Source organism: Marmota monax, unplaced genomic scaffold, assembly GCF_021218885.2.
Source record: "Marmota monax isolate L192 unplaced genomic scaffold, Marmota_monax_Labrador192_F-V1.1 WCK01_AAM20220418_F8-fsc00551, whole genome shotgun sequence".
Taxonomy (NCBI): Eukaryota; Metazoa; Chordata; class Mammalia; order Rodentia; family Sciuridae; genus Marmota; species Marmota monax.
Window position 1 is genome coordinate 155,082 of NW_026693599.1, and position 69,930 is coordinate 225,011.

The following is a 69,930-nucleotide window of genomic DNA, read 5'->3' on the forward strand; positions in this document are numbered from 1 at the left end:
GTATGAGTGTGATGTGCTGCGTGTGTGCAGTCCCCGTGTGTATGCGTGTGATGTGCTGCGTGTGTGCAGTCCCCGTGTGTATGCATGTGATGTGCTGCGTGTTTGAAGTCCCCGTGTGTATGCGTGTGATGTGCTGTGTGTGTGCAGTCTCCGTGTGTATGCATGTGATGTGCTGCGTGTTTGAAGTCCCCGTGTATGCGTGTGATGTGCTGTGTGTGTGCAGTCCCCGTGTGTATGAGTGTGATGTGCTGCGTGTGTGCAGTCCCCGTGTGTATGACTGTGATGTGCTGCGTGTTTGAAGTCCCCGTGTGTATGACTGTGATGTGCTGCATGTGTGCAGTCCCCGTGTGTATGAGTGTGATGTGCTGCGTGTGTGCAGTCTCCGTGTGTATGCGTGTGATGTGCTGCGTGTGTGCAGTCCCCGTGTGTATGCGTGTGATGTGCTGCGTGTGTGCAGTCTCCGTGTGTGGTGGGCTCTGTGTGTCTGGTGACAGCATGTGTGTACACGTATGTGCGTGTGCACCATCAGCGGTGGGGGGGGTCCATGTATGGCCAGGAGAAGTGCTGCGGGCAGCTGGCACCCTCACAGGGATGCTCTTGTCCTTAGGTGCCTCCTCCCATGAAGCAGAGCTTTCAAGGCTGAAGGGACGGGGCCCTGGGCCAGGCCATGGCAGGACCAGCCCAGAGCTGCTGCTGCAGGAGGGGAGTCCCCGCCTGGCAGGCCCTGCGCAGTGGAAAAGGCCACCGGTGAGGAGGAGGAGGCAGCGATGGCAGGGTGGACTGGAGGCCCTGCAGGGCACCTGGGTGGGCACCTGGGTGGGCACGAGTGGGCCCCCTCCACCCGAGGGCCACCAGGCTGTCCAGGAGCAGACCCACCACCTCTCTCCAATTCACAAGGGCAGCATGGAGAGGCCAGTGCGACCAGGTTCATCCACCCACTGTGGCCTGGGGACGTGCCGGTGCCCCCAGATGTGAGCTCACAGGCTTCTCACCAAGTCCCAGGCACGGACGGAGGGTCAGAGGGCAGGTGAGGCTGATCAAAAGAGGCTGGAGACTCCATGGTTGCTGGTGACAACAGGGGCATTGGGTGGACTTGGCTGTGGACTGGCCTTGCAGTGAGGGCCCCTAAGGTGGAGACCACCACTGGAGGAGATGGTCTGAGAAGGAGGATGCGGTGACCGTGGACCCCGGAGAGGGCAGGAGCAGTGGCAGTGACGGTGGTGACGCATGCTGAGATGGGGTGGGGTGACCTTGAGGCTGGTGAGTGGCAGGAGGTGGGGGTGGCATGTGGAGAGTCTGTGGGCCACGAGCCACACGGGTGGTGCTGTGAAGGGCAGGGAGGGCACCAGAAGCACCACCCCAAGGCACAGCAGGTGCCTGAAGAGGAGTCGGGTCCCTGGGAGGTCCTCAGTTTGGAGCAGCAGGTGGAGGCCAGGACACAGGAACTCAGGTGTGACGTCCACTCCCTGAGGGACAGCAGGGGGCTTCTCAAGACAGTGTGTGTTGGCTTGGGACCAGGGTACATCTGAGTGAGGGGCCGAGTCCAGGTGACGATAATGACCACGGGCTTGGGCTTCATGCTGTGACTGTGGTGACAGACACACAGGCCAGGGGATCACAGCTGGACATGTGGGGAGTGAGCCCCGTCACGCCACCTGCTGCTGCCTCAGTGCTGTGTCCCCTAGATTCAGGCATTGAAGGCTAGTCCCCAGCTGGTGATGGGTCAGTTCATGCAGAGGGGTCAGTGCCCCACGACAGCCCAGGTCTGCCTCCCCCTTCTCCCACGTGAGGTCACAGCCACGGGACGCCCCAGGAAGCAGAGCAGCCCTCCCAAGGTGGCACCCTGATGGTGACGCCCAGGTCCAGGGCCGTGAGTGTCCGTGGCTTGCGCACCCTGTCCCAGGTGTGGGGTCGGCAGCCTGCGCGGAGGAAGATGTGTGCTTCCTGGACCTGGCTTTAAACCACCAGGTGGTGAGAGGGCGGAAGCCCTTCCCTGAGCTGGGAAGCCCGGGGCCTCCCTGAGGCTCAAGTACAGTGGGCGGAATGCGGAGGTGGGCTGTGAAGAGGAGTGGGCGCCGAGCTGGGTGGGAGGCGGGACAGGCTCAAGGTCACGCGGTCCTGGAGGTAGGTGTTCTGTCCCTGGTTGGGTGCTGCTGATGCCACAGGGAGCTGTTCTCAGTCTTCCCAGTTACCTCTGGATCCTGGGGGCTAGTTGCTCCTCCCTGTGAGAGTCAGATGCTGGACCAGGGGACGTGGGCTTTGGCTCAGGGGCAACAGGTGTGAAGAGGGCTGCCACCCGGCACATGGTGGGCCACCTTTAGGGTACAATCGGGAGAGCATGGGTGGCAGTCACGGGGACTGGATTTTAATCTCTGATCACAAAGCGATTCTTAGGCTGTTCATCTCCGTGGCCTCCCTCCCTTCCTGGGTGCAGACGGCAGGACCCTGTGGGTGGAGGAAGTGCACACATCACTCCCCTGTTCTGCTGGTGAGAAGCCCTGGGGCTCGGGAGGTGAAGGGGGGTTCTGGGATTTGAACGGTGGCGGGGGGGACTGTTCCCAGTCCTGAGGAGTCTCCTGGGCAGCATCCCTTCCACAGTGCGATTGAGACCAGTGGCTAGTCCCATGGCCCATGGACGCAGAATTACCATTTGCAGGGCACACGGGAGCTGGTGGAGGACCCCAGGAGGTCACAAGCTGCTCCTGGCCAGCAGTGGTGTGTCCTGAAGCATGTTGAGGGCCCCTCCAGCTCTGAGCTCTTCAAGATGGCTTCCTGGAGGCCGCCCTGGGTGAAGTAGGCAGGAGCCAAACTCCAGATGGGGACGCAGTCCAGGAAGGCTGAGGGCGGGGTGGCCTTGACGCAGGGACTCTGAGTAGGGATCTCATCTCAGAAGCCCTTTGGTAAGTCCTGAGCCTGATCTCAGGCTTCAAGGCTGCGGCTGGAGCAGAGGAGCAGGTTAGGGGTCAAGGTCAAGGCGATCTGGAAGCCAGGGCTCGTCAGTGTGGTGGACATCAGCAGAGCACTGGGTGGACAGCTTGGTTGGTGGGCACCATGAGCAGACGCTGGAGCGACTGAACTCTGTGTCAGAACCCTGGGGCCATTTCACCAAGCCCAACCGGGCCTAAGCCTTGGAGAGACCCAGGGACAGCAGTTTTACTGTCCCAGGTGACCCCGTCTTCCCGCTAAGTGGGGGCGCAGGCCATGGGTGCTACCCTGAGGCATGAGTGCAGGGTGTGACCTGGAATGCCCACTAGCAGCCCTGGCCTGCCAACTGCCCGGGGCGGAGGCCTGGCCTGGCACAGAGCAGTGTGCGCTGGGGAAGGCGCTGCCTCCGTGGTGCGCCTGCTCCCCTCCCCTGGCGGACACCCACCTGTGCAGACGGTCCCTGCCCAGGGCTGTCCCAGGCCGTGCCGTGTCACACTGCCCCGCTGCAGTCCTTCCCTGGCAAACAGGCAGGCTCCGTGGGGCAGGCCACAGAGCCAAGGCTCGCGCCCCCACCCCACCCCAGGCAGCCCTCACCACTGGTTTCAGGACCTCACCCTCCGCACTCAGGAGAGGAGGGCGCTCAGGCTCCCCAGGTCCCCAGGGATATGGGGTCGCATTCTTCCTCATCCCCCTGGGAGTGAGGTTACCTTCCTCCTCCTCCCCAGGGATGTGGGGTTACATTGTTCCATGTCCCCAGGGATATGGAGTCACTCCTGCTGTCCCAAGGGATGTGGGTCATGCTCCACAACATCCCAAGCTGTGGGTCACGCTCCCTGACATCCCCAGAGACGTGGGTCACACTCAACAACATCCCTAGGGATGTGGGTCATGTTCCACAACGTCCCCAGAGCCATGGGTCACACTCCCTGATATGTCCCAGGAGAGTGAGTCTAGGTGGGAGGACTAGGTAGTGTGACACCAGGGAGTCACTTCCTTTGACAGATGTTCACAGAGCACGTGTGATCGGCCAGCCCCATCGAGATGCTGTGTGTGCAGAGCTGGGGGTCTGTCTGCACTCCTGGGGTCTTCCCTTTGAGGTGCTGTGTGCAGAGCTGGGGGTCTTCTGCACTCCTGGGGTCTTCCCTCCTAGGTGCTGTGTGCAGAGCTGGGGGTCTGTCTGCACTCCTGGGGTCTTCCCTTTGAGGTGCTGTGTGCAGAGCTGGGGGTCTGTCTGCACTCCTGGGGTCTTCCCTCCTAGGTGCTGTGTGCAGAGCTGGGGGTCTGTCTGCACTCCTGGGGTCTTCCCTCCTAGGTGCTGTGTGCAGAGCTGGGGGTCTGTCTGCACTCCTGGGGTCTTCCCTTTGAGGTGCTGTGTGCAGAGCTGGGGGTCTGTCTGCACTCCTGGGGTCTTCCCTTTGAGGTGCTGTGTGCAGAGCTGGGGGTCTGTCTGCACTCCTGGGGTCTTCCCTTCTAGGTGCTGTGTGCAGAGCTGGGGGTCTGTCTGCACTCCTGGGGTCTTCCCTCCTAGGTGCTGTGTGCAGAGCTGGGGGTCTGTCTGCACTCCTGGGGTCTTCCCTTTGAGGTGCTGTGTGCAGAGCTGGGGGTCTTCTGCACTCTGGGGGTCTTCCGTGCACTTCCTCACTTCAGCAAGCTGTCTTGCTGCTCAGAGGTTGCAGTAGCTCCCCGGTAGGCTTCCCACCCCTATTCTTACTCTCACTGGGCACTGTGCCACAGGAGGTCAGAGGAGCCCCTCTGCAGAATGACTCCCAGGTGTCACACTGCCCGGTCCTTCCACCCACCCTCGCTCTCCTGGGACTGGACCTCCAGCCTGGGCCTGAACCAAGCTGCCTACAGCCACAGGCCCATTCACCCTCCGTGAGCCTCGACCAGCTACTCTCGGTTCATTAAAGGGATCCTCTTCTCTCCCACTTCCAGATCCCTGGGAGCTGTTTGCTCTCCTACAAGGCACTTCCCCCTGACTCTGCGTTTTAATAGCCTACTTGCCATTCCCTCTCCAGAAGGGCAGTGCATAGGTGTGAGGTGTCTCTAGTGCCTAGCTCGGGGAATGCTGCTCAGAAGAGGGGTGACTCTAGTTGACCTAGCAAGCACATGACCTGTTGATTGCAACGCAGTTTGCTCTTTGCTTGAGAACGTCTTTGAGTTCCCCTAAGCCCTCCTTTCCTCACCTCCTGAAGGAAGGAGTAATACCTGGCTTGTGGAGCTGTTTTGGGCTTACAATAAATCATGTTTACAAGCCACCCGGGAGGTGCCAGCCAGCCAAGAGGGAGCCACTGTCCCTGCTGCCCCCAGGAGGAAAGGTTCTCCCCACTTTACGTTACTTGTGTGTGGGTCCAGGGCTGGGCTCCAGGTTGCTGGTACCTTCCCACCTCTCCGTTGCGGGTGAGGCTGCTGGAAGGCAGGATGAGGCTGCACTTGCCCTCTAGTGAAGAGAGGTGGGAAGAGGGGAATGCACCGGAGCCTCGGCACGCTCTGTGGGGCAACCTGCTCATCTCTTTAACACCTGGGCCTCTTGGACAACCTCACAGCCGACTTTTGGCTACTGGCATCTTTGCTCTGTCCTCTGAACCATTAATGAAAGTGGCCAGTCCAGCTGGGGCTCACCAAGTTGGCCAGCGGCTGGCTCCATGTGGGCCTCCATCTTCTGCCTCCAGCTCAGAGGATCCTGCTTCAAAGACCATCCCAGCTGCCTCCCCCGGGGCTGAAGGGTCTGTCCCTGACACTTCTCAGCCTCGAGTGTGTCCTGCTTACTGTTTGACGCACTGCTCGGTCCCTGCTCTGGGCGGTGGCCAGCACACCCAGTGAGGAGATTCAGGTAGCCAACGTGTACCAATGTGAGCAGCAGAGCTTGGACACATGCACGTCACTGGATTGTGACCTGAAATATTTTTAGAAAGGGTTCCACACTTTCCTGTCTAGGCCTTAACTTCACTGTTCATTGTGGACACAAGTATCAGACCACCCACCCTACACCCACCCTACACTCACTCCTCAGTGCTGAGGAAGCAGGTCCGTGTGCGTCCCCTCCACCTAAGTGACCGAGACACCCAGGGACCACTGATGCTCTCTGGCTGGGAGCCCTTCCTGTGGCGAGCTGAGGTGCTTTTGGGGAGGTAGATCTAAGGGTGCTTGTTTCTCTTCTATTTTTATTATTCCTTGAATAAAACATCATATACATTTTCTTTAGTAGAAAATTTTTTAAAATTAAGCAAGCTCTGGCCGAGGCATCCCCCAGCATGCTCGGGAGACCGCAGGAGGAAGGTCTCAGGGGGACCCATCCCGTGGGCAGGGAGGTTGGACTGGAAGCTGCTCCACTCAGGTCTTCTCCCTGGTGAAGAGGGAGGTGTCCGTGGAGGCAGGATCCAGGGCCGAGTTCTCCGAGGGCGTGGTGGCTGCGGGCTCAGGGTCTTATTCAGTGGGTTTCAGAACCACAGTAGCCGACGTTCAGATCCTGGTCTGCTGCTCGTTGGCTGTGAGCTTGGGGAGGTCTCCCTCCTGGGGGGTGACTCTTACCAACCCTGACAGCTCCCCAGTGGGGTGGAGGGGAGACGGCCTGGGCTGGGCAGAGAGCCGGGGCTGGGACCTACGATTAAAGATGGTGTAAAAGTCGCTCATTGTCTTGATCCCTTTTCTGTTGTAATCATATGAGCCGCGAATGGCCAGGTTAGACAGGAATAAGGTTTATTTTGGCTCAGGGTTCCTGTCCAAGGTCCGATGGCACCTGGTGACTTCTTGGTGGCGGGGCATCCTCTGGCCTCTGCCCACCTCCTCTGAAAGGCCTGCCCCTCGACACTGCCACAATGCCAATGGAGCTCCCAGCATGTGGGACACTGGGGACCCATGCGAGCACACTCACAGGATTCAGGAGTTTCAAGTCTCAGGAACATGGGGAGCACTGGTGATGTCGAGGCTGGGAAGCCAATCAGCCTTTTCCCCAAGATTTCAAGATGAGACTTCTGACATCTATGGCGACCAGAGGCAGAGGGCCCACCAATCAGGGATTTATATCCAATGCCCGAAGTCCGTGCCTCCCGAACACCCCCTTTCATGTCCGACATACATGTGGGCTGGCGTGTGAGGCTCCCGAGACCCTGAGGGGCAGCGGCATTTTGTCAGAGGGGGGCAGTGGGTGGTGGTGGAGGGCAGCCTGACCTTGGAGGAAGGGCAGGCATAATGACCAGCCGACGCCAAGGGCCTCATGAGGAAGCTCAGGCAGCTGGGCAGGGCAGGGCGACTCAGGTGAGGGCCGCTGTCTCCAGAGCAGGAGGAGCCTGGCTCCCGCCCAGGGAGCTCTCCGGACAGCCCAGAGTCCCCCGCCCCCACAGTGCCCCAGGAGGCCCCTGCTGCTCCTGTGAAATCCCATTTTCTTGGTTCTTCTTATCTCTGAGGTGACAGGGTGACATTTTGAAAATCCTTTATGAATTCTAGGGGGAACTAGAAGGGAAAGAGTACAGGTTAGAAGTAGCCAAGTTCCCAGAGAGCTCGGTTTCCTGCTAAGCGGCTGCTGACCCTCCCTGCTGGCCCTTCCTGCTCCTGGACTGCTCTGCAGGCCGCCTTCTCTGCCCTCAAGGCTGCAGGCTGTCCCTTGCAGCAGGGTGAGGTCCTTGGGCTCCAGGCTCCTGCCTTCGGTGGGTCAGGCTGGCGCGGGCGGAGGTGGGGAGCAACGGGAGGGAAACTAGGTGTCTCTGGGGAGCTGCTGTCCACCCACGTCTCCAGGCAGGAGGCCCCTAGGCATGCTGGTCTCACCCCGACCTAGCTGCAGTCCACACGTCGTCCTGGCCTGTCCCTCAGTGTCATGGCTCCCCGACTGCCTCTGCTCGGCCCCTCAGTCTTTCTTGGTTCACCCCAGGGCCACTGTCTTCAGCCTTTCAGTGGCCAGCTTACCACCGCCTGCGTCCTTCAGAAACAAGGTGGGCCTCTCTAAGGCTTCCAAGCTGTCACTAGCCCATGCTCCTGGGCTGGCCAGTCGATGGAATGCACATCTCTTTCCCCTCAAATGAAATTGCGTAGGACTCTTCCCCTGGGTCCAGGTCCCGCCTGAGATTCAGTGTGCACCTGATTCTCGCCCATGAGGTCATGACGCATTTCCTCTTTTCCAATTTGGGGTCTGTCATTGGAGCGGTAAGAACGGGCTCGTCGGGAAAGCATGTTCTCCATGCAAGGGGGGGTGGTGGGGGTCCTCCCATACAGCCTCAGCATAAGGCTGGCCCCCAGGAGCATGCAGGAGCTGCAGGGTGCTCTCCCCCAGTGCTTCCAGTCGGCAGAGTGGTCTGCCCACTTACCTTCCCGCTCAGCGCCTTCTGAGCATTTCAGGAGATGTTCTCCGAAGTCTGGAGGCACAAATTAAAAATAAATAAATAAATAAGATTTCCTGCTCTTCTAGCATTGCAGCCCTGGGTAGGGAGGCAAACCATTAGCTATGGACATTATCCACTGCTCCGTGCTCTCCACTCAGGGCTCACACTCACAGGCACAGTGACGACCGAGATCCGGCTGACTGCCCTGCCCATGGCTGGAGTCTTAACAGCGCGTGGCGATCACGCTGCTGATCAATCTGGGTTTGCAGAAGACTTAGCTGTGCTTCTGCTGCTTCTGTGGTTAATGCCTGTGTGTGCTTGTGTGTGCCGTTCCTGTGTGCTGGGGTCTCCTCTGGGTTTCCTCAGCTCCGTCCTTACCTGCCAATGTTCTCTTCACCAGCCTTTGAACACCTGAGCTGGTTCTGTGTCCTGCTGCAGACTGGGCACAGGCCGCTGCCCTGACTCCGCGGCCCTGGGGGCCAGGTGGCCATTCACTTGTTCTCTGTGTCATATCCGCTGTGTGTCTTGACCTGAGCCTGGCCTGGTCATGTGCACAGGCCTGCAGGGGTGTGCAGTGAGGCTTCTGGACATTTGTTCCTGAGATGGCAGCGAGTGCAGAACTCTGCAGAGTTCTGGGGCTGGGGTGGGAGGACGCGAATGGCCACGGCCTTCTTCCCAGCTCTCCCCCAGCTCCGCTCCGCAGCTGCCAGTGAGGGCACGCAGAGCTGCCTCCCGACAGAGAGGTGCGGCTTCCGCTTTTCCTTCCTTCTCTGCTTCTGCCTCCTGGTGCCGGGGTGCAGTGCCAACGTGTCCAGGATTGTCTGGACAGGACCTCTCCCCCCAGATGCTGACAGCAGAACCCCCAGGGGTGTAACTGCCCACCGAGCAGCTAGAGCCTCAGGCACAGGGAGGTTAGCTTACAGGAGGGAGGCTGGCAGCAGGGAGCCATGAGAGGGCACCTTCTTAGGGTCACCACGTGGGCCATCTTCCAAGGTCTGACACACTCGTTCCTGAGAAAGGGCTCTCTTGACAACCCTGCCAGGGCAGTGGTGGGATTCTCAAAGAGAAACCGAGGTAGGGAGGCCCCAGAGAGGCTGGGTGGGGGGAGACAGGGAGAGGCCTGGCGCTGGGGCGTGGCGGGAGGGGGGGCAGCCTCAGGAGGAGGGCACGCTGTGACGCCCCCTTTCCAACTTGGCCAGGGCAGCAGGCCCAGCACTAAGCTTCCAAACTCCATGGAGAACCACGGGAGAGAAACAGCCAGGGGCGCACAGCATGGACGCAGCACCTCCAGCCCTGCCAAGGAATGGAGTGGCCGCAAGAGGGTGATCGTCCAGTGTGGGAAGCCATCGGGGTGGGCCACCTGGGAACCACAAAGGAGCCATTGCCTTGCACATAGGACACCAGGGACCTTGGTCTCAAGGGATAGCATATCAGGATGCCAGGGACCCTGGTCTCGAGGGACAGCGCCCTCAGGAAAGAGTGTGACAACAGGAAACTCTTCAACATGTTCAGATACCGCACTCCGGCTTTCCAGAAAGTTCTGATGGCACCCATCTGGCCTGTTGTAAACTCCATGGTGTTATTGTCCCCAGGTCCCCAGCTCCTCTGAACCCTGAGTCACCCTGGCTGCCTTCTCCAGCCCCTAAGACCCCCTCAAACACCCTTCCTTCCTCCTCTTCCAAGGTCTCTGTCAGGGGCACTGACCTGGCCTCTCCAATTTGTGCATGAACACAGAACCCTCTTTAAAAGCCCAGGGAAGGAAGGGGAAAGCTACAAATTTTGGGGGAGGGGGGCAGTATCTGGGACTGAACTCAGGGGCACTCAACCACTGAGCCACATCCAGGCCCTATTTTGTATTTTATTTAGAAACAGAACTCACTGAGTTGCTTAGGGCCTCACCTTTACTGAGGCTGGCTTTGAACTCGCAATCCTCCTGCCTCAGCCTCCTGAGCCACTGGGATTACAGGTGTGGGTCACCACACCTGGCTAAAGCTGCAAATATCGTCTGTTTAATTTTGTTCCATTTTAGAGGCTCCAAGACTTAAGAAGGAGGAGGGCCAGCCAAGCCCTCAGCCTCAGGGCCCTTCAGTCCTGCCAAAGGTCCACGGCTGTAGGACCAGAGCAGCTTCCCAGGTGCCGGAGGGGGGCGGGTGGCTCAGAAGCTCGTGTCAGGCAGGAGACCGAGGGCTGATAGGAATGGCAAGGTCCTGTGCAGGTGGCACTGTGAAAGGTGTGTGAGCTGCTGGCCTCCTGTCCTGGCCTCCCGAGCAGGGCCAGTGGATGACGGAGGACCACACACCCCCTTGTCAAGAGCAGAATCTTTTGACCCCAGGTGTCACCGAGTCACCGAGCCTTCTGCAGGAGTGGCCCAGGGTCCTCTGACCCCTGGGGACTGCTTTCCTGCCTCTCCTGAGACCACCTTCCCTGGGGGTTCACTGACAACCCTCTCTTCAGAGCACCCATCTGATAAGGATCCCCTCCTCCCACCCCCAGGGAGGCCGGTGCCAGGAGACCAGGGGCATTTTATTTGGGGGAGCCTACTCCTGAGAGGATAAGGAAGGGAGCCTTGAACAAAGGGGGCTCTGGAGGCCATGTGGGGGTGGGCGTGGGGGTGGACCCTCCCCATTCCTTCCCGAGAACTCTGCTCGTTAACTGCGATGGCAGATGGGAAACGCCTGGGCTCCCAAATTCTATTTAAATATCTCGGACTGACTCTGGGGAAGCAGACCGCGCTTCCATCCAGCAGAGGAGTCCACGGCAAATCCCCTTCTCCACGCCTGTGCGCCATTCGAAACGCTGGTGTGTCGAGTGAAGTCCCCGCGGAGTCACGGAGCCAGGGCCTCCCCAAGACAGGCAGAAAGCCTGAGCTTCCTGTGCTCCCAACCAAGGACACAAGGAGGGGTCAGAGCCTGCTGCAGGCCAGGCCAGGCCAGGTCCAGTCCTACGGCATGAGCGTGGCTGGAGGCAGGCTGGCCCCGGGGCAGAGGGAGACAGTGTGCCCTGAACTCACGGTAGGCCCCGGGTTCGCCTGGCCTCGTCCTGCAGGGAGCAGGCAGGGGACAGGAGACCTGGCATGGGGGGGTGTCTGATCCTCATGGTGAACACAGCTCAGCAGATGCCAGTCTGCCAGAAGGACAGGAAGGGCCTCTGAAGGTGACATTGAGCAGGGAAGGGCTCGCTGGCTTGTCCCAGGGACTCTCGGCTCCGGCATCTCACCATGGGCAGGACCCTGCAGGAGCTTTCTGGTGGTCCCGAGGTGGACAGGAGGGAGCCCCAGGGGCCTGGCCTCCTCGATCCTGCTCGGGCTCTCCTTCCAGGGCCTCCACAGGAAGGAAGCGGGAGACAGAGGCTGAGACCGTGCATGCAGCCAGCCTTGCAAGGCCACCAGCTGCAGGATCGGCTGCCTGGGGGCCCAGACTCAGCTCGGCCCTGTCCTGCCTGGGTCCCTGCTGCCCTCTGAGCAAGTGTGCTGCTGGCCCCACTGGCCTGCGCAGTCCTGGGTCTGCAGGCCACACACTCTGCACCTGTGTCAGAGGCAGGACTGCAGCCCCCCGTGGGCCTATGAGGGGTAACGGGGCACAGGGGTCAGATGCCCGGCTCATGACAAATGCTCCCTCAGGCTGAGCCAGTGTGGCATCCCCTGCCGGCAGCCGACCTCGCCTCAGCTTCCCGGAGGCCATAGGGACTGATCAGCCTGGGCTCCGAGGCACGGCTGGTCAGTGCCCACCAGGGTGGGAGGCCTGATGTCTGTTGAGGGCTCACCCTGGGAAGAGGAGGCCTCTCCGTCTGGTGCCTGCTGCCCTGCAGAGGACTGGCCAGGAGGGACAGCTGTGGACCTCTCATGGCGCTCTTCAAGGTTCCCTCCACGTGACTACAAAGGGCAAATAAATCAGCGTGTGAGAAGACACAGAGGGAGAGGCGGGTCCTGCAGAGAGCAGGCCTTCCCGCAGGCCTCCAGGGTCCCTGGAGGGAGCAGCCTCTCGGTGGGGCCAGGCCAGCCCTCACAGGGCTCCTTTCCAGAAGCAGCGTGGCCTTCCTTTGAAAGACGCTTCAGCTCTCCACAGGGTCCCTGCCACCTCCCCTCCTGGATGCCCGTGCGGCTGTCAGGCCAATCAGTTGGTCTGGCAGCGCGGCCGTCCAAGACGCAGAGCTCAGCTGACATCTCCGAGAACCGGGAGCTTCCAGCTGGGCACCTGGGTCGGCTCAGTGTGGAGCACAGGCAGGCGCCAGGCGTGCTGTCAGCCGAGCGGTGAAAAGGGACAAGCTGCTGTGTCAACAGTGACGTGCCGGCTTCTGCTGGTCTTGCAAAGCTCTCTGCAGAGAAGTGACTGGGGCTGACACGGCGGCAGCGGCTGGTGTCGGGGCTGGATTGAAATTCATCCAGCTCTGCCTTGGCAGGGTGATTTCCAATGCTAATTCTCGGCGAGCCAGGCATGAAATATATTCACAGGCGCTGCTCACGAGGGCCCTTCGGAGCGGCTTGAGGTACCTGTGATGGAAACATCTGTGCCACTTGCTTTGTGCCTTTGATTCCCTTGGTCTCAATTATGCAGTCAAAGAACCTCTGGGCAGGAGGGGGGGGGGCTTGCCTGGGTCCCCCTTCCCTTCCTGATAAGAGCACGTGCAGGCTGTGCTGAGCAGGGGAGCAGTAGGGAGGGGCTGGCTTTCATCTTCCCAAAGACACAGCCCTGCTCATGCAAATGAGCTGTCTGAGAGCATCCCACTCCTTGAGCGGCATCGCCAGCCATCCTCGCTGCAGGGCGAGAGAGCGAGCGAGCGAGCGCAGGGCGAGGGCTGAGGGCACCTCTGTGGGCAGAAGTAACTGATAGGGCTGCGGGCAGGCAGCAGGGGGCGGTGGGGGCCGGGCAGGGCCCTCTGGGCAGGCCCTCCTAGTGCAGTGCGTGGCACGTGTGTGCTTTCCCACGTTGTGCTGCTTTCCCGTGCTGCTCACTTGGGAGGCCTTGTCTCTGCCTGCAGATCTCTGTCTTTGTTCTCTTGCGGAGAATGTGTGCCAAGCAGGGCGCACCCAGAGGTGACCTGTGGTCCCAGCCTCAGAGAGGAGGCACTGACAAGCCCGGGATCCAGGTCCTCTGAGCTCAGAGGAGAGAGACCCTGCATCGCTCTCGTCCTCTGGGGGCTGCTTGTCTGAGGGCTGACCGTTGACCAGGACTCTCCTGGAGCAGACCCTCGCCGGTCTGTAGATGCTGCCCTGAGCCTGGGCTCTCATGTAGTAGCTAATGGCTTTGCAAGAAGCACCCATCAATTCCTGAGGCTGCCCTACGTGTCCAGTGGTTGTGGGAAGCATAGAAAGTGCCCCACTCAGTTACTCAGAAAGCGAGAGTCCATAAAGTGGCACCAGAGGTGGACCTGGTCACTTGGGGTCTCCTCTCATCCTGGACGAGGGAGCATGGACTCCAGCAGACCTGGTCCCTGGGTTGTGACTGGCCCACCTGTGGGGGGGAAGGCTGCTGCTTCACCCCAGTGCTCGGGTGGGGTGGGGGTTTGCCAAGCAGAGGTGCGCCCCCGCCTGGTGCGTGCTCCAGCCCCCCACCACCTCCTGCATGCTCTGTGCGTGGTCTGTGCACGGGGGTCTGGGCCTTCTCTTCCCTGCGTCCACTCTCCCTGCACCGGGACCCTCTGCCCTTCTGCACTGTGCCCCTGGGCTGCTCACCTTCTGCTTTCTGACCAGGGCTCATCAGTGGGCAGCCCTGGTAGGGAACAAAGCTCAGAGGCTGCGTTTGTGCCCTTCCCTGTGGGGACCCCAAGCTGCCCTTCAGCCAGGTGCGGCCCTTGGCCCCCTGAGCCAGCTGGTTGTGGCTCTGTCAGAGGCACCCGACTAAGCAGGAGAAGTGACAGAGCCTTCTTCCTGTTCTGGGGGCAGAAGCCGGTCAGCAAGCTGTGGGGCACCATTGCCCTCTGGGGGCTCTTGGGGTGAGGACTTCCCCCTTTCCAGGTCTGAGGACCCCTGTGTTCCTCTGCGTGGGTACCTCTGCTGCCACAGCTGCTGGGGGCTTCAGCTCTCTCTCCCACTCTGCTCTGTCCCCATAAATTTCCTGTCCTGAGTCAAATTCCTTTTTCTCTCTGGGGACCCTGGACTCTTGGAGACACCTCTTCTCTGGACATTACAAGGACCGCTATGTGTCCCTGGCCCAGCTGGTAATCCGAGTGGTCTTCTGCATCTCAAATGATCTCCTATCGCCCTGCAGTCCCCTTTCCACGTCAGGTAGAGGCACAGGTTCCAGGATGGGTGTGGTCACCTCTGGGTGCTGTTCTGTCCACTGCAGCCTCTGCCCTTGCTGCCAAGGGCAGAGCCTCTGGCCTCTGCTGAGGCCGTGGTTCCGCCCATGGCCCCTCAGGCCTCCTGAAATGGCATCTTCTTATCTGAGTTCAGTCCAAGAGTGCCCCCCAATTCCACTGTTTTCTTTCTTTCTCTCCCAGAACTATGGGTGGAGGCAGGCACCTCTGTCCTGCAGTGACCCTGGGAGCTCAGAGGCAGTGCACACAGGCCAGGCCCAGGGACTGAGTGAGGGGCATCTCTCCCCTTCGCATGGCCCACTCCGCTTGCTCTGAGCCCCAGCACCCCGCGGCAACACCCGGCTGTCCTCAGTCCAGTCTGCATAGCACCGCCCCCACTGCACCCGGAGGCAGGGTCCAGGCCTCTCCGCCATGTCTCCTGTACTGCGTGCATGGCGGCCCTGTGGCCGACTCGGGCTGCCAGTGCTTGGACAGGGTGTCTCAGTTCCTCCTGCTTCTTTCTGGCTTGCTGTGTTTTGCTCAAGTTACTATTTACCCACTTGCTGGGGTAATGGGTGTGACCTGGCCATCTTTCTGCAGACCAGAGCTGTGGGAACAGGGCCTGAGACCCACCCCGAGGAGGGGGCGCAGGCAGGGACCCAGGCTGGTGGGTTGCCTTGACATCCCAGAAGCCGCTGGTACCGCTGGGCCTGTCCCCATGGGCCATTCTCCCTCCTTCTCCTCCCCAGGGCCCTGGAGTTCTCTGGACACCACCTCCGATTTCAGAGAACTCGGCAGCCTGCTAAGGGGTCAGCAGTGGATGGCCAATAAGGGGAAGCTTGGCACTAAAACGGAGAGGGAGGAGGGGGAATTCTCAGCAGAGACGGGGCAAGGGATCTCTGCCCCGAGGGGACGCGACCGCTGGGGGCCTGTACCCGTCCCAGGTGACACAGCCCCCTGTGTCCACTCTGTCCCTCTGCCCTGCAGGTCAGTCTCTCAGGTGCACCCCGCAGGTGCTGACTCTGGCTCCCACTCTGCCCGCCAGCCTTGCGGTTCCCAACTCCTTTCACCCTCAGACCCACAAACCAAGGAAAAGAGCCCAACGTGCCCGAGGCTGACGTCTGTGCCGGGCTGTGCAGAGGCCACCCTGGACACGATTTTCCTCCTTGGGCCTGAGCCTGGCAGCCCCTGATCTGTCACCTGGAGAGGCCTGTCCCTGCTTGGGAGGGTCAGCCCAGCTTGGGCCATCCCACATGAAGGTTGCTCGAGACAGCGCCTGGCGGGGGACCTACCAGGCCGTGCAGCTCAGGAGCTCTCCTGGGGACGGCTGCTCACAGGAGAAGCAGACACGCAGGTCGGGGAGCGGCGGGGACACTGGCAGCCTGCTCCTCCTGACTGCCCAGGGGACACTGCCAGGAAGCGCCCTGACCCTAGGAGCAGCCAGGGTGGGTCCTGTCCAGAGCTAACCCTGAGCACAGGTTTGTAGGCAATCAGTGTATGTGTGTGTGTGTGTGTGATATGTGTTGTATGTGGTGTGTGTGATATATTGTATGTATGTGTGTGTTGTGTGTGTTATATGGTATATGGTGTGTGTGTATATAGTAGGTGGTGTGTACTGTGTGTTGTATGTATGTATGTGTGATGTGTTGTATGTGTGTTGTGTGGTGTTCATGTGTGGTGTATGGTGTGTGTATTGTATGTGTGTGTTTGTTATGTGGTGCGTGAGATGTGTGCTGTGTATGTATGTATGTGAGATGTGTTGTATGTATGTTGTATGTATGTGTGTGTTGTGTGGTATGTGTTGTGTTGTATGTTTGTGTGTATGTGATGTGTTCTATGTATGGTGTGTGTTGTATTGTGTGCTGTGTGGTGTATGATGTGTGTCTGGTGTGTGCTGTGTGGCATGTGTAATGTGTTGTATGCATGTGAGTATGTGTATGCTGTGTGGTGTGTGTCTGGTATATGCTGTGTGCTGTGTGCAGTGTGCAGTGTGCTATGTGATGTGTTGTATGCATGTGTGTATATGTGTGCTGTATGCTGTGGGCTGTGTGCTGTGTGCTGCTGCTGTCTACTGCGTGCTGTGTGCTGTGTGCTGTGTTTTATGCATGTGTGTATATGTGTGCTGTGTGCTGTGTGCTGTGTTTTATGCATGTGTGTATATGTGTGCTGCGTGCTGCGGGCTGCGGGCTGCGGGCTGCGTGCTGCGTGCTGCGTGCTGTGTGATGTGTTTTATGCATGTGTGTATATGTGTGCTGTGTGCTGGGTACTGTGTGCTGTGTGATGTGTTTTATGCATGTGTGTATATGTGTGCTGTGTGCTGGGTGCTGCGGGCTGCGTGCTGCGTGCTGCGTGCTGCGGGCTATGTGCTGTTGAGGATGCAGCCCGGGGCCTGCCATTGCTCTGTGCCCTCTGGGAAGGAGGGTGTGGGTTGTCTCTGGCAGCTGGGGAGAGGCCACCCGTCAGTTCCAAGATGCACGAGTTCTCTTCCACAGGTGAACGCATGGCACGCCTCATTCCGCAGGGCCACCATTCGAGGTGGCCACTGAGGTCCCTCCGTGGTGGCATGGCAGGGAAGGATGCCACCGCACACCTCACTGTGCGCAGGGGCTGGGGCTGTGGAGGGGCAGACAGGTCGCCGCTGACCTTCCCTGCTGGGTCGTGGCTGCGTGACACACCTGAGGTAGCAGGGGCACGAGTTCCCTTCCACAGGTGAACGCACGGCCTGGTTCTTCGTGAGGAAACAGCGCTGATGCCGGCCAGCCCCGCCAGGCCAGGGAGTGCCAGCGGTGAGGTGGGCAGCAAGGAGAGAGGTGTGGCTAGGGTCTTTCAGGTGGAGGGAGGGTGACAGCACAGAGCACTGCCTCAGGCAGCTCTCAGCCGGTAGAGCACCTGACAGACACCTGCAGTCCCTGGAGGTCCCAGGGAGAGGCTGGGAGAGTCCAGTCTGGGCGGCAGGGAGAAGCTTCATGTGCTTGGCATCTGGGGGGCTTCTGCGTCTCCCACTGTCCAGGACACGCCCCAGTCGCAGAGGGAGGAGCAGAGTCAGTCCTCAGCCCATCTGATCTGGCTCCAGTGTTTACTGCCCACTCACCACCCCGGGGCCCCCTCAGCACGGGCCAGCTCCTGCAGGCAGAAGAGGGTGCTGGATAGAGGGGGTCACTGTGGGCTCAGGCCCCCTGTGGGTTCCCAGGATGTGGAGAGCCTGAAGAGGAAAGAAGGGGTGCTTTGACCCCAAGTCAGCTCTAGTTAAAGTGGGTAATTTTGAGACATTTATGGGCTTCTAAAAAGGTGGCACCTGCTGAGTGCGGCATGCCTTGAGGTCACCTGGGGGAAAGAGCGTGCCCTCTTAGAACGGATGGCTACCTCACCAGTGCAGCCCTGGGGTCAGCCGATGCCTTTCAGGGGAGTCTGCTGAGCCCCGATTTAGCCGGCTGTTAAGAGGCCCACGCAGGCCCCTGCACCGTGTGCGTGCCGCGAGCTCCGGTGTGTGAACCCGCCGGCAGCTGTGCTGGAGGAAGCCCCGGGCCTCGCTTGGGTCCTGCCACTGTCAGCAGGTGGACAGGGCTGCTGGAGCCGTGGTGTCCCTCTCCTGGCACCCTCGCCCATCCTGCTCTTGCCCAGGGATGGTCCTGTTCCCAGGGCCAGGAGGTCAGAGGACACGGGAGGGCTCCAAGTGCGGCTGCAGATACATTCCTCTCTCAGCCCCCCTGGCATTTAATAATGCAGACGGAGGCTCTCGCCCTATGAATTATTAACCGTCCTTCCTGCACGTCCAAGGACGGCACGGAGATGAGCTCGCAGGCCGACGGGGGGCTTGAGAGCGCCGCGGAACCCGCCCTCCTCCATGCTTCTGCTCAGGGCCTGCTGGGTGGCACTCCCCGTGTCTCCTCAGACTGGGTGGCCTGTGGCTGCCTCCTTCCATTCCGCCTGTGTGTTGGTGTGCCCAGTGCCAGAGAGGCGAAGGCCCGAGTGCACAGGAAGGGCGCTCCAGAGGGGATAGAGAGGCTGGCTCCTTGGAAGGGCCCCTCTGGAGCCTGCCTGTTTACTCTGCAGAAGGTAAGGCCCCATGTGGCCCAGAGTGTGACTCCCTGTCAACTGTGGGGTGGGAACCACTGTCTCTGCCGAGTTGGTGTCCAGGGCCTTTGCATGTGCACATTGCTAGCCCAGCAGCCCTCCTGTGCTCTCTGGACTCCTGCAGTGGCCAGGCAGGCGCTGTGGGGTGCCGCAGCCCGTCCCCGAGCTCTGCCTGTGCCTGGCACTGGGCTCATTGCAGTCAGAACTGCAGAGAGGGTGAAGGCTGGTGGCGCCACCTGGCCTGGACAGCCAGACTCCTTCCTGCTGTTGGTGCTCCCGTGTCCTCACAGAGGCGTCCTGGCCTTGGAGAGTAGACTTTAATAATGAAGGGGAGAAAAAGAAAAAAAGAATGTTTTGCCTCGGTTGCAGTCTGACTTGAGGTGGGAGGTCACCGACGTGGCCCTCAATGAGGGGCTGCCCTGGGGGAGGGGCTCTCAGGCCAAGGAAGCAGGGGCTGGGGCTGGAGGTCTGAGACCTTGGCGGCTGCAGTCACTGTGAGGCGGGAAGGCCAGTGAGCCTGGCCCTGGAGGAGAGGGTAGAGCTGCCACTTGAGGTCCCCTCATTCTTGTGTGAACCTCTGCCACCGCATCAGGGAACTGAAGGCCACCATGAAGTGGCACCCTCCTCCACAGAAGCCTTCACTGGGCTGCTCCAGAAATCTCCGCCATGGCTGACGGAGGACTCTCAGCAAAAGAGTCTCTGCAAAAGAGTTCCATGTAGACAAACTGCCTATTTTCGTGTCGCCCTGTTTCACTTGGCCACTGGCCGGGAAGAAATGGGCACTCTGGGTGCTGGACACCCCCTTACTAGTTTTTCACAAACGTGTGTCCAGTTCAGTAGTTTGTGCAAACCAGGCCTCTGGCCTTGAGCTGGGCTCCACAGAGATGTCTAATTTCCAAGATAAGAGAAGTCACAACTGGGCCCCATGGTAACAGCTGGCAGGGGAGGAGAGAGGGGGAGAAGAAGCTCTGCCCTTCTCGGGTGCCCTTGAAGGGTTAACTTGCCCAGAACAGTGAAGGAAAAAGCTGCTTTATGTGAACTTCTGCAGACTGGGACCTTTACAGGTTGGGTATAAAACTCTGAAACTCCCTGAACTCGGGGTTCAGGGGATTGATTACAGCAGAAGCTGTGCCCCCTGAGCCTGGCTGCAGCCACATAAAACTGTCTCCTGCTGTCTTCGGTGTCTTGCCTCGTCTGTCCCTACAACAATCAGGGACATAGGGACAGGCCAGCACAGCACCTCCCCACGGCCATACAACACAGCCAGAGGAAGAGGGCCATGGCCACCCAAAAGTGACAACCCAGAACTGTCCCACAACACAACACAGCACAGCCACGGCACAGCTGCCGACCCTTGTGCACGTGGAGGGCCGGCTCCAGGACGGGGTGCTGGGCGGGGAGTAGGCCCTGTGTGCACCTGCAAGGAGACCCCCACGCTGGGAGAGGGTGCCTGTGGCCTTTCCCGTGGAGTCGGGTCTGTGCCCTGGCACCTGGAGGCAAGCTGGGCGGCCGAGGGCTCGGGCCCCACTCTGCGGTGCCGGGCTTGCTCCGAGCTGAGGGCTGGAAGGTTCCCTCGCGAAGCCCCACTACCCGCATTAGCTGTTTCCATCGTCCTGCCTCACTGGCCCTAGGGCCCATCACGGAGTGCACATCCGCCCAGGCCTCGGCCTGGCCCCTGGGCTTGCCTCTGCTGCAGACCCGGCTGCGGAGCTGCTGCAGGAGACAGTGCTGCGTCCTTCCCTGGCGTGCACCTGGTCTCTGTTATCCTCCAAGAGCCCCGAGGGGCCCCGGCGTCTCCCAACACATGGAGGGGGACTGATGGTGTGTTCCCCCGCCTTATCTCACTCTCCACCCCCCCACTGTGGCCATGTGAGGAGGGCGTTCCCACCTCTCCTGACAGAAGGCAGGGAGATGCTGGCCTGTGCCTGGCTCCTCATGGTCGCATGTGCACACCAGGGTCTCCCAGTGGCTCCCAGCAGCGCCCGAGCTTTGTGCTGGTGGAGGCCCCTTATCACTCTGCTCTCTGTCCAGTTCATGTTAATCACACAGGGATACTATTGCTTAACTGGCCATTTCCCTAACATAGACCCTGCATCGTTTCTGTTTTGTGATGTAATTAGTCTGTGATAACCCTGATTGACATATTTGTATCCTTGTTTCAGATTATTTAATTAAGGAAGGCTCCCCAAAATTCCTAGTTACCTATAATTCTCCAGAAAAAGAAACTACTTTACTTCAAATTGTATCAGCCCAGCAGTGTCTGAGAACGACTTTATTGCTACACTCTTGTTAGCTCATCCCTGAACTTGATCGACAGTGGCGAAACCCAGTTTCTTCCCGTGGCCTTCACTGCCCTGGCCTGGGGCCTGGGACCTCAGGCGCAGTGTCCTGTGCCACTTCTGTTCCCTTCCCAGGACATCGCCTGCTCCTGGCGGGACTGCCGTGGATCCTCAGTCCCTGTGGCCAGGAGGGGATGGAGTGGTCCTGCTGCTCCATGCCTGACCCCCAGGGGCTGACCCTCAGCAGATATGGCAAGTGCATCCTGGATCCCGAGGTCTCCCCAGAGTCTTTGACCTCCTACCTGTTGCCAGTCTCTGACACAAGGGTTTGGCAGATTCCAGACGCCCCAGGTGGCTCCTTCTTGAATCTCCCCGGGAAGCTTGGCCGTGACCTGGTCCCATGGCTGTGCCACGTCCCCCACTCCCTGGGAGGTTTTGGACTGGAGACCTGAGTCCTGTTGGCTGTTCTAGCAGCTCCCCTGGGCTCATGGGCGGTGCTGGCTGTGCCACTGGCTGAGTCACTCGACTGCAGGATGAAGTCTCATCTGCTAGCTTCCCTGGGGCAGGCATGGGTCACATGACTGTCCCAACAGGTGGGCACAGTTGGCCTGCCGTTGGTATGAGAGTGCATCCAGGTTCCCCCAAACCCTGCTTCCTCTCAACCCAACAGAGCATCTCCCCTGGAGGCAACGCGTCTGAACATGCAGGGTCTTCTGGCTAGCCCCGTGGGCTGAGCTTCAGTAGCCATTTGAAACCACATCCAAGGAAGGGAGGTCTCAGCTTACTCTGAGCTGGAGGTAAGGGAGGGATTTAGATATCAGAAAGTGTGCCACAAAAGCCCTTATTTGCTGAGTAGGGCTTTGGTGGCTGCCCCAGTGAGCACAGCTCTGTCACCAGAGGAGCAGACACAGGAAGGCGTGCGAAGTCCCGGCCAGCCAGGCAGCTGCAAAGGCCACAGGATCTTCCAGAGCCTTCTGTGCCAGGGCTCACTGTTTGGGAGAGGTGCCAGTGGATACACTCCAGGCCGTCCTTTCTAAGAGCCGGGTGAGGCCCGTCAACGGAGCTGGCCGTGAGCTAGTGTGCTGAACTCGTCTCCCCGTTTGTGAGAAGGAAAGAAGCCCGTGGAGCCTTTACTCTTGTCCTTGACAATAATAGAATTCCTCAATGATCCCTAGGTCGCGGGGACAAGCTCCTCTCCCTGCCTTCTGATGGCCACGTGGATTCTCTTGCTCACTGGCACCATGTCCAGGCCTGGCGGACTTTAGCTTGGACACAGGCTGTTGAATATGACATGCAGTTCCCCAGTGCAGGAGGAACTGGTCACCATGGGGCCAGGTCGGCCTCCTCAAGGGCTCAGGTTCCTGGAACCCACCATCGCCTTTCCCTGGCCACAGGGCTGGCCCTCCTGCACCACCGGAAGAAGTGACTTCTCAAGTGGCTTCTCCCACCCTCGGTTTGTCCTGCGTCCTCTGCACCCCTCACCTGCACCAGGCACTCACCCCACTCTCGCACTGACCTGCTGCCCTCAGCGGCTAGGAAGGCTTTGCCTTCTGCTGGACAACTATGGGGGCAGCCTCCTTGCCCCCCACCACAGACAGAGCCCAGAGAGGCCTTCCTGGGGCCACCTCTGCTCAGGTTGTCAGCTGGGCTGGAGCCTCTGTGGGCAGGCTGGCCTGTACCCACGCCCGGCGCCCAGGCAGGGGCTTTGGATCTGTGTGGGTGGCCAGGCCAGGCACTCCGGCTCCAGGAGTCTTGGGCCCTGGAGGTCTCCACAGTGGCCATTTCCAGGACCCTGACCTGGCAGGAGATGCCCATGCCTGTGGAGGAGTGCCCTGGCCGAGGACAGTGCAGAGGGCTCAACTCCAAGTCGTGGACATGCCACCCAGGGTCCAGGCAGTCTCGCCCTGCAGCTCCCCCCTGGCTCAGAAGCCATGTCAGGAGATGGCAGCAGGAGGCTCTGCGGTAATCCCATGTCCCACGTGCCCCTGCTGCAATGGGTTCTGGATCCCTGATAGGACCTCGAGGAGCCCTGGGTAACGTCCCTGTCCAGGGAGGGGCTGAGTCCGTGCATGGGACCCAGCTGGACAGCAACCACCAAGAGGGATTTAATGAGGAGTCTGCCCACACCCAGCTTGCAGAGGGCCCTGGGAGCCCCGGAGTCGAGTGACAATTAGGCGATGGGTGGGAGGTCAGGGAGCTGGTAGCCCTGGTTAATGGGAGGTGAGGGATCGTCACACCTGCGGCAGAAGTGCCTGGGGCAAACCGGAGGGAAAGGCTGGCGGGATAATCAGGAAGAGCAGGTGGTGCGCTCCTCGCCCAGTGGGAAGGGGTCCCTGGGGAGCCGCGGAAGCTGGAAGGACAGACAGGTGAAGGCGTAATGGTCTCCAGGGACCAATTGGGCCCTGCAAAGGCGCGACCTAGGTCTAATGCCTCTCCTGCCTCTGCCTTAACGATGAGACACACCTCCAGGGGAGGCAGGAGATGAGGCCCAGAGCTGCAAGTGGGAGGTCGCGTTGCAAGGGTGCCCAGGTCCCGCTCAGCCTCTCCTACTCTGCTGACCCCACCATGTTCAGGGATTCCACCTGCCACGTACTGGCTCCAACTTCAACATAGCCCCCCCACCCCATTTTTTACTGCACGGTGTTCTTTCGAAGGGACAAGGCACTTAGACTTGACCATGGAGAGGAGCATGGGTGACTACAGGGCACAGCTACAGGCGTGAGCCCTGGTGGTTGCACAGGCTGGAACGTGGGCTGGTCTCCGTCTACGTGGAGGCAGAGGGAGGAGGCAGTGCCCCATGGCAAGCTGGGAGAAGGACGGACGGCGGCTCTGAAGTGGGATGGACAGCCTTGGCGTCCCTCGGCCTCCGTCACACAGTGTGGGCACAGGCTGAGGTCCACGTGCCAGTGATGCTGGGCGGGGCTTTCACACAGGGAGGAACCGGGCAGGGACGCTGCTGTCCCGTGTCTGGACTTCTGGGCCAGGCTCTGTTACTGGAAGTAAATCACCAGAATTTAGTGGTTTCAAGCAACACAAGCTTGTTGTCTCCTGGCCCCTGTGGGGCAGGAGTCCAGGATGGGCCAGCTGGGGTGTGGCTCAGGGTCTCACGGCTAGCACTGGGACGTACCTAGTCGCACCTCAGCCAAGCGCCAGCCGAGCAGGCCCACTAACCAGATCGCTCGATGTTGGTGGAATCTATTCCCTTTGGTTGCACAGACGCTCGCCCAGCTTCTTGCTGACTGTCTGCTGGAGGCCACCTCAGTGCCTGGAGGTCACCTTCAGCTGCAGAAGGTCATTCATAGTTCCTTGCTTTAGAGGCGCTCCCACCAAGACCTCCCGCTGCATCCAGCCAACAGGGAGGGAGAGTCTTGCAGGAGAGGCTGCAGGGGAGGTGGAGTCTAGGCAGTGCGGGGACCCAGGGGTGTGGACTCTCACTGCAGGTGGGCAGTGCGGGGACCCAGGGGTGTGGACTCTCACTGCAGGTGGGCAGTGCGGGGACCCAGGGGTGTGGACTCTCACTGCTGGCACAGGCTGGCACTGAGGTGAGCTCCGGGTTCTGCCCAGACACAAATCAGCAGGGATTCCACAGGTGTGCGCGTCAGGCAGTGTGCTGCAGGGGCCTGCTGTGGTTCAGGTCTGGAGGGTGCCCCAAGGACCCAGTGTTGAAAGTTTGTCCCCGGGAGGCGCTGTTTGGTGGAGCCTTCAGGAGGCAGAGCTTAGTGACAGGTCTTAGTTCTGGGGGACATGCTCCTGAAGGGCACAGTGGGACCCAGACCCCTCTCTCTCCCTCCTGACCATAAGGTGGGCATCGTTGCTCTGCCATACATTCCCATTGTGAAGTGCCGCTGGCCACAGCCAAGGGCAAGCCACAGACGGAGACGGCACAGACTGAACCCTCAGAGGTGAAGAGACTCTGCTTTTCAAGTCGGTTATCTCAGGGTTTGTGTTGCAGTAGCAGAAAGCTGACTTGTGCAGGGCCCACCTACTGTCCAGGCACAAGTCACAACAAGACCTCCCTCTTCCAGGAGGCGCAACGGGAGGCGCATTCAGGCATCCAAATCCCACGACTGTATTTTGAGTTGCTATATTTTAGGATTTGTAATTTTGGAGAGGTTTTATTTAAAAAAATTAGTCTAACAGTTTATCCTTTCTAATGCCTTTAGTTTTATTTACTAAAATTGTCCGATAGTATTTTCGTCCACTCGGTTAGGACACTTTCAGGAAGAGAAGTCTCCCCCTACAAGCTCCTGAGCAGTGAGGGGAGGCAGGCATTCAGGAGCTCTGGCTTTGTCCTCCCCAAGAACCTGCATTCATCTATCTGGGGGTGGTGCACATGGAAGAAGGAGAGGCTGGGGGCGGAGTGGCCTGGGGAGGGTGGGATGGACGTCCACTGTGCAGAGCGCAGAATCTGTGCTGACTGACTGTCAGACATTCAGGGCCGGTGCACCAGGTGAGTATAAAATCAGCTATTCCCTCCTGCACACCTGCCCTTACCGCCAGCCCCGCTCTGTGCTCACCCTGGCTCCTGCCTTTGCCAAGGTCAGATGCCACCTGGCCTCCTGCACCTCCCACCTCGCCTCCCACAGAGCCCTTTCCACAGCTGCTTCATGTGCAGCTGGTTCCCCACCTGAACCAGTCAGGCCCTTCCCAGTGCTCACACCCTCCCCTCCTGGCAGGACCGTCCACCCTCCACCACCCCACCCACCGAGTCCTCAGCCGTCCCTCCTGCCTTCCTCCCCCATTGTTCCATTTCCAGTTTCAGCTAAGCCTGCTGATACCCTCCGTGGAGCCTTGGCCCTGCCCGACCCCTGCCGGCACTTGATGTAAGGTGACCTTGAAACGTCCTCTCCTGCCATCATCTCCGCAGCCTCGGCTTCGCTCCTCCGTGGGCCCTGCTCCACTTTCCCTGCAGCTGCCCCTCCTCGCTGGCCTCCACGCGGGCCCACCCTGGTCTCTGGTGAATTGCCAGTCTATACACACTTCCCACACGATCAGACATCGGGTTGCTCCTGAGTGTGCCAGTGTGAAAGCTCCCGTGCATACACCTCTGCGTTGGCCCCTCTGGCTTTCTCTCAGGAGATGTCTGTACATCGCCTGGTCCTTTCCGGCCCTGCCCGTGGCTCCTCCTCCTCGTAGGCAGCCTCCTCCTGCAGAGCCTCCCCAACCCCAGCTGGAGACCGCCTTCTCTCCTCTATTCTTCCTCCCTTCCTCCAAGACTCTCATGCCACCTGTCACTTCCAACCTCATGTTATGTAATTGCCAGCCACGTGGCTTCTCAGGGGCAGCCATGTGTCTCTCTGTGGTCCCCCGTGAGGTCCAGTCAGGCACCACAGCGTGAGGCCCTCTGCCCTTCAGCCCCAAGGCCAGTGCCTGCCCCATCGGACCCTGTTCCATCCACCTGAGGTCTGATGCAGTGATCGCCCGGGGCATGTGCAGAATCGCCCATGTGCTGTCCGGGGTGGCACAAGGATCCAGTGAGTGCAGCACAGCAAACGGCTGGAAGGGGGGTCTGAGGGGGACTTCCTCAGGGCAGGAGAAAGATCCAGCTAAAGGAAGCAAATAAACGGCCCCAAAGGAGCAGGCAGTGGCCATTGCCGTAGCTTCCTGCTGCTGTCTGACCTCAGCCACAGAGTAAGGGTGGCCGGCGTGCCTGTGTGTGGGAAGAAAGGTGTCCTGCAAGCAGCTCCCTGGAATCCCTTCCCAAACCTCCTGCAGACCCGGCATCTCCTCCTGTGCCCTGAGGTGGGTGGTGTCCAGGCTTCAGATGTGGAGATTTCAGAGCCTTAACCTGAGAAGCATTAGAAATCATCCAGATTTTTAGGGTGAGAATTATTTTTATCCCTTTGGATTTAGATTCAAAGCTGAACTTTCAAATTAAATGGATCTTGGGTGAAACAGCTCACAGATAGCACAGCGTCTCTGAGCCCAGGCACACACCCATGTCCAGACGCTCCTCCCTGGGGGGACCCAGGGACACAATGCTCATGCTGTCAGCGCGGTCCCTGCGAGGCTGCAGTCCCCTCGTTCTCTTCCCGAGTGCACTGAGGCAGGTCTGAGGTGGCCTCCCTTTCCATCCCCTCCCACTGTGACCATCTGGGAGACAACATCAGCATGGAGATGCTTCCAGAGAGGGTAGCAGCAGCTGATTTAAGTGAGGACTCCCCAGTCTTTGATTTTTTGAGGTCGCTGATGAGGATGTGAAAATTCAAAGACATGATCTGTATTTTACATTCCCAAATTTATCGCCGAGGTAGCAGCGTGTTGATGGGCCTGTCTCCTTGTGGACCTCCAGAAATGGATTTCCTGACATTTAGCTCTTAAAAAAAAATGTCTATGTGTTGCCTGTCAAAAGGAGGGTTATTTATATGTCCTGAGATTCACAGGTTCTCTCAGCTAATCTCCACGAATATTACTTGATGGGCCATTAGAGGCAAGATTTACTTGATATTTGTCCTTTTTCTAGGTCTGCACACTTATTTAGAACAGCATCCTGGACTCCGTACTGAGGAAGGCTGTAGGCCCAGCCGTCCTGCGCCTGGGCTGCTGCCAAGCATTGATTGTTCAAAGATAATAGCCTCCTCAGAAGCACTGTGGGCAGGGGAAGAAGCTCTGCTAGGTTAAAAATGAATAAGCAGACTGCTGGCCCTCTGCCGAGAAGAGACGGGTAAACAGCCAGGCAGATGGGACTGCAGGCCGGTCCAGAGATGCTGTGTCTTGCAGCGTACAAAGAGATGGGCACGTCTCAGCACTGTCTGTCCCCACCGCTGGGCAGGGCCTTGTGAGGGCATCTACCCTCTTTGACGACGTGGAGTGTGGGGGCTGAGGTGGCCCCCAAGTCCTAGGCCAAGTGAGATGTTGGCATCTGAAGTGATTTCCCATCTCTCAGGGGACCATGGGGCGGGGTCCACTTCAGGCAGCTGGCACACGGAAATGAGAAGTCAGGCTGCACACCAACAGAACCTGCATGATGCTGTCTGGGAGGTCGAGGTCCAAGCCTGTCCCCTCAGCCAGCCCTCCAGTTCTCGGCATTCAGTCCCCCCCACCCCGCTAGAAAATGGAGGTGTGGGGCAGGTCGTTCTCCCAGCCGACCTCTGATCACCTCCCGAGCATCAAGGTGACCAGGTGGGATGCCGTGATCTCTGGGCAGGGAGGGCAAGAGGCTCTGCGAGGGGAGAGCTCCCCGTGGGTCACTCTGCGAAGGTGAGATGTTGCTTCAGGGCAGGGGACCTGGGCCCTGGGTTTCCACCGCCCAGGTGAGTCCACCCCTCTCATGTGGAAATCGGGAGCAAACCGCACTCCTCCAGGACTCCTCCCCTCCTGCCCGCCCTGCGGGTGCCCAGCCCCCCTCCCACTGTGCCTCTGTGCCCTTGATTTGCGAATATGTGTCCCTCCAAGATTCACAGGTTGGGACTAGCCCTAGGTGCTGGTGTTAGACAGTGAGGCCTCCAGGAGTGGGCAGGTCTGAGGGCTCTGCTCATCAACGGGATTCGTCAAAGGCCCCGGGGACTAGTGAGACCCTTGGCCTTCTGTCCCTCATCGCTTGAGGCCACAGCCTAGCACCCTCTGGGAGGCAGCGCTCTCGGGTGTGAACCGGTGGCACTTGAAGGTGGCACTTGACCTTCCACTTGTAGGCCCCAGCACTGGGAGAGACGTGCCTCTCTTGGTTATGAGTCACGGCACTTTGTCCTAGCAGCCCACCCTCACTGCGCCACCCCTGCCACGCTTCCCCCGACTTGGATGGGGGTCGCCTGCGTCCTGGGTGGCTTCCTGGTGCTCAGCTCGCCAGCCCCTCGATCTGCCAGGAACACCAGGCTACCAATGCAGACACGTCTTTCTTCTGTCCTGCTCTGGCCAGATCGCCTTCCCCTTCTGGGAATTATTGCTCCTCGAACACCCACTGGACTCCCCTGCCGTCCGTCTAGAACTCTCCAGCAAAGCCACGGTCCAGGGCAAACCCAATTTCCTCTCCACACTTAGCCTGCAGCCATTCAGCTGATTACTCCTGGGGAAGCGTGCAACATGCTGGCTTGCCCGCCTTTCGATTCAGAGAAGGGTCGGACGAGAGTGGCCCTGCAGGCCTCTCAAACCTCCTGGATCCGGTCACATGCCTTCCAGACCAGCGGCCCTCACCTCCCTCGAACCCCACATCACCTCCTTCTCCCAACTCTGCCGATGACCTTGCTGCCCAAGTCACTGCAGTAGAGGTCTGCAAGCCCCACCCACCACGCTTGCCCCCTGCCAGCGGCTGCACCCACGCCCCCACCCTGCTGCCTGCGGGGGGGCCCACTGCAGATGGATGTCCCTGTGCCCGGCCAGAGCCAGCACCTCCCCTCTCACCAGCCCCATCCCCTCCCACCTGCTGAAGCTGTCCCTGCAGGTCCCTCTTGCTCCTGGATCCCCGTTTCCCTACAAAAGCCAGCGCTCGACCTGCCTCTCCCCCGCCTGCTGCTCCGCTGACCTGCACTCTCGGCAAGGGCACCTTCGAGTCCTCTTAGGAACCCCAGTCCTCTGCCCCCACCGGCCATGTGGTGTGCCACTGCGGTGCTCCTCTGGGGCTCCGTCAGCACCTGGGTGGCACAGACGTGCCGCTCAGAGGACACCAGGCCCCCTGGGCGCCCTCGCGCCCACAGCCCTTCCACAGCCCCCAGCAGTTCTGCTGCATCTTGAAGGCCCGTACGCTCTGGGCCTCAGCTCTGAGCTCAGCACCCCCTTTATTTACGTGAAGTCTCTGATGAAGCTGCTCCCCACGACCTCCAGCCCACACTCACCTTTGAACTCCTTTCCAGCTGGGTGTCCAACACCCCTTCTGCGTGGCGGGCGTTGCGGGCTCCCCAAGCCAGCGCGGGCGTCTGGTGCTCCGGGGAAGTTCTTCTCCCACAGCCTCCCCTCCTCAGGTGGAGACCTCCTCAGGGGAAAACCAGGGCCCATCTCGAGTCCTCTCTTAGCCGCACGTGCCAGGGATACGCTGGCCCATCGCCAGGCATGGCGGGAATCCCGTCCCTCTCTGCCTCCTCCACTCCAGCCTGGTGGGAGCCACCGTCCACTCTCAGCTGTGCTATGGCAACGGCCTAAGTGGCCTCTGGCCACTCCCTCACCTTGGGCAGCCTGTTCTGACTGGCATTCAGTCCTCTCTTGAGAAGGCGGGGCAGCCCGGGCTGGGGCTCAGTGGCGGAGCACTTGCCTACCATGTGTGAGGCACCGGGTTCAAATCTCAGCCCCACATATAAGTAATAAATGAATAGAATAAAGGTCAGCAACTGAAAACAATATGAAAACAGTTGGGGTGGGGGACATAGCTCAGTGTAGAGTGCTTGACTCACAGGGCAAGGCCCTAGTTCAGTTCCCAGCCTCGCCAAAAAAAAAGGCCGAGCAGCCCGCTCCATTCTGCTGCTCAAAATCCTCAGGTGGCCCCAATGTCTTTCTGGCAAAAGCCAAATTCCTTGTAGTGGCCCCAGTCCTTATGTCTGGCTCCTGTCACCTGCCTGACCCCAGCTCCAGCACACTGGCTCTGCACTGTCCCCTTCACAGGCATGGGTCACGCTGCAGCCTGAGGTCCTTCACGGCCATCCCGGGTGCCTCCCGCTCTCCACACTCTTCTCTCCTTGCCTCCCAGGCTCCCCTTGCAGGCCACTCTCTGGGGACCGCAGCTCACTTAGCCGGTCCTCCCCCAGCACACCCCAGCCCTCCCACTTCCTCCGAGCCTCCTCCTTCAGAGCGCAGACTTGGGGCTATCAGTCGGCCTCCTCCTAGGATATCACTAGCCACCAGGCGGGGACACTCAGCTGCTTAGGCACAGAACAGCCCTTGGCTCCAGGGCTGGGCGAGGTGGGGCTGCAGCTGGGGCTGTGTTGTAAAGACTCTGGGAGTGCGCAACGTGGGCAGTGGTGGCCGACCCGCCCAGGCGAGGGCCACTATGGGAGACGAGCTGAGCTGAATAGAGCTGGAGGGGGACAACACACAGGGCTGGGGTCCCGGACGGCTGCCCACGTGGCAAGGACTGAGGTAAGGAGCAGAGGAGGAGAATGCCATCCCCACGGCCTGCACGCCCAGGCCCAGCCCCGTCCTGTGTGCCTCTGGCTCTTCACCCAGCCTCGCCCAAACCGCCTCTTGTAAGGTGCCTGTTGATTTTCCAATCTATATAATGGAGATAGACAAAATGAAATAGCTTCAGGTGGCAGGAACCTCCACGAGGGGCCCGCATGGAGGGTAGCAGCCCGTGGACGTGCTCCACGAGGGCTGGCTGTCAGCACTGCCCCAGCAATCATCTGGGGCAGGTCGAGGTGGACCAGCTGGGGGGCCAGCCGCATGGAAGGACACAGACTCTGCCCGAGGGATGAATGGCTGGGACGCAGGCCTCTAGCTCCTCGAGGTCTGGGGGACTGAGTGCTGGGCTCTGTCCCTCTTCCCAGGACTGCAGTCTTCCACTCTGCCTCCCTCTGCTTTGTGTGAGTCCATTTCTGGGCCACCAACATGCCCTACCCCTCCAGGCCCAACCTGGCTCTGATTTCCCTCAGTTCAGTCACCCAGAGAGGCCGGCTGTGGCTGTGTCCTAGTTTCTGGCAACCAGGAAAGATGTCTGGCTGGCAGCCAGCCAGGCTCCTGCCCGCGCCCCATGACCACTGCCTACCTAGGTAGGTGAGCTCCCAGCTCCTGGCCCAGGCCACAGGCCACGGTCAGGGGCAGAAAGGCCTGGGTAGAGGTGGTGATCAGCCCACGTTAACCTGAGGGGGTCAGACCTGCAGGGACCTGGGAGCCCGGCCCTGGTGTGGAGCCACAGCTGACTGCGTGGCTTCTGCAGACCGTGAAGGCCCTCAGGGCCAGTGTCCTCACCTGGGCCTGCCATGACGTCACAAGGTTTGGGGATGGAGGACCAGGGGTGCCTGAGAAGACTGTCCTCCCCTCCTTCAGTTCTGAAGGACAAGGCGAAGTCTCCTCCCCCTGGGTCTGTGGACAGGCCGCAGTGATATGTGGGCAGCTCGCCAGGCTTGGCCAACGTGCTGAGAACCTAGGGTGGGGGACTGGGGGCCCGGGCACCTTCCGTGCCAGTGAGCCAAGGGGTCAGGGTCTAAGGCTCACCTGTGGCAGGTGCAGGCTCACCTGAGTTGCTGACCTGCCTGCCCTCTACCTGCAGAAGTCCCTGGTGGCTGGGCTCCCCTGGCCCAGCCCTGGCTGGCAGCGGAGGAGGATGGCTGGGGTGACAGAAGGCAGGGGGACTGGGCGTCTCTCTCGCTCCTCCCAGTGAGCACTCGCAGCTCAGGGGCTTGAGAACTGCGGGGACCTTGGGGAGAGAACAGGGCAAGGCTGGCCTTCCCAGGCAGAGGACCCCAGGAGCATGGGTGGCGTGTGGGGAGAGGATGAAGCCCGTGACTGGCAGTTGGGACCGAGGGCGGCCATGGCCACTGACAGTTGGCTGACTGTCTCCCAGGCCCTGAGGGACTCTTGGCAGTGGGTAAGGGGAAATGTCACATGGCCATGGTAGAATGAGAGTTCTCTGTTCTCTATGTCCAGCAGTCTGGGGAGCTGACCATCTTCTCTGCAGGAAGCTATTCTTCCAGAGCTGTGAAGTGGACAAAGCCCAGTCAGTCCCCAGTGGCTCCTCTGGCTTCTGGCACGCAGCCTCTCCTCATGAGCAGATGACACTCCCTGGGTGCTTTGGGAGGGAGACCTAGAATCTGGGACACTCGTCCCAACACTGAGATGCCATGGGGGCAGAGCTGTCCTGGACTGCAGTGCTCACTTTCTAGACAGGAACCGTCCCTCCTGTCTCCTGATGCCTCAGTCACGTCATGGGATGATGAGCCGCTCCCTGGGCCATTCCCTCCTCGAGGTCTCGTTCTGGTGACTTCCCTGAGACACTCAGCATGGCCAGGGACGGGCTGACAGAGCCTGCACTCTGGCTGGAGCCACTGGATACCAGGCCTCTCGTCCATGGCACCACACAGGCCATGTGACACCCAGACCTCCACATGCAGCTGGGTGGAGCCGGGCTCAGGGATAGGCAGGGAGAATGGGGCAGAGGACTTGGGTGGGCATGGACACTCTGAAAAGAGACCCGAGCTCCAAGGCAGGCTAGCAGGAGCGGCTGGATGGCCTCCGGCGGAGCGGCGTGCACTTGGCTTTGTGAACAGACGGGAAGGCTCCTGCAGGGACCTCGGCTGTGGAGCACGTGCCCTGAGTTTGCACAGTGACATGCAAGGAGCTGCCATCATTTAGCTCCCCTGGGGCCACAAGTTTCAAAGACAGGAGGTGGTCAGCACGCTGCCTCTCGTGTCCTCCTGACCAGGTGCCACAGTAGGTTCTCCTAACATCGACCGCGGCCTCGGGGCGCCCTGAGCACCTGGACGCTGTGTAGCTCTCCTTCCTCACGTTCCTAGCACGTCTGCTCATGGTCACACCTTGTCCCCGGTGTCCTGGGGGAAGGCCATGGGCTGGCCCTGGGTAGGCACACCTTGTCTCACTCTCAGGGAGCATTTTGACTGGCACCCTTGTTATGACCTGGATACGAGGTGTTCCCCAAAAGTTCCTGTGTGGGGCAATTTGGGGAAGCTCTGAGGTGCACGGGATTGGCTCACTGAACCCAATCAATGCCTTATCCTCTGGGTGGCTTGATACAAGGGAACTGAAGGACCACCAGTAGGCGGAGGGAACAAGCGGGCGGGGAGGACAGGGGACAGGGGGGCACTGGGCAATGATGTTCCAATCCTGCTGCGCTGTGCGCCAGAGTGAGATGCACAATGGACCACCTCCACGTACAGCTGTAGCCACCATGCGACAGACCTTCAAGGACATCTGCAAGGACAGCTGCTGGCGCTGAGTGCAGGCCGGTGGGCGATGCCGGGGAGGCCATGGGCTTGTCCTCTGTAGTCACACGTTGTCCTTGGGCTTGGCTGGGGAGGTCATGGGCTGGCCCTGGGCAGTCCCTCATTGTCCCTGGTGTCCTGGTGGAGGCCATGGGCCCTCTGTAGTCACATTGTCCCTGGGTAGTCACTCAATGTCCCTCGGAGGCCATGGGTTTGCCCTGGGTGTCACTCACTGTCCCTGGTGTCCTGGGGGTGGCCATGGGCTGGCCCTGGGTGTCACACATTGTCCCTGATGTCTTGGGGGGAGGCTATGGGTTTGTCTTGGGTAGTCCCACATTGTCCCTGGTGTCCTGGGGGAGGCCATGGGCCCTGGGCAGTCCCTCATTGTCCCTGGTGTCCTGGGGGAGGCCATGGGCTGGCCTGGGTAGTCCCACATTGTCCCTGGTGTCCTGGGGGAGGCCATGGGCCCTCTGTAGTCACATTGTCCCTGGGCAGTCCCACATTGTCCCTGGTGTCCTGGGGGAGGTCATGGGTTTGCCCTGGGCAGTCCCTCATTGTCCCTGGTGTCTGGGGGAGACCATGGGCTGGCTCTGGGTGTCACTCATTGTCCCTGGTGTCCTGGGGGAGGCCATGGGCCCTCTGTAGTCACATTGTCCCTGGGAAGTCCCTCATTGTCCCTGGTGTCCTGGGGGAGGTCATGGGTTTGCCCTGGGCAGTCCCTCATTGTCCCTGGTGTCCTGGGGGAGGCCATGGGCCCTCTGTAATCACATTGTCCCTGGGAAGTCCCTCATTGTCCCTGGTGTCCTGGGGGAGGCCATGGGCTGCCCTGGGTAGTCACACATTGTCCCTGGTGTCCTGGGGGAGGCCATGGGCTGGCCCTGGGTAGTCTTCCTTCTTTCTCTCTGCCTTCCAGCCACCAGGAGCTGAACAGCTCTCCTGTGCCATGTCCTTTGCTGGAACACTGGGGCCTAGAGCAGTGGAGCTGCCCAGGATGCTCTGAGCATCTGAATCAGTGAGTCCCAAATCAGCTTTCCCTCCTTTAGTGGTTCTTGTTGATATTTTGTCACCATGATGGACAGCTGGCTTACGCGCCCCTCTCATCACAGGGCTGATACATAACTGACCTCCTTTGCACTTGACTGTGGACCTCAGGGTAGGCCTGGAGAATGGGCGTGTGCTCATGTGGGAGGGCCTCACGGGAGGTTCGGGGCCCCATCTCAGCCTGACTGTGAACGCGATTCTGGCCGTCATTCAGGAAGGGAGCCTGGAAGGCGGTGGAGGGTCCCCAGGTGAGGACCTGGGAGCTTCCATCTGCTCCCAGGGAGAGGAGTTCTGAACCGCGCACCTTTTCACACCCAGCCTGCCCTGGCGTCAGTGCCCTGGCCACACTTGGCTGCAGCAGAAAACATCAGGGCCTCTTCTCTGCTACGGCCGAAGGCAGAGGATGGAAGAAGGAGCCACGTTCAGGGTCCTCCAGGTCTGGCCTGGGCTGTGGTGGGTCCAGGCTGGGATCCTGCTCCCCCCCCCCCCAGCTCTGGTCCTGCCCCAGGGCCTCTGCTTGGGTGGGGAGGGAGCGGGGAAGAAGGCTCTGGGGCTGCCCACACAGGGCAGGGCCCTGGAAGGAGGCAGGCCCACCTCTACACCCAGGCTTCAGTGGGAGAGCGCAGATGGCCTCGTGAGAAGGTGCTCACAGCGTGCGTGAAGCCAGGTGGGACTGGCAGGGAGCAGGAGTGCTGCCAGGAGCTTCTCCTCCTGCGCAGAGGACGTCCTGAACCCGGGTTTGAGTCCACTCATTTGATGGCCCATGGAGAGGACGCATTTCTTTCATTTCTATTGAAAGAAAGGTCCAGCGTTGTACTCCACAGGTGACCCATATTCATGGTCTACTTCCCACTCACGGGGCACCGTGCTCGGGGGGCACTGGGGAGACGGCAGCAGAGACACCTGTGTGGGTTTCTGATGCTGGAAGAGGCCTCCTCAGCGCAAGGCAGAAGCCCAGCCAGCAGCCAGCTGGGAGCGGCCAGTGTGGCTAGACTCCTGCCCCGCTCCAGTGAGGAGGGGAGCTTCCTGCAGAGGAGGGGAGGGAATAGCATTGCCCCAGGGTGGGCCAGGGCAGCGGAGGGAGTGCAGGAAGAGGACTGGGTGGGCCTTCCCAGGGTGGTACTTGGGGCCAGGGGGCACAGAGAGGTCTTGTGGGTCTAACAGTGGACAGTGATGGCACGTGGGCAAGCGTACTCTGATCCATGAACATCCGGAGCCTCAGAGGCTGGGCCCAAGAACCAGGCAGGATGCGGCTCCTCTAGGAGACACCCGTGGTGCCAGAGTCTCCTGGACACCAGGACAGGACCCTTGGTGCCAAGCTCCGGAGCTGGCTGTGTTCTCAGCTGCTGGGACCCAGGAGCCCACAGGGAGGACAGGGCTCACGAGGGAAATGATTTTGCTGGGATGAAGCTAAGTTGCTCTTCATCCACCTTCTTAGGGTTTTGAATGTGTATGTGCATCGTGAAATTGAGACCCCCACACTGGTCAATGACCCCTGGGAAAATCCTCAGAGATAAATATGCTGTGAGGAGCATGTTTATTCGAATGATTGAGGGTGGGAAAGAAATACGCCTTTGAGTGCTCACTGTGAGATTTCTGATTCTCTGTGTAATTTATCTCATGAGTTCTCACAGCCGCTCTGACAGCCGGGGGTGACTTTCCCATTTCGACAATGGAGAACTCCGACAGGGTAAGTGATGTTCCCCAGCTCACCACCAGGAGGCGGTGGAGCTGGGATGGAATCTGGCGTGAGGCCAAGCTGTCCTCCTTGGCAGGTGAGACACTGCAGGGTTTGTTCAGCTACCACCCAGTGACGTCGAGGGGAGGAAGGGCATTCCACCCAGTTGGGATAGGTAGGAGTTTCAGGGGCCCCCAGTGGTCCCGGACATCATGACAGTGGCCACTGGAGCTCAGGACCCAGGGAGAATGGGAACAGGTTTTCTCTCCAGGGAGATTCCTTCCTGGCAGGTGGGCAAGCCTACTCTTATCCTCCGGTACCAGGTGGAAAGATGGATGGCCCAAGGTGACCCACTGGAGCATGCATGGGAAGCAAGACCGGGGAGAATGTAGTCTCACTAGGAGTCACTCCTGATCCTACAAATCTCTGACTGGTTGAGGATTAGGAGGCCAGGACTCCCCAGGACAGCACAAGCCAGGAAAACTAGGGTCGTCTCGGAGTGGGGAGGACGTGAGCTGTGCTGGGCTGGGAGGCTCCGTGGCTGGACTGGTACCAACATGAGCTTCCAGCCATTGCCACAGCCGGGAAGGCACGGAGTGCCCAGGGCCGCACTGGCTGGGGCAGCAGTGAGTCCAGTCCTGAGTCTGGACATGGCAGTGATCGCTGGTCAGGGAGTCCCAGGTCAGGGAGCTTCTGACCTGGAGCAAGGGGCAGACTGGCCGCCGCAGGGAAGGCTGAGGTGAGCCTTCGGGGGTCAGGTGAGGCTCCTCCTGATGTGAGATTCAGAGCAGCTCCTGGCAGCAGCTGGGGATGGCTGGTCTGTCCCCAGCCCTGACCAGAGTCACAGTGATGGGGAGCCTCTGGGACCAGATTTATAGGATTGCCACTTCCTGTCCTTAGTATTTTATAGAAATCAGTTGCTATGAAATTGACCTTATTTTTTCCCATCGTCTAAGTATTTTGGGGTTTGTGGCAGGTTTTGGACTCTGGGCACGCCTGAGATGGCTAACTCTGCTTTGAAATGGCTTTTTGAGCTAACTGTGTGAATCTGTCCAGCCGTCCTTTTAGCCGCGTTGTCTCACTTCTCCACAGAGACCTGGCACAGTTCCACAGGCAGCCGTCGTCCTTTTCCCAGTGGGAGACCAGAGCCCGCTCTGTGCAGCCTAGGTGAGGAGTGGCAGTGTTCCTGCTCCCACCGGGTTGACGGGGACACTGGTCAGCAGCCGGTCACGGGGGAAGGCGGCTGCACCTCTCCACCCTGCACTGTCACTGGAATCCCCCCCTGAGCAGCCTGGTGGGATCGTCATGGACCTCTTAAATGGACCGGCACCAGAGGCGTCCAGGAAGGGAGAGGGTGCCCTCAGGAAGGACAGAAGTCACCATGAGGGCCCAGGGCAGGCAGGGGCGTGCAAGGGCTCTCCGACAGCAGACAGCCTGGAAGCCGGTGTTTTCTGTGATAATTGCTGTCACTATGGCAACCACCACCTGTGCTTGGACTACAGGGTCACCTTCACCTGTCAAGACCTTTCAGCAGGGACAACTGTCCCCTCCTGTGAGGGAGGGGAGGGAGAATGGGCTCTGAAGACGGAGAGGTGGCCACCAGGGGGGTCTGGCTGGGGTCAGACCTGTCTGTCCTCAGGTGGCTGACACTCTCCACATGGCAGGGACGGCCGCATGGTGGGGACAGGGCCTTTTCAGGCAGAAGAAGCCGTCACACAGCTCTGAGCACGTCTGGGTGGGGGGCGTCTGGGCCTGAGGGGGGCTGGGAGGTGCTGCTCGGCTGGGCGGGGAGCTGGGGAGCCTCGGGCTGCAGAGGGGACCCCGAGTGTCCCAGCGGGAGCGCTGGCGGGGTTGGGGGCAGCGGTGGGTGAGGGCCGGTTCCCAGATACTATGGCAGCAGAGGGGTCGCGGAGGGCGGGAGGTCTGCAGAGCTGCACCACAGTCGGGAGGGCACTTGCTGCTTTCCTGGGCAGCAGGTCACCCCCGAACCATCGTCCCTCCTCATCAGTGGGTGCCGTGGGGGGGACGCACTAGCATTGCTCAGGGGAAGGTGTGCGAGTGGGAGTCTGGGTGACGTGGGGGCACACGCAGTGTCGGGGGCAGGAGGAAGGGCAGCGGCCCGGCCTCCGTGCTGAGTTTGAGTGTGCTTAGGTGCAGGTGTCCCAGCACACCCGGGGGCCCGGGGGCCTGCTGGGCCTGAAGGAGGATTCGGTCCTGCGTGGAAAGGTCAGCGTGCCACCTGCATGGCTTCCCTCTGCCCCCGAGGGTGGCGGAGCTGGGGCGGCGTGCACCCTGAGACGACAGTGGGGTGCTGAGGCAGAGTCTCTGAAAGGCAGCTCACGGCGGCACAGGGGGCGGGGAGGGGCGGAGGGGAGGCAGGGACCCGGGCCCTAGCTCCGTCTGGGAGCGAGTGCCAGCAAGGTGGGGCAGGGCTCCCGGTGCTGCTGCTCACAGCCAGGCTGGCCCTCTCACCAGCAAGCTGTCCCTGACCAGCACCCAACGCGCCGCGTTTTGATTTCTCGCGTCCACAGAGAGTCAGGCGTGTTTTCAAATGAGCATTCTTCCTGGTCCCTCCAATGCTCATGGCGCTGTCCCTTCTGGCTTTACGAGAACGTTGATCCTTTCTCTTCTTCTGAAGTGTCTGCAGGCTGTGTTTGGAGTCACCTCCTGCAAAGGGTTAACCAGAGCGGGGTGGGCTGTCTTCCAAGGCACGGAGACCTTGGGCGGGCAGGCGGGAAGCTGCTGGCCCCACGGGGGGCACTGCTGTCCTGGTCGATGGGTGTGTGCAGCACGAGGCCGGCCCTTTCTGGATGGGCCCCTCCTGCACACAGGCTGCTGGCTTCAGGTCCGCCTTCTCATGAAGCCCAGACTGAGCCCTAAGAGGCTATAAGCTGAGGGTTTAAAAATGCCAAACCCGATCCTGCGGGATACCAGGGTACCAGATAAACAGCCCTCTGGCCTGGAGCCTGGGGCGCCCACCGCCGTCTGTCTTTCATTGTCTGTTCTAGCTGTTCACCCAGCCCCCGCGGCCCGTGCTAGCGCTCTGTGCTGCTTATCACCTTGCCAGGCGAGGACCAAAGAGTCGGCCCCTGGGGCAGCAGCTGCTTGGAGGTCACTTTCCGGGTCTGCGGAGGGCGGATGAGAGCTGCTGCCCTCCACACGGTGATCTTGGGGAGATCGACTGGTTGCGGCGGTGAGTGTGCTCAGTACACGGAAGGAAGCTCTGAACAGTCCAGGTCTTGGGACGCTGCGTCTGGGGTCTAGGACGCCCCCTCGTCACTCCCCCCTGGCTGCCCGTCTGTGCCATCCACCGCGGCAGGGGTGTTGCGCCGCTATTTTGGAAGGTCTGCCTGTGACTGAGGAGCGTAGAGGACTGTCTGGGTGAGGCTGCCTGAGGCCAGCCGAGCTGGCCAATCGAGAGTGACCGGGAGAGGGGTCCCAGGACTCTGTCTCCTGAGTGTTGCCCTCACACTCCTGGGCCGTGCTCAAGCCCACCCCGGCCTGACTCCCACACTGACCCGCCGTGCGTGCCACTGGGAGGGTGAGACCCTCCACCACGATCACTTTCCAGTCAGAGAAGACCCCATTGGGCCCCTATGGCCGCTTTGCACCTTCCTGCCGAGCCCAAGTCAAATCCTTCCATGCACATCACAAGTTAGCTGGCAGAGGAACTGACGGCCATTTTTGAAGAAGTTGGAGTCCCACTATGTTCATGTTTTGCAAAAGTACACTGGCAAGTAGACACAGATTGGGAGGAGCTCCGCACGTGGCCCATCCCAGGTGGCCGCGGCAGGCACCCCCGGAGCACCTCCTGGGCACGGCCGTTCCTGGATCGTTTCAGGAGAAGGGTATGGATCGCTCTGTAAAATCGTGCTATGTTTTACGCCCCTCAATCTTTCCCGTGTCCTTCGTTGGATGCTTCCTGGGGCCGCATCCCTCTCTGTCTTTCAGTGGCGCGGTGCTGGCTGCCATCTTGACGGGTGCGGAGGAGGTGCTGCCTGTGGCACCTACCGCAGCAGGGCAGGGGGTGCAGCAGGGCAGGGGGCTCAGCAGGGCAGGGGTCTGGGAGGGTTTCCTGTTTCCACTGCTGTGCCCAAGAGCACAGAGTGCGGCGTGGCCTGTGACAGAGAAGGACGCGGGGCGCACCGCGGCCCCCGCCCGCCACAGGGAGCAGGCTCAGTCGGGCCCCACGGGATGGCACAGGGAGACACGCTGCCTGTCATTAATGTAGGACACATTCTTCAACCCAACCTTCTGTGTCAGAAACTATGGACATCTGTACGGTCCTTGAACGGCCATGTGGTGCTCGGGAAGGGCCTCTCCGGCTGGTGTTCCTGCCGCCAACCAGAGAGGACCTGGTTATTGGGCTACTTTTTTTTCCAGATACTCTGTGCCTTCATTGTCATGTCTGTCAATTTGATAGGTTCCATTAGTACCTGGTGTTGGTCTTAATGAAGTATAACTAGTGAATCAGGCCATTTTTTTCATATTTATTGACCCCTGACATTTCTAATTAGCTTTTTCTTTTCACTGTCAGTGCTAGTTTTCTTGTTTCGTGGTTAGATTTCTTTATATTTTAGATACTGATTTGTCACATGCACAAATACTTCTGTTCTTATTTGTCCCTTGATTCTGTCATGATGTTCTGGATGCGTGAAATCGTTGCTCGGGTACATCATGCGGTCCGACCCCTCGTCTCCCCTGACTGTGGTGTCTTGCTCACAGCAACGTTGTCTGACTTTTCACTCCACCGGCCATGAGGGCAAGCGCTCTTGTGAAATGACCCCAGGCCGAAAGCAGAGAGAGCCAGCCAGTCGTCCCTCAGGTGGATCAGGTTCGGCCCTGGGGCGGAGACAGGCGTCACTTTTGTAGGGCAGACTGTGTGGGCGCCTCAGGGGCTGTGCCTGGGGCCCGCGGCAGTGACATACGAGGTAAGGCACCCATTGCAGAGCCGGGAGAGCCACTCTGTCCTCACACCTGTCCTCTCAGAATCCACCCTGACCCTCCCTGCGGATGTTTGGCCATCTGTCGCCATGCCTTCCTTCCTTCTGAAAATAAGTCAGGGCTGGGATCAATTTCTTGCTACATTTGCCGTGTCTCTTCACTCATCCCATATGGCCATCACCTTCAGCGGGTGCCTGCTCCTGCCCAGCCTCTCGCTTCCACCACGACGCCCAGCTTTTACTCCCCGGCCTTGGTCTACAAAACATGCTTTATTGTCCTTATTAATCCCCCTGCGATGCCCCTCAGACTCCATTGTTCTCCAAGAGAATCAGAGCACTTTTAAAAGCCTCGTTATTTCACCAGGGAAGTAAGAAGAGAGACCTTCCAGGGACCTGCCTTCTCCAAGGTCAGCCCTTCGCGGGGCCTTACGCACCTGAGCTTGTAGCTTGTCTCCGTAGGGAATGGGGCTACTGGAGGGAGGTCAGACAGCGGGACCCGGCCTTGGAGGTCGCGCTGTCAGCTGAGTCTCAGGGCAGCTCTGGCTCCCTGCTTTCCGCAGGACCGGGCCCCGCTGGGGTGACTCCCACCACCCGGGGTCAGCCCAGCAGGAGAGGCCTCGCAGGAGACTCGGAGCACAGTCTGCTCTCCCTGGAGGACCTTGCCTCTGTGCCCAGCCCTCGGAAGGCTTCTCCGAAATGACCCACGTCGTCCTGGGCCTGTGACTGAGGCCATGTGACCCCCAGCAGTGCTCCGCGGAAGAGCGCAGCCTGCCCGAGGCCGGCTCCACGGGTGTGCGGACAGCCTGCCTGGCACCAGGGCCCTGCTGATGCTCTTGTGGTGCAGGGGTATCAGAGGGGACGGGCCTGTCAGCACAGGCAGGAGGAAACAGGCCGCGGTCAGAGAGCGCGCCACCTGATCACTCCAAACTGCGAGTCAGGAAGGCATTTCTTGCTTCATTGGTTTCTAAGCTGCTTTAGGAACGCACTGTGGGTAGGAGACCTGCAGGCTGACCACTTCAGTGCTGGTGACAGGACTTCACCGCTGTCACCTATACTTACTGGGCAATGATAGGCAGTTGGCTGGACTCTGAGCTGAGACTTGGTCTATTTGGGGGGACAGTTCAAAGCTTTGTGGGTTGTCTGCAGAGGAGGCTGAGGATCAGATGGTGTGGACAGACAGCAAGCCACAGGCCCTGGTGGCCCAAGCAAGTTGTAAAGGGAACTTGTTCTCCCTGGCTGGCATCTGGAGGCCAGGTGCAGAAGCAGGCCCATTGTTAGTCTTTTCTCTCTCACTGTAAGAAATCACCTGAGGCTGGGGAGCTTAGAAAGAAATGAGGCTGTATTGAGCTCACAGTTCTGGAGGCTGAAATCCAAATGACAGGGTTCTGCTCTAGCAAGGACCCCTCACGGCCTCATGCCATATGGATGGAGTGGCAGGAGCAGCTGTGGAAGGAGGAGGTCACCTGAGGAGACAGGAAATGAGTGGCTGGGAGGGACAGGCTAGATCTTTAATGACAGACTTCTTAGGAGAACTCAGTCGGTGTTTGGTGAGGACGGCCTTGATCCCTCTGAGGCATGACCCCGATGGCCTAGGGACCTCTCACTAAGCCACCACCTCTCCTGCATCACACTGGGAACAAAGGCTCCAAAACAGGAGACACATGTGGACCATGGTGCCGGCTTGTCTCCTGCTGGCCCCTGGGCCCAGGGGGAGCATGTGTCTTCTCTTCTGAGCGGAAGTCAGCACAGAGGAGCCCTCTGGGCTCCGATGCCTCTGCGACCCGGCCAGCACAGCAGTCCCGCCTTGGAGACCCCTCCAGCACAGCAGTCCCGCCTTGGAGACCCCGCCAGCACAGCAGTCCCGCCTTGGAGACCCCGCCAGCACAGCAGTCCCACCCCACAGCTTGCCCTGCGCCCCTTCCCAGCTGCAGGCTCACAGAGGCGTCTGCTGGGCCGAGGAAGTAAGGGGACGTGGACAGGGCCCAGGGGCCAGAGGCCCTGCCTGGGAAGGGCGAGCTCTGGCCCTGGCTGCTCACCTGACTCCTCCTCTTTCCTCAGAGCTGTGGCCCAGCCTGCGCACAGTGGGCAGGTCCAGGGGAAGAGAGCGCCGCAGCTTAGGGCCCCTCCCCTGATGCCTCCCCCGGGGGGCCACAGTTCCCTTCTCTGACAGAGGGGGCCCAGAGTTGTGAGGCCCTCCAGGAGTCGGCATGAGCGTGCTGCCCACCTCACCGGCCACGTCCTGCCTCCTCCGGCACCCTGTCCTGGCAGGAGGCGAGGCCTGCCCATGTTCCTGAGGCCAAGTGCCACAGTCGGGCCTCCCTGGCCTCTGCTTCCCACCCCCGAGCGTCCCCAGGCTGCTGAGGGCACAGGCACGGCGGCACCCCCTGAGGCCTGGCAGGACTCGCCTGGCCAGCCTCTCACAGGGCAGCACCAGGAGGCCTGGGGCCGTGAGGGTGCTGGGGAGGAGCTGGGGCCCGGGGCCTGGCCGGGGGGAGGAGGCCCAGGACTACGAGCCACCAGGGTGAGGTCAGCGGAAGTCGGTGCTGGGCTGAATGGGGGCGTTGGAGGGAGAGTCTAAGGTGTCTGGACCCTCGGAGTCCCTGTCACAAGACAGGTCTTGTCCAGCCAGGTGGGCAGGGCCGGGAGATGCCCGGGAGCCGAGTGGACTGCTGGGGAAAACTCACAAGAGGTGGCGACTGCCCAGAGGAGCTCCGTGGTCGTTCAGAAAGCTGACAGGGCAGTGGTGGCCTGCTGGATGGGCGGCACGCGACCTCTCCACGGCGCCCCAGGTCCACTCACAGAGGGCTCACGTGTCAGGCTGCAGGGACAATGACGTCACTGCCGTTACCTCAGCTGGCTTGTCTGCTCAGCATCCCGAGGAGCAACGGTCCTGGTGGACACATAAGAAAGTCGCTTCCTGCAGACAACAGTGACTGGCCGTCGTCCTCGAGCGCTATGGGGAAAGCCACTGTTCTCCAGGACGACCCGTGTGGGACCCTCCAGCCCAGGCTTGCTCCCTCTGTTCCCTTAACTTGGCTAGGTTTTGGGGAAGGCAAAGGTGGAATTCAGGGACGCGGTGTCTCACAGTGACCTCTGCTTCAGGCCTACAGGTGGACCGCAGGGGGTGGGCAGAGGGAGGGGACCTCTGCGGAGTGTGAGCTGGGATGAACCCGTCTCTGCTGAGGGACCTCAGCGGCACCGTCTGGAGGGAGCCATGCTCCCGCGGGGACTGGCCGTGGAGAAGGGCCCTGAGTGGACGAGGTCCTGAATGTCACACCCTTGAATCCTCCTGGGACACCAGCAGAAGCAGCAGGAGGCCTGGAAATGGGCAGGGAGACCGCAGCCCACCAGGGACAGGGAGGCAGAGGGGGTCAGGAGCCACCTCCTAGAACCCAGAGCATAGGAGCTGGAGGAGCAGAGGCCAGTCAGCCAGGTCCCTGTCCCAGGGCTGAGCCCTCTGGGCGTGCCAGGCCCCTGGGACCCCTGGTGCCACCCAAAGGGGAGCTCCACTGACCTCTGAGTCTTCTCCCAGTGATAGGAGGGGACAACCCCAGGACATTGCCAGGTCCTAGCGAGGGTCCCTACGCCCAGGGGAGGCCCAATCACAGGTGGACACTTGGTGCTGGCGAGAGGAGAGTGGACGTGGAATGCGAGGCCCTTGTTCAGCCAGAAGCCAGGACGGTCGGCGGTGAGGACGTGGCCCCGCAGGGCCTGCATGCCCTCTCACAGCCTGCCCAGCCTGCGGTCTGCACCAGTAGCCAGCCGAGGAACGTCAAGAGCTCCGTCTGCCTGCTGGAGAGACAGTCCCCACTGGGCCCTCCTCCCACCAGCTGAGGGCAAACGCATGCCCTGGGGACCAGGAAGGGGGTGGCTCTTGGTCACAGGGGAGCCAAGCCTGGAGCCTCCCTGTGGCCGCAGAGCCACCCACTCCTGATCCCCAGGGCAGGGGCTGCTTCATCCACCCTCAGCTGAGCATGGCTCCAGGGTCCCTGGCCCTGTCTGTGGCCTCCCACTCATTAGCTGGGCTGCCCCAAGCCACAGCTGGGCCGGGACTTGGGGAGGAGGGTCCTGCAGTGCTGGACGTGTGCCCATAGACACCCCCTGCAGAAAATGGCTCAGAGGATTAATCTGGTGTCACCCGTGTCCAGATGGAGTCCGAGAGCTCTGTCACCTTACCCTCCCTCCTTCGAAGGCTTCCCTCACCCGACAGGCTCGGCCACGGTGTCTCCCCGCCAGTGTCCGGGAGCAAGCAGTGCCAAGGCTCCAGAGGTGGTCCCTGTGACCGTGGCTGCACAGGTGAGTTGAATGTGAAGTGAGGGTAAATACGGCATAAGTCTTAGGGTCTGTTTCCTGTAACTACAGAAAATGGCTTAATGTAGAATTCTCATGAGGGAAACCTCGCTTTTAAGTCATCACCTAAGAACTCAACACACCCTGGTCCCCACTTTCTTTTTCTGAAATGAATTTTCCAACAAACCAAACTGTCCTCGTACAGTTTCCCTATTTTCTGGAAACCGGTTTCTCCCTGGAAACCTCTGCTCCTCTGACTTTGAGACGCCTGCCTGAGATTTAACCTGGAAAATACCATCTGCTGGTCGTGAGTCGGGTTTCAGCAAGCCAGGTGGGACCTGCGCTTTGGGATGACCAGGGAGTGTGGCCAGGTCCCCTGGTGCCCCCACGGCTGGCCTCCTGTGGAGCAGCAGGCTGGCAGCCCCGCTCCCAGAGCCCCTCTGCTGCATCACACCAGCTGAGGAAAACCCGCTTCTGAAAGTGTGTCCCCCAGGAAAGGAGGACCCGCCAGGCCATGGTCACAGCCACCCTTCTCTGCTGAGATGAGTGACCCAGTGACCAAGGCTTCTCTGTGAATAACCCTTGACTTTGTTGCCTCCTCCTGCTGCCTGGATAAATCCTTAAAGTGGGGAACACAGAATCATGTCCAAAGCAAGCCTCCAGCCCCCCAGAGGGACCCAACTCAGCCTCCCTCCCTAGGGACCCCACAGGGTCTCCACCCTGTACCCTCCCCTAAAGGCAGCAGCCACCAACCCTGAGCCATCTCCTAGGGCGCCCCCTGGTGGACGTGGGTGTCTCTGGGTTCTACCAGCTGCTCTGCTTTGGGGGACAGCCCTGCAGGCTGTGGGTGGCTGGAGAGGACTGGGAGCAGCACAGCTAGGGGGCTGTAAGGGGGCGGCCCTGTCATGCAATGGAAACTGTCTGCCTAGAACAGCAGCCCTCTGGAAAAGGCCAGGTCACTGGATGCCCCAAGATCCGAGTGTGCAGGGGCACCATGCCCTGTGGCCACGCAGGATGAGTGTGCCCCCCCATATATGGACAGAATCTCCCTCCCCAACAAGATGAGGCCTACGGGGCTCCTCAGCTTGCTCACGACTCACCTCTGCATCCTCCATCTGCACGTGGAACATGAAGGAGGGGCCCTCCAGGTAGGTGCCACACCCGCACCTGGCCCACGAGCCTGGGCTGAGCACGCAGGACGGGGACGGCAGGGCTGTGGCAGTGCTGGCCCAGGGAAGGCAGAGGGGGCATCAACATGCCCAGGCCATGGGCACAGCGCCAACATTTGTGAGTAACATGTTTGCAGCTTTCTGTCGCTGGGACAAAAGGCTTGAGGACATCAGGTCAGGCAGGAAAGAGGTTCCCTGGCTCACAGCTTCGGAGGTCCCTGGTCTCTCGCCCCACCACTGGGGCCTCAATGAAGCAAGCATCATGTGGGGAGGGGGCAGAGCAGCATGGCCGCTGGGGGGAGAGGGAGAGGCAGAGCAAGAGGGGCAGGGGACAAGACAGCCTCCGGGGCACCCCGGACCTGCTTCTCCACTGGGCCCTCTCCTGCAGTCACCACTTCCAACTGCTCCCAGCTGTAAGCCAGCCTTCCACGAGGCCCCGAGGGCCGTTCCAGACCCAGACCGCGGCACCAAGAGACAAGGCTGTGCCCGCGGAGCGTGGAGGCCGCCGCTTTCCTTGGCTGGACCTCCCGTTCTCCATCCCCTGGGCCACGGACCTCTCCTTCTCTGACTGGGCCTTGTGTCTGGCTCCCTCCTAAGGCTCCTGGTGACAGCATTGGACTCACCTGGATGATCCAGGGTCACCTTCTCATCTCGATATCCAACACAATCCATTTGCCAAGCTTCCTTTGCCACATGAGGTGACACATTCACACGTACTAGGGACGAGGAGTGGACATCATGGTGGGGGCAATGACCCTGCCTCTGGGACTGCAGACAGATGGCTTGCCAGTGCACACAGCAAGACACCTGCGGGACACCCTCTCCTTCCCAAATTGCCCTCCGTTGCAGCCTAAGAGGGAACTGTGCACACGTACACCAGAGAGAGCCTGCGAGGGCTGCTGGGCCAGCCCTTCTCGAGGTCAGAGTAATGGCATGGGGACCTGTGGGCACCTTGTCTGTGCTGTGACATCAAGGTCACTGTGGTTTGGGAACACTGGTGACATCGACATGCTCAAGGTCACTGGTCCACGTGATGCTAGAATTGAGGCTCCCAGGTTCCCCGGGGGCAGCAGTCCTGAAAGTCATGGTTTTGCTTTCGGATTTTAAAGCTCCCTTCTGCTAAGGCATGTGCTCATGGACCATGTAGCGCTCTCTGTGTCCAGCCATCTCCACGCTGTTGAATGGGACATTCCCGCCTCACTAATTTGGGAAGATTAAATGAAGCAATGCTCCTGAGCCCGGCTGCAGGCCCCTTACTTCCTGAGCAGGGGCTGGCAGACGCCGGCTCCTTCCCTTCCTGGCAGGCGCAGCCCCTGCAAGCCTGCCTCTCGGCCAGTGTCAGCATGAGGCTGACATGGTGAGGAATAGTGTGTCCTCTCCACCTGCAGATTTCTGTTTCTCCCAGCCCGGAATAGCTCAAGTAGGCTGTGACCTCGGCAAGCACCCTTGAGAGAGTCTCGAGGCGCCTTGAGAAATTGCGCAAGAGGCGCTCTGCATCTGGGCTGGATCTATTATTCATGCACGCATGTTTCAGCGAGCACGGTAATTTAGAGTCTCTCAGAGTGCTCTCTGCAGCAGCTATAAACCACCTTCCATGCACTCTGGGAAAAATCACCTTTCCCTCACTGCAGCTTGGGGCATGCCAGAGAAGTCGCCCAGAGAAGCAAGGGCCAAGGTGGGGCCAGGCAGTTCAGAGCTCTTCAGACCCTGCAGACCTCACATTGGGGCAGCTGCATCCCAGCCGCCTCCTGCATGACCTCCAGAGTTCTGCTTTCTCATTGTGAAATGAGTCACGGCGCTAGACGCCTCACAGTCGGGCTTTCTGCAGGAGAAGCCCAGTCCAGCTCCCCCTCCATGACCTACAGCAAGTAATTTACTCTCTCCAAAATCAGCTCCGGGGGGCTATGGACGCCTGCCTTCTGTGTTCCAGGAACCAGAGCCCTGAGCGCACACTGGGCACACCGAGGCATGGATCTTCCGCATATGCATATTCATCTCCATCTTCACAGCTCTCCCTTTAGAAAAAGGCTTAACTTTCATGTCTACAGAGAATACAATAAATACAGAGGCACAGATTTTCCCAGACAACATCCCTGACATGGAACTTACACCACCCATGCATACTAAGGGGTGGAGATGAACATAAAGAAAAGGAAACAATGAAATTAACATCCACTTCAGATGCTAGAGATGCCATGAGGAGAAGGCTCCTCCAGGATCTGGGAGGCCAGAGCTGGTTTCTGATTTTGCTTTTTGCTGTGATAATGTGACAGGTCCAGAGTGGCTGCTTCCTTTCCTCCGAGTGCCAGATTCTCATTTCTATTCTCCCCCCGTCTCAGCTCACGGCAGAAGATAAATAGCATCGCTCCGCCCCGAGTGGGCCGTGCTGTGCATGAGCTGGGTGCAGCTCCAGCCCCTGCATGAGTGGGGCCCCCGCCCACACCAGGCTCTGCACAGCCCTTCCTCCTGCGGGCCGGGCCTGCCTTACCTCTCCTCACCCCACTGGGGCTGGAAGTGGCACTTCCGCTGGCTTGCCTAGCTCACGGTTGTCAGCTGGTGACAAGAGCTTCTGTGGAGTGCAGACCCCAGGGTGAGAGGCACAACAGGCTGCAGCCGCACACCTGCAGTCCTACTGGGGCCGTGACGCCTGCTCATGCCGCAGGTGGACCCCAGACGCCCATCACAGGCAGACATGGAGGTGGGCTCTTGCTGGGATCCTGCCAGCTTTGAGGTCCCCTAGACCTGCCCCTGTCACTGCAAGGCTGGCAATGGGCCCCTGGGGGGCAGAGTGACAGCTGGAGCCTCCTCCTCTGGCTTCTCAGGGCCTCTGTGCTATCTCTGTACCATCTATGGGAAACATAACCCGTCTGGCGGCAGACAGGGCTTTCCGTGAGTGCCCTGAGTGCCACCAAGCCCGGCACCTTGAACGGTGCATGCTGACAAGTGGCACTCGTCTCAATGCAGAAAGCCAAGCAGCTACGAGGGCAGCCTTCTGAGCTCCTGAGGTCTCTAGAGCTGGGTGCGACCTTGGAGGTCACCTCCAGTCCCCATGCACAGGAGCACTGTGGCCATGGCCGACCACAGGCGGGAACCCAGGGAAGCCCTGGTCTCTGGGCCCTGCAGGGCAGGACCCTGCCCTCCTTCCCGCCCCTCCTGCAGTTCCCTATCAGAGGCAAAGAGCTCCAAATCCAAGGTGGGCTAGCAGAGGAGCCCTGGTTCTGGGCCCCTTCTGACCGCTCACGCACTCTGCAGACTGGGGGCCTGGGGCGACAGGCGCCCTCACACCCACAGCTGCAGGTGTGGCCACGCCCCTGGGGCAAATGCGCCCATCTGTGAGTCCTTTTGCCATTTTATGATGCTGTGATGAATGAGCTCACCCAGGGGTCCTCGCAGCTCCAGGGGCCCGCTCTGGTCACTCCTCACAGGCAGCAGTGGACAGACCAGAGATCCTGAGACTTTGTCTCAGTCTATAGTGTCCATCAGTGTGGCTCTTACCGCGGCTTCAAGGGGCCTACAAGCAGGAAATAGGCTGCCCCTCCTCAGCAGGGTGTGGACTCTGCCGGAGCCAGGCCCTGGGCCCCCCGGGTGGCTCCAGAGGGCATCCAGCAAGTCGGACTTGCCCACTCCCAGGGGCGGTTCAAGGCCAGGACACAAGACCAGCAAGAGGACCACCCGCTGAGAGCGGGCACTTGCTGTATGCGCGTGGTACCCTGTGAAGGCCCAGGGCAGGCTGGGTCTCCTGGGAGGAGCCAGCTCCCTGCTCTCAGCAGCAGGGGCCTGACCTTCACGGTGGGGGTCTGAGATGGGCGTGCTGTCTTTGGGCCACCACTGATTGAGCAAAAGCTATTTATCAAGCACCTACTGTATGCCAGCCCCAGTGGGTGGCTCTGTCACAATGTGGACCCAGCACAGTGGTTGCTGGCCAGGAACTATTAGGCGGCTAGTATCACAGGGGCAGGTGGACAAGCTCCTTTCAGGAGGGAGAGTGTCCCCAGCAGGTGGGCACCTTATCCCTGGGAAAACTGTGAGCCTCCAAGAGGGTCCACAGACCTGGAGGGCAATGGGAAGGGCCAGGGGAGGGAAGGAAGTGGCACGGGCACAGCCGTCGCCCAGCGTGTGGGCGGGAAGGGCCTGCAGAGCAAGAGAGGCGGAGCGTGGGCTAGGCTCCCGACCGAGGGGACCAGAGGTGCCGGGGAGTCTCCACCTGGCCGCGGCGGGTTGAATGATGGCAGAGCCAGGACAGGGCTGTGTCACAGTGACCAGGAGGCAGAGCAGCAGCAGATCTGGGAGGGGTTGTGCCCTTGGCTGTGACAGTCTACTGAAGGGTGGGGCACTTTCTGCTCGGGTCTCTGAACACCTCTTTCCGCAGGAGTGACACATCCTGGCTCAGGCCCAAGTCCTGCTGCAACGGTGGGGGTGCCACCCTCCTGTGCCCTCGAACAAGCCATTGGAAGAGTCTGGAGTCTGCATCGGGGCCCACCACAAGCCAGCACTAGCCGGGCTGCGCCCTCGCCAGCGCCTCGTTGCTCTGTGACTTAGGGGGAGCCTCTCTGTGGGGTGACTGCGGACTCACCTGTGGTGCGGCCCAGCAGGGAGGCTGGGGATCACAGTCCCCCGGGGCAGTGCTTTCCCTCCTCTCCACCAGCCACTCGTGACCACTAGGATTCTGGGATGCTGGTTTGCACACGTAGCCCACATCCACTGACCACTCACCTCTGAAGGTGTGCCGTCGGTTGTCACATCCTGGTTGGCCGAGGAGAGGGGTCAAAGGCCCAGGTAAGCTGCCAACTCGGGAGAGAGAAGGCAGGGCTGAGAGGCAGCTGTCACGGGGGCTTCCCATGGAGAACACGGAAGTGTCCACCCGTGGATGGACAATCCAAGAAGGCTGGACAGTGTAAAGCCCTCACACTGCAGGCCTGGATACTCCCAGGCCTGTCACTCAACCCTTTGCAATTTAAAAGGGAAGTTCCTCGGATGGAAACCCGGCAGAGGGCCTGTCCACAGGACGAGAACTTAATAAGAGGCAACACGAAACAGACTGCTGGGGGACGCTTGGTGACAGAATCTTGTCAGGTCTGTGGGAAAGTGAAGGCAAGTGGCTTCCTATGTGGTGGCTTCATGAGGGACCAGGGAGCAGGCAGAGGGGCTGGGCACTTCCGATGGCGCTCAGACTCAAAGCTTCTGCAGGCAGCTCAGGGCAGACCCTCCCCCATCCACAGAAGAGGTCACTGATGGCCCCTGAGCCCTTCCCAAGGTCATGCGGCAGATCAATGGTAGGTGGGGGCTGTTCACAGACCTGTGAGGTCATCTGGCCTGGGCAGCAGCAGCCTCCCGGCCCCCTGGCCCCCCTGAGACAGCAGTGCTGATGACCACTGGGAACGCGTCTTGTGTGAGCAGGAGACTCCTGCTCATCCCCTTCCTGCGCAGCGCATCTCGTGCCAGGTTGAACCGGCCTCTGAGGATGTAGAGGGCTGCCTACGGTGATGCTGGCAGGTAATAACTCCTGGGTGCCTTTGTTCACTGGCCGGGTTCTCGGGATGCTTATCAAAACCTCCTGAACTCCTCTTCCAGCTCTTTATCAAAGGCTTAAGGAAGGCAGTCTATTTGCATGTTAAGGCGAGGGAAAAGCACAGCCATTTTAACAGATAAGAGTTGGAGTTTATAAGCCTTTACACACTGTGATTTCTTTCACGGAGGGAAAATAAAAATGGGAGATAGTAGGGAGGCAGTGGTGCTGCAGATAACATCACTTAGAGGATTTTGAAACCTGGTATAATTTATCATTATATAAGATGCTTTGGTCTGCAAGATCAAAGCCACTGACGTTATCTATCCACATGCGGCCGATTGAACGGCCTCCTCGGAGTCCCAGACAAACATTTCATTAGTTACCATTCATCAGGAAATTGGGACGAAGTGCCAAATCACTTCTTCTTTAAGAAGGCTGGGCTGCATTTCCTGAAGAAGAATCCTGGGCTGGGCACTTCTCCTGAATGCGGAACCTGGACTGTTCTCTAAAAGTATGCCCTCTCTGTGGCCCCTGCCCCGTGTCCAGCTGGATCCCCACCTCTCAAGTGGAGGCTGGGGATGCATGGACTATTCCAGCAGCCTGAATTTAACCAAGGAAAGCTGATGTCCCAGGGAAAGCCACTGAGTTCAGGTGCTGCCCCCTGTTAATGAAGGCTGGGGTGCTAAGCTGGGATCTCTATCGAAAACTTGGGGGGGACAGGTAGACAGTTCAACGTCCCATGAGCACCCAGGTTTCTGTGCCGTGGCTGGAAGGAGCAGAATCAGGGTCCATCGGGGACTTTGTGTGGCTTGTGACTGGCTCTTGGGCAGTAGGGGGACCCTGTCTTCCCTGTAAGCTGGGGCAGTTGGAAGGGGGCCCCTGGGCTTCCCCAGCGGCCATCCTGGGCCCCCTGGAGCTTCTACTCTAGGACATGCTCAGGATTTCCACCTGCTGCCAAGACAGGGAAGCTCCCCGTGTGGGCTGGATCTGGAGTGTCCCAGGGCTGGTGTGCAAAAGGCCGCTCCCTCTCTGTGCAGTGAGTTCAGAGGTGGGCTTTTGGGGGTGATTGAGTCACGGGAACTCTGACCTCAGCAGTGGATTAATCCACTGAGGGATTCCTTCCTGGATGGACCATCGGGAGCTGGTAAGCACTGGAGGAGGTTGGATCTAGTTGGAAGAACTTGGTCCTTCTATGTCCTGCCCCCACCTCTACTCCCCAACTGCCGTGAGCTGAGCGGCTCTCCTCTGCCACACCTTCTGCCACCATATTCTGCTTCACTTCAGGCCCCGAGAAATGGAAGCATTCAACCATGAACTAAAACCTCTGAAACCATGAACCAATATAAACCTTTTCTCCTGTTAGCAAATTTTTCTCAAACGTTTTGTCACAGCAACAAAAAGCTGCCTAACACACTAGCTACACAGTAATGCTTCATTGACAACATGCAGAAAAGTCAAATAGGAAAAGAATGTTGATTTGCAGACACCAGAAGAGGTACCCAGGAAAGCAGGACTGGAGCTTGTCTCTCCTGGGTACTGGGGAGTCTGGGAAGCCTGCAGGCTGCCATCTGAGTCACTGAAGCCAGCAAAGACTTTGCTCATCTCATGAGGCTTCCAAAGAAGGCAGGACACAGGGGAAAGGAGGTACGGAGTGTCATTGTCAGCTCAGAGTACCCTAACAGAGAGGTGGGGGAGGTACGGGGTGTTGTCGTCAGCTGGGGGTACTGCAACGGGGTGGGGGGACGTGTTAAAACCAGACGCTTCTCGCTTCTCGTGGTTTTGGAGGCTGGGAGTCCAGATCAGGCTGCAGGGAAGGTCTTTTCCTGGCCTGTAGTCATGCCTCTGTCTGGGTCCTGCTATCTGGGAGGGGAGCACTCTGGGGTCTTCCTCAATTACAGCATAGGACCCCACCTTCATGACCCCAGGGACCTCCATCTCCAAATGACATCACACTGTGAATTAAGGTGTCAAGGTGCCAAGTGTAGGGAACACATTCACTCCATACTAAGGTGCCCAGCCAGATACGAGTGCCCTGAAGCCACCTGCCAGGCTGAGGACGAGGGGGGAAAGAAGCTGATCACAAGGTCCTGGAGCTCGGGGCTAAAGCAGTGCGGGTTCTTATTTAATGGGGTGAGTTGGAGTTCCGGAGGTAGGTGGATATTAGCAATAGCCTGGGTTAGACGCCTTGCAGGGACATGCAAGGGAAAAGGGAAACAGGAACAGGAAGCCTTACCAAGAGACCCAACCCACAGACAGACATCGCGCAGTCATCACTAAGTAGCCCACCTGGGTTGGGGAGTGCAGCCTAGCCCAGGGTGGACGCCACAGGAAAACCAGCCACTGGGAAGGTAGGTAGAGACGGCAGACTGCCCGTGGGTCTCACTCCCAACACCAGCACAGCACACAAGACCACCCGAATCCAAGAGTCTGAGAAGAAGGAGGCGGAGGCCAGCCCCGGTCCATGCCCTGGAGCTGTACTGCACGGACCTGACAGCTCTGAGTCGAACTTCCGGCAAAGAGGAAGGCTGTATTTCTAAAGGGCCAGCCAAGGGTTTTAGTAACTTTGAATAACTGCAGCCGGGGATGCAGCCGTTAGTTCCCAGGCAGCACTGAGGAGAAGATGACCGGCTAGTGGATGGCACCCAGGCGAAGCAGAGAGCCAGGGGTGGCACCAGGCACAGGAACGCTGACCGACTGCACAGCTGGGGCACCAGAGGGGAAGCGAGGGCCAGGGGCAAGAGGCATAGGGAGACAAAGCTGAGAATCCTCCAAACCAAAGATCAGCCCCATCATGGAGGCAAGAGCACTTGAATCCCACGCAGCAGAGCACACTTGACATGCCCTAATGAAACCGTGAAATCTAAAGCAGAGCGACATCTTAAAAACAGACGTGGGCAGCCGCCGCCCCACAGCAGGAACACACTTGTTCACAGTGGGATTCTCAGCCGGGTCCCAAGCTGGAGCTGGCAGGGAGGAGGCTCCTGCAGGCCCAGAGACACCGCGACTCAGCGAGGGAGAGCAAGGACCCGCCACCACACAGGAGCCAGACACCTGCTGCCAGAGCACCAGGAAACCAGGGTCCAGGGAGCTGCTGGGGAGAAAGAGGACGGTCCCAGAAGTCCCCTGAGGAGTGAAGGCAAGACAAGGGCAGATGAGCGGCACACAGATGGACGTATCAGCTCTCCAGTAAGGGGCACGTGGGGAGGTCTACGATACGCAGAGAGGAACCGCGTGCAGCCGTGGCAGAGAGGGGACTGACTGGAGGCTCCCGGCTGCACATCAGTCTACAATACCCTGCAACTCACCAGAGGGCTGCTGCGTAGCCCTGAGTGTCTATCCTAATTCCTTCAGAAGAATAGATGTTTGTGCAATTATCAAAACAGCACAGGAAAAGTTTAAATAACTATTAAATTAAAAGAAGGTCAGTAGAGAAAAAGAACATAGGTAGAAATGGCAAGAAGTCAGTTGGTGTGATGGTAAATGAAGTATCAGTCATTATAAGTGCATATAAGGGTATGGGCCCTTTAAGTCTTTAAATATTTCACTATGCAATTTGGGCAACATCAGGGTCATCTAGGTGCTGGACGGAGGCTGCAGGAGGAAAGGTCTTGCCTCCTAGCTCTGGTGCCCTTGGTAGGCTGGCTCCTGGCAGCATGTGGCTTCCCTAGTGCCGGGACCTACAGGTGTGAGCTTCTCCAGGTCTAACGGCATAGAAGGGGCATCCAGGAGCCAGCAGGCCAGCCTCACTCCTGCCTCTGCAGAGAGGGCTTTCAGAGAGACACCTCCACACAACCACTCTCCCAGCACCTAGAGGGGAGAGTCCTGGCAAGGCCCTGAGAGCAGACTTCCAGCAAATTCCACCTTGCAGCCAGACACGCTCACTCCTCGGCCATCGGTGAGTCACACTTGTCCCGAGAGGCTGTTCCTGAGGCAGGGCAGGAGAGGGAGGCTGGCAGGCCTTTTCTGGGGGCTCCTCTTAGCCCTGGGGTAGGGCTGCTGAACTTCCACAGCCTTAGCGCTCTCTTCGCTTGTCAGCCCCTGCCCGGTGGCGGTTAAAAGTGCGTTATGTCAAACAGTCCCCGTTCAAATGCTGTATGACTTCCCTCCCTGGTGGGGGAAGACTTCACCAGTACAGATCCCACGTGATGATGGATTACGTCAGACATAACTGGATCGGGTACTCTAGTTTACAAACTGAGACTGTGAAAATGGTCAAAGTTTCCTTGCTGCTTAGAAAAGATATATCTCAGATCCAAAATACTAAAATGATAGGAGAATATCAAGAACAACTTAATGCGAATAAATATAAATGGCATATAAGCATTTCTGCCAGACACCACTTACCAACACTGACACTAGACAAAATAGGAAATCTGAATTTTTCTCCATCTATTAACAACCTTCAATCTGCAGTCTAAAACCTTTACATAAAATAGCTTCTAGGCTGGGCGCAGTGGCACATGCCTGTAATCCCAGAGGCCCTGGAGGCTGAAGGAGGAGGACCATGAGTTCAAAGCCAGCCTCAGCAATAGAAAGGCGCTAAGCAACTCAGTGAGACCCTGTCTCTAAATAAAATACAAAACAGGGCTGGGATGTGCCTCAGTGGTTGAGTGCCCCTGAGTTCAATCCCCAGTATTAAAAAAGGGAAAAGAATGGTTTCTAGCCTCAGAGTATTTCAGTGGTTTCTCTTTTACAAATATTTAAGGAAAAAAGTGCTGACTTTATACAATTCTTCCAAAAATATACCAAAGGAGGGATGACCTCAAAAACAGTACTATGAGGGCCAGCATCACCTGGCACCAAACATGACAATGACATCACATCAAGGAGATTTAGAGACCATCTGTCTGATGAATGTGTGTGTGAAATGTAAAATGAGATGCTAGGAAACAGCCTGACCGCACTGGAACCACCTGGGGGAGGCTGGGTAGAGCAGGTCTCTCCCGGTGCAAAGGGAGACAGAGTGCATTCCTGGGTTGGAAAGCTCAGTGCTATAAGGATGTCGGTTTGCCTCAAATTGTTCATGCATTCAACACAATCAAACCCCAGCAGCGGTGGAAGCCAATAAGCTGATGTGAAATACTTGTGGCAACCCGAGGGTCAAGAATGATTAAGACGGTCTCAAAAAGCAAAGATGAGGTTGGGCGATGCACACCCCGCTACAAAGCTTCAGTAATGAAAACGAGGGACCCAAGTGCATCCCCATAGATCAGAAGTGAGAATCAGAATAGGGTCCCAGAATCAGACCCACACGGTGAGGGTCGCTCCGTGTGTGAGAGGAAGACACCTTCTTCTCCTGCTGGGGCTCTGGCACTGGGTCAGCTGGACATCCACCCCAAGAGCAGCTCCGTGGGGTCGCCAGGTTGGAAGTACATGACAGCGACAGAGCTTCTGATAGACAGAATGGGGAAACACCTTCATGAACTCCAACAACACCCACAGCACCGACTGTGAGACTGAACACGAGATTGGCTGAGTGAAAGGCCTTCTCTACTTCAGAGTACACTGTTAAGAGAATGCCCATGGGAGCCAGGAGCAGCCGCGGTGTTGGCGATGCTCATGTCCACTCATGAAAGAAAGCGTCACATGAACCTGCGGTGACAGCCACGTCACAGAACCTGTAGGACACCTGACAGAAGAAAGTGTCCAATGGCTCACAGATTTATAGAAAGTGCCTAAGCCGAGACTGTAAAGAGAAGCCAGACTCCCAGCACACACAAACACGAGGGTGGCCTCAACAGCTGACCAGCACCCACAGGGTCACAGGCAGCAGGAATTCTCAGGCACTGTCTGGGGTGTGACCTGGAATGGCGCCCCTGGGGCAGGGTAGTCCACCTAGACATATCCACACGCCTGCACATGTGCCCTGAAAGATATCTACACATGTTCACCCGACGGTATTCATAACCCCAGACCGCAGACAACCCACCAAGTGTCCATCAAGAGTAGCGTGAAGACAGGTGCGGTGGCATACACCTGTTATCCCAGACCTCAGGAGGCTGAGGCAGGAAGCTCTCTAGTTCAAAGCCAGCCTCAGCAACTTAGCGAGGCCCTAAGCAACACAGCGAGACCCTGTCTCTAAATAAAATATTTAAAAGGCTAGGGATGAGGCTCAGTGATTAAGTGCCTCTGGGTTCAATCTCTGGTACCAAAAAAAAAAAAAAAAATCCAAGTAGAATGGATGAAAACATGTGGTGTGCTTATATTATAGAATACTGTGAAGCAACACAATAAACTATTGCTACAAGAAATAAATGTCAAAAACATGATTGTGTGAAAGAACCGAATGCTGAAGAGTACAGGCTACTGCACGAGACAGGTGTGGGAAGAACAGGGCCCCCTCTGGTGAGTCCTGGTGTGCAAGGGACAGAGGAGGGCTTCTTGTATACTGGTGTTTTCTCTATCTTGAACTGGTATGATTACATGTGTGTTCACTCTGGAACAACTCATCAAACTGTACATTTACCCTTGAGCACAGTTTGCCTACGCTAACTTTCAAGAAATGAGGATAAAAAGATGGTTAAAATGCCCATCATCCATGCAGTTCAGTGACCCTACGACCACTGCACTTCCCGTAAGGCTCCCTCCCGTCTGTCTCCACCGGCTCCCACAAGCTGGGTCTCCTGCTCTCACGGGCCCCCGTGGCTGCCTTCTCCACTCACTTCATTTTAAACTTCAAGTCTGGAGGAAGTTTGGATGGTTATTTTGGTTCTTAATACTAACACACCAACACTGACCTTCAGACACATCTTGATTCCAGATGTTACGTCTGGAGAAAAACCCAGCCCAGCGCCTCACAGCCCGCCCTGTTAGAACCCCAATCTGAGGACACACGTACCCCCGTGTGCTGTAGGCCTGGGCAGTACTCGTGACTCTGGGGTGTCCTGGCGCTGCCTGCAGTTGCCATGGAAACACATCCTGGAGAGCACCCTCTGGGCATCACGTCACCAACTCAGTGAGAAGTCTCGGTAACTCTCAGATGGGGTGAGTATCCCCTTTCCTGTCCCTGAGCAGACTGCAGTCATTTTTGAACATTGCCAAAATAATGAATAAACAAGCAAGACCAGTGTTATTCTAAGGCCATGAGAGCAAAGAGAAGAGGCCTCTAACCGGTGACCACTTCTCCAGGGATACGATGGCTGGGCAGGACAACATCATCCAGGACAGTCGCAGGACTCCCAACACGGAGACGACAGGGAACGTGAGGTCGTGGAGCAGCTGGAGGCGGGGCCCTTTCTTGTGGGGACGTTCTGCCCCTTTCTCGCTGGAGGCAGACTATGGCCACCTCTGTTAGATCAACGGCCAGCCAGCCAGCCACACCCTGGCCGACCTCCGTCCTCCAGGGAAGGGATGATCCTGAGACACAGTGCTGCTGGATCAAGAGTGGTTAGGAAGCAATGCTTTTTGAGTTTTTCTAATTTCCATCATTTTTTGCCTTAAATACAGTTGATTTTGTTGCATGATTCCATAATTTGATTTTTGATACTGACCACGTTTAACAGTGGGTTCACAAAATGTCAGGGGCAGCCTTGAGCAGAGCTGAGCACCTACCCTTGGCCTCAGCCATGAAGGTGTGCAACTGGCTTCTGCTTGCAGCGTGAAAGCAGCTGGACCTCTCTTTCGCTGTACAGCTCTGGGAGTGGGCGTCACCCAAGGGGACGTTTGCTGTGCAATCCCGTGCCTTATTTGGGTGGAATATTCTTGAATGTCTTCCCCCAACATACAAGAGGGCGTCAGGTGAGCTGTCTCCTTGGCCTGCCTCTCTTGCCTCTTTTGTCGGGGCTGAGGTCGCGGAGCCATCACTGAACCCCAAGAAGGTATGTCCTGTCTCTGTGTGGTTATTTAGTAGCCAGCCCAATTCTCCCGGAGTGACCCTGACTGGTTCAGTTGTGAGTCATAGCAGCAGAGTTTTGAAGTCCTATGGAATATTTCTCGTGAGCTGGCACCACAAGAGTGCCGTGACAGAGATCCAGCCAAGATGCTCTGTAGTCCTCTGAATCATCTTAGGTCCACGTTGTGGATGGACAAGGGCAATTCCTATAGAGAGGTTTGTAAAAATGACGCAGCATTTAAAGGTAGCAGCCTCCCAACACCTAGCCCATGTCACCTTTGACACCGCTTTAGTCACATGTAAAATAAGATGGGGACTGCTTACTCTGTCCTCAGAATTTTGCAAGTTTGTATACAAACTCTGTGGGAATGATTATTAAAGATCTTTAGGCGTTGCCTGTTTAAAAGCAGGCTGTTATGTTACTTACACTGTGAACTACTATTTTAAACTTCCTAACTTCAATGTGTCTAGATTTCTGAACATAGTGACTTTCAAACACTTCCACTTAAAGGTATCATTTCCTTGGCAACAAGAAAACACACACACACACACACACACGCAAAGAAGCAGAAGCCACGTGTTCCAGGTGCCTTGTGGCTGGGTCGTTTCCATCTTCAGACCTGTCCCTGGGGGCAGAGCACTGGAGCCAGGAACATCCCTCCCAGACACCTGTTTGCCACCCCTGGTCACCTTCACAGGCAATCCTGGCCACAGTGGTGGAGATGCCTGCAGGGTGTCAGTGTGCTCTCTCCCTAGTGTGGGTGCTGCAAGCCAGGCAGGAGAAGGGTGTCCCCAACACCCGGCTGCTTAGGGCTCGATGTCCTCCAGCTTAAGAAGGCCCCTGGCAGTGTCTGGAAGGGGCAGGGTGCTGTCCAGAGAGACGGCCAGCTTCCTAGGCAGCTCTCCCTCGCTGGGCATTGCACACCTCCTTTCACCCTGTGTAGCCGGTGGACGCACTTGCTCTACCCCTGGGGGTTTGTGTGGTTTGACACACAGGATGCACTTGAGGGCCACAAACGGTGGACAGTACATGAAAGTGCCTGGTGTCTGTGGGGGTCTCAATGGCACCTGTTGCTATTCACGGGTGGCAGTGCCCTCAGGCACCCAGGCTGGGATATGTCCCCACCAGCTTCTTAGTCACCAGCACCTCCTCTGGCCCAGGGGCCCTCTGCCCTGGCCAGTGCTTCCTCAACACACCAGGACACATTCTAAGGGCATTGCAGAGGTAGCATGGACCACAGAAAATCATGCTCATGGTTTATTGATAAGTGCAAGACCCTCAGCCTCCTGTTGGACTCACGCGTTTGCCACCTCCAACTCCCTGCTGAGGGGTGCCAAGTCCTTTCCGTGTTCCACACTCAGGAACGTGGACTGCTAGCTCTCTTGCATGGGCACCTTGGGCTCCTTGTGATACCGCCGGTTACCGGTGAGTCCTGCTTCCCCACATGTTGACGTCTGAACTGCAGAGAAGCAGCCGAGGCAAGCGTATACAGCAGGGTTTATTTCTCCCTCGAGGGAGAAGGGGGCCACAGCTGGTGTCCTGGTTTCCCAGGGAGGTGCTCTGCCTTTTATATGTCCTGGGCTTCCTTGGTTCTCCTTCCCACTAGGTGACTAGGCCCGGGACTGCTTGGTGGGACCCAGGTGGGCTGAAGCGAAGGGCAGGATGGAGCAGCCAAGGACACATCAACAACCTTATAGGTCCCTGTGGGGAGGGGCCACTCCTGGGACAGGCTACCTGGGCCACAGGTTGGAGCAGGCCAGGTTCTTGATAAGGGTGGAGGAAGGGCTCCGAAGGAGTTAACATTTCAACCCCTCAGAGGACAGTCTCCAACTTCCCAGACTCACTCAAAATTGGCCTCCTTGATCCGACCTGACTCAGTTTACCTGTCTACACTGACTGCCTGTCTAATTGTGGCAACACTTGTTCGACATTTGTACATTGGCAAACTTGTAAACTTGGAATCTACAAGCCAGAGCACATATACATTTTAAGACTTTTGATTTCTGTTGTCTACATGTCTTCTGAAAGTTTTTGAAATGCTTGTTTTTAAATGTGGTTGTTCCTTATTTTCAGTAAATTAAGCTGAATACACTTTTTTTTTTTTTTGGTGGGGGGTACTAGGGATTGAACTCAGGGCCCTTGACCACTGAGCCACCTCCTTAGACCTATTTTGTAGTTTATTTAAAGACAGGGTCTCACTGAGTTGCTTAGTGCCTTGCTTTTGCTGAGGCTGGATTTGAGCTTGTGATCCTCCTGCCTCAGCCTCCTGAGCTGCTGGGATTGCAGGCGTGCACCTCTGCTCCTGGCTCTTAATACATTTTTTTTAAAAAGTTGGGACCACTCTTTCTATGTACTAAATTTCTACCTAAGTTAGGGCCGTGTTCACACTTCCAATTCTTTCTCATCATCAGACCACCTTTCCAACTTTAGTAAGATGCTCTTTTAATCACTGTGGCTTTATGCTTTCTTTATAGTGGTTAAGAAAGTGGCCCGTATCATGTTTTCATTTAAGTCATTCATTTTCTAATGAAGTTTAGCAATATTTTTGGTTTTTTATTCAGTTGGAATTTTCAGATATTTACACTCAGAAATTAATTTGCAATAGGTAGTATTTTACAGTGCTGCATACACCTGTTACAGAATGAAGGATGTCATCCACACAGTCAGTGTTCTTTTATCTTTGGTTAAGTTTAACAGTTTTCTTAATTTGGGTTACGCTCATCTTGTTAATTTCATTCTTATGTATCTGTGTCTAGCAGTCTAATTTTCTATCTAGCATCATTTTCATCCACATGAAACACCTTCTTTATAATTTATTTTAGCACAAATTTTCTAGGAATGCATTCTTTCATGCTGTGTTTCTCTGAAAGCCTTTTATCTTGTGTGCATTTTTAAAAGGGTGCATTTACTTGGTACGGAATTCTAGGCTGTATGATCCTTCAGTACTTTAAAGTTGCTCAGTGGTTCTTTTCTCTTCTCCTCTCCCAGGAAGCCTGTCGCTTGGCTGATCATCATCCCTCTGTAAGTCAAGTGGCTTTTTCCCACGGCTTCTTCCAAGACTCCGGCTTAGTCTGGGTCTGTAGAGGTCGGCTGGTGCTGCTCTCGGGCCTGGCGCTCAGCACGTGCCTCCGTGGGCCTGTGTGGGCCTGTGTGGGCCTGTGTGGGCAGGGGTTTTGATGGACTCTGTTGCGTTTCTGGCCGTGACTTTTAGTGGGACTCCTCTCTTCCTCTGGCCCTGGTGCTCCCTCAGCCTCCAGCTCTGTCTCCTGCAGCAGCCCATCTGCTCTGCAGCCCTGCTCGGGACGCTGCCTTCTGCCCTCCACGGGGCTCCATGGGGCTCCTTTTCCTTTAACTGCAGTATAATATACATGACGTAACGCTGACCCCTTAACCATTTTAAGAGTGCAGGTCCGCAGCACTAAGTTGTCACCATCCATTTCCAGAACTTCCTCATCTTTGCGACCTGGCTCAGTGCCCACTGAACCCAGACCCTCCGTCCCCCTGGCCACGTGGCACTTCCTATGGCCTCACCCGCAGGCACCCCTGTGACGGGAGAAGACCACGCCTTCTGTTCGTAGGTCCCTGCTGTGCTTGGTGCAGTGTGTTCAACCCTCACTGTGGAGTGGCATGTGAGAATCTCCTTCCTCTTTAAGGCTGAATGACGACCCACACTCTGTTCTCCCCTCACCTCCTGGCAGAAAATCGGGTTGCTCCTGCCTTCCATTATCGTGGGAAATGCTGCATTAACGCCCCACACAGATCATCTGCATAAGTCCCTCCTTTGACCTCTCCAAGTGCTCCCAGAGATGAAGTGCGGGGCACGTGGCCGCCTGTGTGACTTCTGAGGATCCACCGCACTTACTCCATAGTGGCTCTGCACCTGACATCATGTGGCCTCCCACATGTGCTGACACTTGCTTTCCATTGACATTTGACCTATTTACTTGGACAACATCCTCCTTGTGCACCAGTGGTAGCTCTCTGTGCTGTGGATCTGCACTCTCTCAATTCAGGGACACTACTGCCTCGTCCAGACCCCTTCCTGCACCACCGTCTGAAAAGTGTCCACAGGCAGAAGTCCATGGCCACACTGTGTGTGTGCGTGTGTGCATGTGTGTGTGTGTGTGTGTGTGTGTCACGTGTAGCTCTATGAGCTCTCTGTAACTGGCTCAAGGGGTGGAATGAGCTGAACCACCAACAAGAATGATATAAAAAAGCAAGCACTTCCCCTGGGTCTGGAGGCCCCTCTTGGCCACACACTGTCTAGGAGCCTCCGGCTGTCACCTCTGTGGGGCAGGTGCCACCATTCCCATAAGGAAGCCAGGGAGGAGGCCAGGGAGACCTGACTCTCCTGTTGACCTACAGGGCAACAACACGATCACTTCCAGGTAACCAGGGGTATGTAACTGCCAAGATGACTCTTCCTCTATCTCCAGGGACTCAGAGAAACACTGCAGAAAGAAAGCTGAAGAACTAGAACAGAGAGAAACAAAAGATGAAGAAACAAAAGGAACAGAAACATCATAGGAAAAAAGATTTAGAAATCAATCTGTCCTACAAGTCATGTCCCAAGTTCTACATACAGTTTCTTTGGGCAAGGATTGCACAGCTAAAATATCTTTGGGAAACTTTTCATCCAATCTTCCCACCTTCCTGAGTTCTAGGGGGTGGGGGTAGGGAGTCCATCAAGATGAGTGACACTATTCGTGGGGCCCAGGACAAGATACAAATATATGGCTTCTTGTTCAGCAATTTGGGGGAATTCTGAACAGCAACAGAAGAGCACAAAGCACAGAGACAGCCAGGACGCTGTTGTCCGTCTGGCTGGACGCCACAGCCGGTGCCTGGTCTTGAACTGGACCGCTCTGTGTCCCGAGCACAGCCGTGAGTCGCCTACTCCCTGCCTCTTGCTGCAGTGATGCTTAACGCGGAGCTCATGGGAGGCTTTTGGCTTCTCAGCTTTGCTTTTCTTGGCCTTCTGGACATGCACACTGACCTGAGTCAAGGAGAAAAGCATATCCCTCAGGGAGGGCCCACAGGGACACAGCTCAGTAAGCACAGAGTGTTCCTGCTGAAGCTGGGCAGCAGGGAGGGAGAACAGGCTGACCTTTGCCCTGCTCTTCGCTTGGGTCCTGAGCAAGGTGTGATGGCTGCGCTCCAGGTAAATCATGCTGTGCAGCCTTCAGTCTGTCCAGAAGAGGCACCCATCTGTCGGGGTACAGTGGGTCCTGAACAGGCCTGCTTTGCTAACTAGGTCAGGCTCTGCACAGGGTGGCCTCTGGATTCTTCTGCTGGGCTCAGAGGGACCTAACAGAGACAGAGTTGGACACATGGAGCTGCTGAGTGGTGGGGAGGGAAACCTTCAGCAGCCCCAGCCAGGCAAGGGCACTAGGTGGTCCAGCTTGTCCACAGTCTGGCCTGGGAGCAGATGGAACCACAGCCTCTACAACCCACTCACTACCTTGGCCACACTCTCTGTAGCAGTGTCACCATCCAGAAGGTGCCCTCTCCCAGAGAAGAGGATGCACACAAAAGCCCACAGAGATGCTCTTGGTGGCTTCCTGCACAGAATCACAGCTGTATGTGCGTCCAGTTTGAAATAGTAGCTGGCTAGCTGTCCTTGATGCCAAGCGGACACAGTCACGACTGCCCCTAACATCAACACCATCCATGTCACACAGTCACATTCTATGAGAATTTCCTTTTGCGACTGAACTGAGGAAGCCACATTCAAAATACGTGTTCTGTCTCTTTAAACTGCCAGGGGACAGGGCATCCTGCGGAGCAGTCAGCCCGTCCCCATTGACGCAGCCACCTGCTCTATGGGGCCCCTGAACGCAGGCCTCGGACCACCCAACCCGCGCCCTGCAGGAGCCGCGGGTCCCTGAAGGGCCCTCCGCAGGGTTGCGAATGCGGAGCCACAGTGCACCCCACGCCTTAGCCCCCAGCCCACCTCGCGGGAGGGCGGGCCTGGCGCAAGGCATGCTGGGTACTGAGTCCGCAGCCTTCCGCAGGCCGAGCGGCCGGCGCAGAGCATGCTGGGAAGTGTACCGCGCCTCTCTGGTCCGCTGCGCTCTGCATGCCGGGAGGTGCCCTTCACATAGACACAGGCGCGCACTCTGCGCAGTGCATGCCGGGAACTGAGCCCGAGCACCCGCAGGCCCCCCAGTGCAGTTCCTGGTACTGGCCCAGGCACCTGCGACGGCCCTGGGGACTGTCCCCTAGCGTTCCACCCAGATCCCAGGCTCCATCCTCCCCAACCTAGTATTGAGAAACTGATGTCACCCAATTTTTAAAAATAAATAAATAACAGCAGCTTCTACCTCAAGGCCTGTCCTAAGGAAGGGGGCGTGACCCTTGTCCTTGGAAAAGCCCACAGCCCACTCCTAGGTACATAGCCACCCTGCTGAGTTGTTTGTCTGTAAATAACAGGAGAGGTCTAGGGCGCCAGGTGTCCCTGACTCAGTCAGGCTAGGTGGGGACCCATAGCAACCCCCTAGCAACCTCCAATCAGCATGAGACAGGGAAAATACCGGGGATGCCAGATGACCCCCAAGTAGTTTATGGTGGTTGATAACATCTTGGGAAACCATGTAGTTCAGCACGTTCACCCTAGTGGCCTAAACCAATCAGTTCAAACAAATCCCCCTCTTACCAACTTGTGCCCACCAGTGAATGTGCTAATCAATGTTAAGAGTTGTTGTTTGATTTTCCTGCGGTATGGAATGATTTGCTGTGATGTTGTGAGTATAGAGTATCCCCCCAAAACCTATAAAATCTCACTGAACAAAGGACCGGGACTCACTCCCTGGGACCCCTGTGTCGGGAACGGTTGTGAGTCCAGGCTTGAGCTTGCAATAAAGACTCTTGTGGGATTGCATCCGATTCGGCTCCTGGAGGTCTATGGGGGTCCCACGAATCTGTCATAACAGTATCTGCCCTGACCCTAGGCTCCTTCCCTGAGCCCATGGTCCTCGCTGTCCCCCAGGCTCCATTTTCTCTGAACCAGTGCCCTCCCAGCCCCCAGGCTCCATCTTCCCTGTACCACTGGTCTATCTTGTCTATTTGGGTGCCAAAACCACGCTGGTTTTGTTACTAAGCTCTGTAGTATAGTTTAAGGTCTGGTATTGTGATGCCTCTTGCTTCATTTTTCTTGCAAAGGATTGCTTTAGCTATTCTGGGTCTTTTATTTTCCCAAATATATTTTATGATTGCCTTTTCTATTTCTATGAAGAGTGTCATTGGGATTTTTATAGGAATTGCATTCAAAATTTGTATAACATTTTTGGCAGTATGGCCATTTTGACAATATTAATTCTGCCCATCCAGGAGCATGGGAGATCTTTTCATCTTCTGAGGTTTTCTTCAATTTCTTTCTTTAGTGTTCTGTGGTTTTCATTGCAGAGGTCTTTCACCTCTTTTGTTAATAGATTCCCAGGTATTTTATTTTTTTTGAGGCTATTGTGAATGGGGTAGTTTTTCTAATTTCTCTTTCAGTGGCTTCATCGATGATATGTAGGAATGTGTTTAATTTATGGATGTTGATTTTATATCCTGCTACTTTGCTGAATTCATTCATTATTTGCTGAATTAATTCATTCTAGAAGTTTTCTGGTGGAAGTTTTTGGGTCTTCTAGACATAGAATCATGTCACCAGCAAATAGTGATAGTTTGAGTTCTTCTTTGCCTATTTGTATCCCTTTAATGTCTTTCTTTTGTCTAATTGCTCTGGTTAGAGTTTCAAGGACTGTGTTGAATAGAAGTGGTGAAAGAGGACATCCTTGTCTTGTTCCAGTTTTTAGAGGGAATGCTTTCAGTTTTTCTCCATTGAGAATGATGCTGGCCTTGGGTTTACATATATAGCTTTTAAAATGTTGAGGTATGTTCCTACTATCCCTAGTTTTTCTAGTGTTTTGAACATGCAGGTGTGCTGTATTTTGTCAAATGCTCTTTCTGCATCTATTGAGATGATCATATGAGTCTTGTTTTTAAGGCTACTAATATGATGAATTACATTTATTGATTTCTGTATGTTGGGCCAACCCTGCATCCTGGGGATGAACTCTACTTGATCATAGTGCACTACCTTTTTAATATGCTTTTGTATGTGATTTTAAGAATTTTATTGAGAATTTTTGCATCTATGTTCATCAGGGATATTGGTCTGAAGTTTTCTTTCCTTGATGTGTCTTTGTCCGATTTTGGTGTCAGGGTGATTACTTCATAGAATGAGTTTGGAAGGGTTCCCTCCTTTTCCATTTCATGGAATACTTTGAGGAGTATTGATGTTAATTCTTCTTTGAAAGTCTTGTAGAACTCAGCTGAGAATCCATCTGGTCCTGGGCTTTTCTTGGTTGGTAGGCTTCTGATGGCATTTTTTTTTCATTACTTGACATTGATCTGTTTAAAGCATATACGAGCTCCTCATTCAGTTTGTGTAGGTCATATGTCTCTAGAAATTTGTTGATGTCTTTGATATTTTCTACATTATTAGAGTATAAATTTTCAAAATAGTTTCTAATTATCTTCTATATTTCAGATGTGTCTGTTATGATATTTCTTTCCTCATCTTGTATTTCAGTAATTTGAGTTTTCTCTCTTTTTCTCTTCATTAGCATGGACAGGGGTTTATCTATTTTATTTGTTTTTCCCAAAGAACCACCTTTTTGTTTTGTCAGTTCTTTTCAATTGTTTCTTTTGTTTGATTTCATTGATTTCAGCTCTGATCTTAATTATTGCTTTTGGTGTTGATTTGTTCTTCTTTTTCTAGGGCTTTGAGATGTAGTGTTAGCTCATTTATTTTTTGATGTTTTATTCTTTTAATGAATGAACTCAACGTAATAAACTTTCCTCCTAGTCGTGCCTTCATAGTGTCCCAGAGATTTTGACATGTTGTATCAGTGTTCTCATTTACCTCTAAGAATTTTTTATTTCATCCTTGGTTTCTTCTACCAACCATTCATCATTCAGTTGTGTATTATTTATTCTCCATTTGTTACAGTAGCCTCTATTTTTTTATTTTATCATTGATTTCTAATTTCATTCCATTGTGGTCTGATAGAACGCAGGGCATTATTATCGCTGCTATTTGTGTTTACTAAGAGTTGCTTTGTGGCATAAGATATTAAAAATTAAAAAAAAAAATGTCCTTTAGGAAGACCAGGAGTCCAGGTGGGTAGAATGGATGTGCCCAGTGTCCCTCTGCTCTTCTCCTGGTCCCCAGAGGGCCCAGGCATGTCCCTGGCTCCTCTGGGCAGTAATTCTGGTCCTGAGAAGGCCTGCTCACAGGTGTCCCTCTGTGATTGCCTCTTTGTCCCTGAGGCTCTCTGAGAGACAGGCCTGGAAGCCTTGAGCACAGGTGCTGGGGCCTGCGACAGGTAGGACAGGTGCACCAGGGCCTGCTGAGGGAGGGGGAGGGGCCCTCCTGAGGGGTGCCTGTGGCAGGGGAGCTCCCTGGGAGGGGACTCGCCATAGGGTCAGCACTGTTCAGTGAGGTACGAGGTTCTGTGAAGGGTGCAAAGGAAGCGCAAGGTCCCTGCCTTTCAGGTAGCAGTGCCCAGAGAGGAGAGAACTGGAAGGAGCGGCCCATCGGGGGAGGCGCGGTGGTGTGCCCAGGCTTTTGGCTGTCGAAGGGAGCCGGGAAGAACTTCAAGAGCTCTTTCAGAACTGGGTTAGTGGAAGATACCCAGTCCCTCTTACCCAGTAGAACCCTGCCCAGGGTAATTACTGCTCAACAAATCAGATGAATCACTGCTCTTCACGTGCCAGAATTCCAAGGCAGCCTCCCTGATGTGCGTCTGGAGGAATTCCAGCCCAGCGTCCAGCCCGGGGTGCAGTGCAG

At 57.6% G+C, this 69,930-nt stretch overlaps 1 long non-coding RNA gene across 1 annotated transcript; it reads right to left on the bottom strand.

The window, feature by feature from the left end:
* Positions 1-7,388: 7,388 nt before the first annotated feature.
* Positions 7,389-29,882, bottom strand: LOC124103040 (uncharacterized). Its single transcript, XR_006855079.2, has 3 exons — positions 29,596-29,882; positions 8,226-23,820; positions 7,389-8,050 (listed from the first exon to the last, which is right to left on the bottom strand). It is a non-coding gene; the product is annotated as an uncharacterized LOC124103040 (long non-coding RNA).
* Between the last annotated feature and the right edge of the window lie 40,048 nt (positions 29,883-69,930).